General features: G+C 46.7%; 1 long non-coding RNA gene across 1 annotated transcript; it reads right to left on the reverse strand.

Annotated features, from left to right (window-relative positions):
• Window positions 1-16679: 16679 nt before the first annotated feature.
• LOC141124243 (uncharacterized) lies at window positions 16680-29925 on the reverse strand. The gene is made up of 3 exons (XR_012240824.1): window positions 29616-29925; window positions 20798-20878; window positions 16680-16779 (listed from the first exon to the last, which is right to left on the reverse strand). It is a non-coding gene; the product is annotated as an uncharacterized lncRNA (long non-coding RNA).
• Between the last annotated feature and the right edge of the window lie 42164 nt (window positions 29926-72089).

The following is a 72089-nucleotide window of genomic DNA, read 5'->3' on the forward strand; positions in this document are numbered from 1 at the left end:
GTCTGATGAACTAATTCACTATGATATTGTGTAGGCAGCCCGGCCATATAAACAGTAGTCATTGAGGGCTTCTCTGTTACATTAGAGTCCTATTTCTGGGACACGGGTTAAAATAGCCCATGCCATCAGCATGCTAGAGATTCAGAATAAACTTGTTAAGAGCAATATTTTACATTAAAAGCATCATTACAAACTTCAAATCTATTTTTCAGTATAGAACAAGAAAGAGAAAAGGGGCACACCGACTACACAATGTGCAATTCGTTTCGGTTCAAATACAAATTCCGACAAACTTTTGGTTATTTGGAGAGTCGGATGTATCTGAATGAAATAGTAACGAATTTTGTTGAAATCCGTTAAAATTAGTTGTTTGTTTTCTAATCAATTACAACTTTTCAGAACAATTAGATAGGTTGAAAAACGATCGACCGATTTGAATTCTATGTGAAGAAATAGCTGGTTGTTAAGCAGCGGGCCGGGAATCTGGCCACCCGCGTTAACCACCATGAGTCATCTGTCAGCGGGCTTCCCCACTGACAGATGAATATAAAGATAAAGAATGCCCGGCAATAGAAATTTTTTTTTTTTAAACAAAGGCATGGGGTCCCCCACAAAATCCATACCAGACCCTTATCTGAGCATGCAGGTCAGAAAAAGGGGGTTGGGGGGGAAAGATGCACAAGCGCCCCCCCTCCTGAACCATACCAGGCCACATGCCCTCAACATGGAGGGGAGGGTGGGGTCCTTTGGGACGCCCCCCCCACCTCAAAAGCACCTTGTCCCTGGGTTGTGGTTGTCGGGGGTCTGTGGGTGGGGGGCTTATTGGAATCTGGAAGTAGCCAGATCTCGACGCGCCCCCCCCCCCCCCCCCATGTGAATGGGTATCGGGCATTACCCATTCATTCACCAAAAAAAAGGGTCAAGGAAAGAAAGACAGGAAACAGTTTGACAATTCCTTTATTAAAAGAGAGAAAAAAAAAAAAGTGTCTCTCGATGTATCCATCGTCCATCACGACGCCTGCCAAACTGAAAAATAGAAAAAAAAAAGAAAGCACTTTGCCTCTTAAAGTGGTGTTCCGGCCGAAATTACACTTTTTAAATACAAATACCCCTATAATACATAAGCTTAATGTATTCTAGTAAAGTTAGTCTGTAAACTAAGGTCTGTTTTGTTAGTTTATAGCAGTAGTTCTTATTTTATAAACTTACAGCAGGCCGTGGCCATCTTAAGTCTGGGCATCTGAAGCCAGACTGTATTTCTTCCTGGATCTCATCCTTGCAGATCTCGCACATGCTCAGTGCAGCACAAGCAGTGTAATAGGTTTCAGGTCAGGTTTCCATAGCAACGGCAGTGTCAGAGGAAGTTGCTGCCCCTTCCCAGAAGGCATTGCAAACAGGAAATGATGCGATGGTCCACAGCCAGGGAGGAGGAAGTGAAAAATGAAAACCGCAGATATACAGTAGGTGCTGAGAAAAAAAAAAATATCCAATTCGTTTACAGTGCACAGTTTAGTAAGGGATGCTGAAGAGTTGTAAAAGTGGGTAAAACTCCACTTTAAGAGGCATCAGGTAACATCAGAAGGGGCGGTGCCACCGGGTGACCCTGCCCCTTGCCTATTTAAGAGCTCACAAAGCTGAAGAGAGGGCAGACAGCGGGTAGCCTCTTAGGAGGCGAAGCACTTTTTGACATTTTTCAGGTCGGCGGGCGTCATGATGGACGATAGAAGGGGCTTCCAAATTCCAATAAGCCCCCCACCCGCAGACCCAGACAAACACAACTCCTTCAATATGGGGACAAGGTGCTTTGGAGAGGGGGAGGTGCAGAGCCCCCCCTGCCCCAAAGCACCCATCAATGTTGAGGGCATGTGGCCTGGTATTGTTCAGGAGGCCGCTGGAATCCCCCCCCCCCCCCCCCCTTTGCTGACCTGCCAAGCTGCATGCTCATATAAGGGTCTGGTATGGACTTTGGGGGGATCACACGCCGTTTTTTTAAGAATAATTTTGGTTTTCCATTTTTCTCTTGCCGGGCAATTGCCGGCATTCTCTATATTCCTCTGTCAGTGGGGAAGCCTGCCAACAGATGACAATTTAGGGTTGTTAAGGACGCGGACAGTCGGCTTCCCGACCCTCTGCTTAACAACCAGCCATTTCTTCACACAGAATTCGAATCGGTTGATCGTTTTTTTGACCGATCCAAATTCTAATCATTCTGAAAAGTTGGAATACATTTGAAAATAATAAATAAAACAATTTTTAACTAAACAAATTCAGTAACAGAACAAATCTATCCGTAACTAAACAATTTTTTCTGTTCTGCACATGTCTAGCACTGACCTAGTGCATTATCCCAAAACCATGAATTTTATTACTCAAAAAGTGGTAAAAATTGTACTCACAAATAGTCAATTCAATCAGAGTTCATCACATAATGCAGCAGCAAGGCTTCTGACACGGTACAGCATCGTTCAGTCCATAATACATCAAATCACGTGCCTGGAGGTGAAGATATAATATGCTAACGCGTTTTCGAGGTATAAGCTTTTTCTCTGACGAAGGAACTTTGAGGAACGATGCTGTACCATGTGAGGAGCCTTGATGCTGCATTATATGAGGAGCTCTGACTATTTGTGCGTATAATACTTACCACTTTTGACTAATAAAATTCATGGTTTTAGAATAATGCACTAGGTCGGTGCGCCCTTTCGGTCTCTTTCTTGTGGTTCCAGTTTATCAGACTTCCCCAGTACTAAGAGGGCAGCAAGATGTGGCTTATCCATCTAAAACCGAGATGGAGATGTAGCATACTCAACCTGAGCGGACACACCCCCAAGCGCAGGAGAAGTTGTGTTTGTGACCATCTATTTTTCAGTATCTCGGGCATCATGTCTTAACCACTTGCCACCCAGGCCAATTCTGACACTTCTCTCCTACATGTAAAAATCATAATTTTTTTGCTAGAAAATTACTCAGAACCCCCAAACATTATAAATGTTTAATATATGTATTTTTAGCAGAGACCTTAGGGAATAAAATGGTGGTTGTTGTAACTTTATCTTGCACGGTATTTGAGCAGCAATTTCTCAAACACATTTTTTTTTCTTTTAAAGTCTGGTAAGGGTCTGGTATGGATTCTGGGGCGACCCCACGCCGTTTTTTTAAAAATAATTTTTTTTAAACGTTTTTCTATTGCCGGCATTCTTTACATTCATCTGTCAGTAGGGAAGCCCGCTAAGGAATAAAATGGTGGTCGTTGTAACTTTATCTCACACGGTATTCGCGCAGCAATTTTTCAAACGTGTTTTTTTTTTTTTTTTCTTTTTTAACCACTTGACCACTGGGCACTTAAACCCCCTTCCTAACCAGACGTATTTTCAGCTTTCGGTGCTCTCACACTTTGAATGACAATTACTCATTCATGCAACACTGTACCCATATGAAATTTTTGTCCTTTTTTTCACACAAATAGAGCTCTCTTTTGGTGGTATTTAATCACCCCCTTTAATAAGGGGGCCCCCAGATCCCGGCCCCCCACCCTATGTGAATGAGTATGGGGTACATCGTACACAGTACACAGGTTTTTAAAGTAATTTATTAGGCAGCTCCGGGGTCTTCTTTCGACTTCGGGGGTCCTCGTCCAACTTCGGGGGTCTCTCCGGCGTCTTCTCCCGGTGTCCGCATCTTCTGCCGGCTCCACTGCTATCTTCTGCTGCTCTTTTGCCAGCGGTGGCCCGGACTTCTGGATCGTCTTCTTCCCTCTTCTCTTCCAGAGATGTTGACACAACGCTCTCTCCAGCTGCAATGGTCTCTGAGCTCTATGCAACGAGCTTATATAGGCGGTGACCCCGCCCCCTTATGCCGTCACAGTCCCTGGGCATGCTGGGACTGATGTTTTAGGGGGGGTGGTCACCGGGTGATGACCACGCCCCCTTATGACGGCGGCATCCCAGCATGCCCCGGGACAGTGACCTCATAAGGGGGCGGGGTCACCGCCTATATAAGTGCATTGCGGAGCGCTCAGAGACCATTCCAGCTGGAGAGAGCGTCGTGTCAACATTGGAAGAAAAGAAGAAGGCAGAAGGCCGGGCCACCTCTAGCAATTGAGCTGCAGAAGATCAGGACACCAGGAGGAGACGCCGGAGAGACCCCCGAAGTCGGAAGAAGACCCCGGAGCTGCCTAATAAATTACTTTAAAAACCTGTGTACTGTGTTTTTTATTGACACTTTTTTCCCTAGGTGAATGGGTAGGGGTACGATGTACCCCATACTCATTCACATAGGGTGGGGGGCCGGGATCTGGGGGCCCCCTTATTAAAGGGGGCTCCCGGATTCCGATAAGCCCCCTGCCCATAGACCCTGACAACCAACGGCCAGGGTTGTCGGGAAGAGGCCCTTGTCCTTATCAACATGGGGACAAGGTGCTTTGGGGTGGGGGGGCCCGCAGAGTGCCCCCCCATGCCCCAAAGCACCCACCCCCCCATGTTGAGGGCATGCGGCCCGGTACGGTCCAGGAGGGGGGGGGGGGGGGCGCTCGCTCGTCTCCACCCCCATTCCTGACCGGCTGGGCTGCGTGCTCGGATAAGGGTCTGGTATGGATTTTGGGGGGGGACCCCACACCGATTTTTTTGGCGTAGGGGATTCCCCTTAGATCCATACCAGACCTAAGGGCCTGGTATGCCCCTGGGGGGGAACCCACGCCGGTTTTTTCTTTTAAAACTTGGCGCGGCGTTCCCCCTCAGGATTCATACCAAGCAGCTGTCAGCACTGCCTGTCGCTCATCGCGAAAGGAAAAATAGGATTTTTTAAAACAGCTTACCTGTAAAATCTTTTTCTTTCGAAGGACATCACGGGACACAGAACCACAGTAATTACTGATGGGTTATATAGGGTATCACTGGTGATTGGACACTGGCACACCCTATCAGAAAGTTCAACCCCATATATAATCCCTCCCCTTGCAGGGATACCTCAGTTTTGTAGCCAAGCAATATAGTGTATTAGAAGAGGGGCGGGACCTCTGTGTCCCGTGATGTCCTTCGAAAGAAAAGGATTTTACAGGTAAGCTTTTTTTTAAAAAATCCTATTTTCTTTCTCGAACATCACAGGACACAGAGCCACAGTAATTACTGATGGGACTATTAGATTGTAAGCTCTTCTGAGCAGGGCCCTCTTAATCCTATTGTATTGTATTGTATTATATTATAACTGTATTGTCTCCCTTTTATATTGTAAAGCGCTGCGTAAACTGTTGGCGCTATATAAATCCTGAATAATAATAATAATAATAATAATGGGATGTCCCAGAGCAATGCTATCTGAGGGGGGGGAAACCACGACCAAGTAGGGTGCAATCAGACCTGAGGACCCTGTACCGCTGCCTGCAGCACACTACGCCCAAAGGCGATATCCTCATGCCTTCTCACATCCACCTGATAGAATCTGGTGAATGAATGGACTGAAGACCAGGTTGCGGCCTTACAGATTTGAGCCATAGAGGCCTGGTGATGCACTGCCCAAGAAGCACCAATAGCCCTTGTGGAATGTGCCCTGATCTGAAACGGAGGAATCTTTTGTTTCAAACCGTAAGCCTGAATAATCAACTGACGAATCCATTTAGAAATGGTAGCTTTTGATGCTGCTGTCCTCTATTGGGACCGTCTGGCAGCACAAACAAAACATCTGTTTTGCGAATCTGAGCAGTTGCCCCGAGATAGGCCTTGACTGCTCTTACTACATCCAACGAATGTAGAGATCTCTCTTCCGGAGAACAGGGATCTAGAAAAAAGGAAGGCAGAACAATGTCTTGGTTTAAATGAAAATTAGAAACCACCTTCGGTAAAAAACTAGGATGAGGGCGCAGTACCACTCTATCCTTGTGTATAATCAAATAAGGCTCCTTACAGGAAAGGGCTGCTAATTCTGAAACTCTTCTAGCAGAAGAGATGGCCACCAGAAAAATTAACTTCCTTGTCAACAAGACCAAAGGAATCTGACTTATTGGTTCAAAAGGCTGTTTCTGTAACACAGCCAGGACCAAGTTCAAGTCCCAGGGGTTTAGGGGCGCTTTAACCAGAGGATTAAGACGCATCACCCCCTGCATAAAGTTACGGACCAAAGAATGCCACGCAAGTGGCCGTTGAAATAATACTGATAAAGCCAAGACCTGGCCCTTGATGGTACTCAAGGCCAGCTTCATCTCTAATCCTAATTGTAGAAAATCAAGAATTCTACCTATCACATATTTTCTGGGATGGCAACCCCTGGATTCACACCAGGAAACATAAGCTTTCCAGACTCTATGATAAATCATTCTGGAAGCTGGCTTCCTTGCATTGATCAAGGTAGATATGACAGGACCTGAAAGCCCACGACTCCTCAGAACGTGGGTCTCAATAGCCAAACCGTCAAATTTAGCGTTTGTAAGGCAGGATGGAACACTGGACCTTGAGATAACAGGTCTGGGTGTACCGGTAGTGTCCACGGAGAACCCACCGTCATCCTTACTATTTCCGCATACCACGTCCTTCTGGGCCAAGCGGGGGCCACCAGAAGTACTGACTTCCCTTCTTGCCTGATCCTGTGAAGAAGTCGCGGCAGTAGCAGAATAGGCGGGAATGCATAAATCAGTGAGAACCGATGCCACGGAATTACCAACGCATCTGTCCCGCATGCAAGAGGATCTCTTGTCCTTGCCACAAATCTGTCTATCTTTTTGTTGAATCGGGATGCAAAGAGATCTACATCTGGGACCCCCCATCTTTGGCATATGTTCCAAAAGACGTCGGGATGTAGAGACCATTCCCCAGGAAGTAACTTCTGGCGACTTAGATAGTCCGCCTGCCAGTTCTCTATCCCTGGAATGAAAACTGCCGATATGCATGGCACATGCATCTCTGCCCAGACTAAGATCTGGTTCACCTCCTTTTGAGCAGCTCGGCTCTGGGCGCCTCCCTGACGATTGACATAAGCCACTGCTGTGGCATTGTCGGACTGGATCCTGACCGGGCAACCCTGTAGCCTGATAGTCCAGGCTTTTAGGGCTAGATATATCGCCCGGATCTCCAGAATGTTGATGGGTAAGGTCCTCTCTGTCTTGGACCATACCCCCTGAACCGTAGACTGTTCCAGAACTGCTCCCCAACCTGACAGACTGGCATCTGTTGTTACCACCGTCCAGGTAATTGGCAGAAAGGATTTCCCCTTCTGCAGGTTTTCGGGAATGAGCCACCAATTGAGGCTCTGACGTACCGCATGAGAGAGGTGCATCGGAAAGTCTAATGCCTGAACGTTCTTGTTCCAGGTCGACAGAATACTGTGTTGCAGCATTCTTGAATGAAATTGAGCATAGGGAACTGCTTTGAATGAAGACACCATCTTCTCATGCAAAGGCAGACAGAGGGACCCTTCTTGGTCCTGACTGCCAGAATCAGCTCTCTTAAAGCAGCGATCTTTGCCTGGGGTAGAAATATTTTCTCCTGGCTTGTATCTATGATCAGACCTAAATACTCCAGTTTTCTTACTGGTTTTAGGAAAGATTTTTCTAAATTGAGGATCCAACCCAGGTGTTCCAGATACCTGACTGTGGTCCTCAAGTTTCCGTTCAAAGAGGCTACCGACTGGTCTATCAAGAGCAGGTCGTCTAGGTATGCTATGACAGCTATACCCTGAGCCCTTAATCTGGCCAGAGCAGTAGCCAAGATCTTTGTGAACACTCGAGGTGCAGTGGCTATCCCAAAGGGCAGAGCCACAAACTGGAAATGGTGCCCTCCTATCTCGAAGCGCAGAAACTTCTGATGAGCAGGAAAAATGGGCACATGCAGATATGCATCTCTGATGTCTATCGATGCCAGAAATTCTCCTCCCTGCAGGGTGGAGACTACTTTCCGAATTGATTCCATGCGGAAGGATTGAATTCTTAAGAATCGGTTCAGATCCCTTAAATCCAGAATGGGTCTGACATCCCCATTTGGTTTTTGGACCGTAAAAAGGTTGGAATAGAAGCCCAATCCCTGGTCCTTTGCGGGAACCATCATAACCATCATAATAACCATCAAAAGTCGCTTTAACGCTAGAAGGAGCGACTGCTTCTTTTCTGGGTCTCTGGGAACACCTGATCTGAGGAACCGAGGAGAGGGAAATTCCTGAAACTCCAGCTTGTACCCAAAGGTTACCGTGGAGATTACCCATCTGTCCTGGAAATCCTCCTGCCAGAGCCCTGAGAACTGCCGCAGTCTTCCCCCCACTCGAGCGAGTGGGGGCGCCCCCTCATGCAGAGGTCTTAGTGTTTTGCCTAGTAGGCTTCTTCCCCCAGGACTTCTTCTGTCCCTGGGGTTGACTCTTGTCCCTGGACCCAGACGGAGGAGGCCGTCGAGACTGCCTGGAGGCTGAAGCCTCAGGCGCTGGGGATAGAGTCCGTTTGAAAGAGGGACGCTTACTCTTCTTCTTAACAGGTAAGAGTGTTTTTCCCACAAGAGATTCTCTTGATATAGTTATCCAAGTCCTCTCCAAACAACCTTTCACCACGAAATGGAAACCCCGCCAGGAGCTTCTTACGTGGTGCTTCGGCTGACCAATTTTTCAACCATAGGATTCTACGTATATGCACCAACCCCAGAGAAAGACGAGAGGTTTGCACGATAGAATCTCTGATGGCGTCAACAACGTAACATAAGGCCGCAGGAAGGTTAGCAAACCCCTGGGCCTGCTGTTCAGGTAATACTTTGATAACCTGCTTAACATGGTCTCTTAAGTATTGACAGACTCCAATCGCTGCTACTGCAGGTTGAGCCACTGAACCTGCCAAGGAGAAAACATCCTTCAATAGGGATTCCATCTTCTTGTCTACATCCCTGAGCATCTGAGCATTGTCTACAGGACAAGTCAGACTATTATTTACGGAGGAAATGGCGGCATCAATGGCCGGTATTCCCCACATTTTGATAAACTTTTCTTCCATCGGATAAAGTGTTGAAAACTTTCTCGGCGGGAAAAAACGTTTGTCTGGGTGATCCCACTCAGAATAAATGAGCTTTTCAAGTAAATTATGAACAGGAAAAGCCTGTGCTGCTTGAGAAGGTTTCAGTGACCCCAAAGCAGAAAAGGATTCTTTAACAGTTTCAGGTACGGGCAACTTAAATGTGGAGCGGACCAATTTAGTAGGGATCTGCACTAAGACTTTCTCCTCTTGGGAAGTCGCAGAGGGTCTCTCTCCACCTGATTCCTCTGAAGAAGAATCATCCGTCCCATCCTGATCCTCTGAAAGGGATTCGTCTCCTTTATCCCTGAGCTTCTCTTCCTGAGGGTCTTGGGAAACAGAGGAAGGCCTAGTGTGTTTTCTTCCACTGAGTGAAGCTGTAATCACGGCCAATAATCTTTCCTCTAAACCATTAATAGCTGAGGAAAAAACCTCCTATGTAACGTATACATGGGGCTGAAGTGCCGGAGGCAGGTATAGCCCCTGACCCCAATGGCTCTCCCTGGCTAGCCGTCCCTGGCCCCTCAGGGGGGGAGGATGCTGCTGACAGGGGGTCCTCAGAACCCGAACGAGATCCCCTAGTGTCTCTGGGGTTGTTTGAACCTCTTCTACCCATAGTGCAAAGCAACAAGGTGGAGGTATCACAAAATGAACACTGACTGCTGAACGATGTAGTCCGGCTAAAAGCCCTGCTACCCAATGCCCAGTCTGGTGTTACCTTAGTAAATGCTGCCTAGGAGAATGCCTGTGTCCCACCTTACATGCGACCGTCAGCTCTGTGCACCTGTACAGAGTGCTTTAATAGCCTGCAGCTGGCCTGAGTGGGAGTCTAAGCACCTGTGCTGACGTCCCGCCCCCCCCCCTCGAATTTCGAAAAAACGAGCGCTTCCCGCGCTGGCCTACCCACCGGAAACACTATGGAGGAAGGCTGGGGGAGGAAGGAGAGAGGCCGGTAGTGAAGGGCCTGCCTGAAAACGGCAATGATGGTGGTGCCCGAGCGGTATAACCGCTGTCTAGACCCCTGTGGCCCCCCTAACCTAGGGGGGAAAGTTCAAACATGAGAAATCCCCCCCATTCATCCTACCTTGAGCCGGCCGGAGACGCTGTGAAGCCTGAACACTGAGACAGACATCAGCATGACAAGGTTTGTTCTCTTGGCAGCCCCCGGTGGTCACAATAGGCATAGCATGCATTTACCTTAAAGGAGAAAACCTACTATAATTAAAAAATTCTGTGGAATCTCCTCTTACCTTATCCAGCCGCAGGGTTCAGTTTACACAGACCCAATCTTCACCTCTCACGGTGGGCTCCGTTTAGAAAACCATCAGAGACTGGGGCCCCCTACGAATAGGGGGATCCTGCAGTTCTGGACCTGTAAAGCACCCGGCTAGAAATTAGGCTAGAAAACCATTTTCTAATATGCAGGGTCCAGCTCTCTAAAAAGAGAAGTGTTACAGGTAAAACCTTGTTTCTTCGTACACGAGGTCCGGGTACCATCCAATTCGGCCACGAAAGGACACTTTGAATGGATCCGGTCTGCCTGGCTTGCCCCAGTATAGGATATCAGGATATTGCCTTTGGAGCTCAGCACAGGACATCTTTACACGTCCATCACCTAAGACACTGGCGTAAAAACTGAGGTATCCCTGCAAGGGGAGGGTTTATTAAGGGTTTTGAACTTTCTGATAGGGTGTGCCAGTGTCCAATCACCAGTGATACCCTATATAACCCATCGGTAATTACTGTGGCTCTGTGTCTAGTGATGTTTGAGAAAGAAAAAAAGTTTTCCTTTCCCGATCAGCGAGCCAGGCTTGTGCTTACAAAGTCGTACTGAAATCGTGTCTATATTATTCAGGCACGATTTGCATGTTACTTGAGGGTTTAACATTGAGGTCTATGGAGTACAACTCGCATAGAAGTTGGACCAAAGTAGTGCAGGGACTACTTTCAAGTTGGCACGACTTAAAGTCGTGCCAATATGAATGGTAGTCATTGAAAATCATGGAGAATGACTTGTCATACGATTTTGCAGTACAAAATCGCGGGACAAGTCGTATAAGTGTGAAAGGGGCCTTAAGGCGTGTAAAAGCCACAGATGGTTATGGTGACACCATGAAGTTTTTATAATGCCTAAAGCCTTCAATACCCAAAATTCACATTTCTTGGATAAGAGAAGATCTTTTTCTGGGACCCAATCCTAATCACTGCAGCTATCTTTGTATCTAGGGCGTTTATAACTATAGGAAACTCAGTGAAGATGGCAGGGGGTACATTTTACACCAGAGGAACTTTGTGTATAAAGGAAACATTTACAGAAAAGCCGAGCCCTCTATATATGCTTTAGCTTTAATGAAAGGAATGAAATTACCTGGACATTCTGAAGTGCCAATTTCTCCTGTCCACTTCCACCATGAACACTAAACTGGGGGAGTTTACCAGTCACAGAAGTAAAAATGCCAATAACCGCCTTCACAGTGGTGTCAATTGTTGGGGTCAGGTGATAACAGAAGTAAAAAGTTTGAATATAGCTGAAGTGCATCTCTAGGTGATTTTTTTGTTTTGAATAGATTGGGAAGGGTCCAACCCTGTCAAGTCGGTATTACTGTCTGCCTGCCCATTGGAACTGAGAAAAAAAGGGATAGGAAATCCAACAGGAGATTGTGATCTGCTCTCAATGAAGCCAGTTCACACATCTCTGGAGCGTCCGCAGCATGAATTGCACAGGGGTCCTGTGCGTCTGACTCATTTTCAGGTCCGAATTCAGGCAAAATATCAGGCCTGATTCGTTCCTGAACTAGGGGTCGACCAATATCATTTTATCAGGGCCGATACTGACTTTTCGGCTGCCAGGTGCCAATATTCTGTAGATTCACTTTTATTGCTGTCACAAGGAATGTAAACATCTTGTGAGTGTAATAGACAGTGACAGGTACTCTTATGGAGGGATCTGGGGGTCTATAAGACTCCAAACCCCTCCACTTAAAACCCCTTTCACACTGGAGCATTTTGCAGTCGCTATAGCGTAAAAAATAGCACCTGTAAACCGCCCTAAAACAGCTGCTCCATTCACTCACTCCAGTGTGAAAGCCCGAGGGAGCGGTGCGCTGGCAGGGTGTCAGAAAAAGTCCTGCCAGCAGCTTCTTTGGAGCGGTGAACTCACCGCTCCTCCACATGTAATGAAATGGGGAAGCGCTGCGATACCGCCGGCAAAACGCCGCTCCGGCAGCGTTTTGCGGGTGGATTTAACCCCTTTTCGGCCTCTAGCGGGGAGTTAAAAACGCCCTGCTAGCGGCCAAATAGCGCCGCTAAAACTACGGTAAAGCGGCACAGTGTAAAAGGGGTCTAAATGTATTCAAAACGCCAAGATGGGCGCTTTTGAACACTTTATTTTTTTTTTAAATCGCACCTGGCGCCTAGGATGAAAGTAATCCCTAAGTGAGGTTATGACATCACTTTCGAGTTACTAGATCTGAGACCCGAACAAAGCAATCGGCTCAGTTCAGGTCTCTGGCCAGCTGACGGACATCCCCTCCCGCTTCTTGTGATAGCGGCCGAGAGGTTGCTTAGCCGCATCGGTTGTTATTACAAGAAAGCCGACCATCAGCTCTAAAGAATGCAGCTGCAGGCATCACCCCGGTATAAACACTTGAAGCAATATCTGTAACATCGATAAGTTTGTTACTGATACCGATTTTTCAAAAGGAGTGGCTATCGGCCGCGCCGATAATTGGTCGACCCCTAGTGTGAACCCAGCCTAAGAGATTTCTTCAAATTTCCTGTTGCATCTCTGGGACAGGAAGCGAAGGTAAATTTACCCAACGGTACGCAGAGCATAAAAATAACCGGGCATGGGTTTTAATCCCCCTTCACGCTAAAATACATTTGAACTGTGAACATTTTTCCTTTGTCATGTTTTATTGTTACTTCATATTTGGATAGAAAAGAAAAAAATCTCTCCAATTATATCATCAATATTATATATTTATATATATATATATATATATATATATATATATATATATATATATATATATATATATATATATATATATATATATATATATATATATATATATATATATATATATATATATTATTTTTGGTAACACAGATTCCTAATTAGCCAATCACATGCTCAATTTAGACATCTAGACTTGGTAAAGATGACTTGCTGGAAATTCAAACCGAGCATCAGATTAGGAAAGAAAGGGGATTTAAGTGACTTTGAACGTGGCATGGCTGTTGGTTCCAGACAGGCTGCTCTGAGCATTTCAAAAGCTGCTGATCTACTGGGATTTCCACACACAACTATCTCTCGGGTTTACAGAGAATGGTCTGAAAAATATCCAGTGAGTGGCAGTTGTGTGGAGGAAAATGCCTTGTTGAGGTCAGAGGAGAATGGGCAGATTCGAGATGATAGAAAGGCAACAGTAACTCAAATAACCACTCGTTACAACCAAGGTATGCGGAATACCATCCCTGAATGCACAACACATCGAACCTTGAAGCAGATGGGTTACAGCAGCAGAAGACCACACCAGGTACCACTCTTGTCAGCTGAGAACAGGAAACTGAGGCTACAATTAGCGCACAAGCTCACCAAAATTGGACAATAAAAGATTGGAAAAACATTGCCTGGTCTGATGAGTCTCGATTTCAGCTGCGACATTCAGATGGGAGGGTCAGAATTTGATGGATCCATCCTGCCTTGTATCAATGGTTCAGGCTGGTGGGGGTGTAATGGTGTGGGGGATATTTTCCTAGCACACTTTGAGCCCCTTAATACCAATTGAGCATCGTTTAAATGCCACTGCCTACCTGGAGTATTGTTGCTGACCATGTCCATCCCTCTAGGACTACAGTGTACCCATCTTCTTATGTCTCCTTCCAGCAGGATAATGCACCATGTCACAAAGCTCAAATTATCTCACTACTGGTTTCTTGAACATGACACTGAAGTCACTTTACTCCAATGGCCTCCACAGTCACCAGATCTCAATCCAATAGAGCACCTTTGGGATGTGGTGGAGATTCACATCATGGATGTGCAGCCAACAAATCTGCAGCAACCGCGTGATGCTATCATATCAATATTGACCAAAATCTTTGCGGAATGTTTAAACATCTTGTTGAATCCATGGCAGGAAGAATTAAAGCGGAGTTCCACCCATTTAAAAGTCAGCAGCTACAAAAAGTGTATCGAACACCCACCTGCCCCACGGTCCAGCGATGCGGGCGAATGAAGCCCCGCTCCTCTCCACCTCCGCGCTGCGGTTCCGGCAGTGTAACCGTGGGTGCCCGACTGTGGCTTCACTGCCGGGCATGCACGAGCCGCGCTGCGATTGGCCAGGCAATCTTCTGGGACTTGCGACGTGTCCCAGAATATTGCAGGGGGGGGGGGGGTGAGGTGAACTTCCATCCAGCGCCGCGGAGCCCCAGGAGGAAGTGGGAGCTGGATGCCTCTAAAAAAAAAGGAGGGTATCCACTCCCCCCCAAATTTGGCATGTCAGGGGGTCACCATCACTTAAAGCAGAAGTTCCATTTTTGGGTGGAACGCTGCTTTAAGGCAGTTCTGAAGGCTAAAGGGGCTCTAACTTGGTACTAGCAAGGTGTACCTAATAAAGTGGCTGTTGAGTGTATACCATCTACAGTCTATTAATAGCAATCTATTTATCTAATAAAAACACAAAACAGAGATCCTCCATTTAAAAGACTTAAAGAGCTCTTTATCAAATTTGACCCGGCTACGTCAATCGCCAGAATTTTTTAGATTAAAATGGATACCCACCACTTTCCCAGTGTAATCTAATGGCACAGTATTAAATGTATATATACACACATGCAAGCCACCTTCATGTATCCATACCTTCCAAATGTCAACCCCTTTAGCAGTAGGAGCCCCACAAAACTCTGGAATCAGTGGGTGGGTCTCTTTGCCGGAGCTCGGTGGGCAGAGTCATAATGTCACAAGAATCCCCGCCTACCTCTACACTCTCCTACTCTTCAGTCACACTGATCATGCCCCATGATGAGTAACATCCAGTCAAAACTCAGGAAAGGCACCACATGACTTCAGCCTGCCCAATCGTGCTGAGGTGTGGAGCAGCCAATCCTGGGAGAGCTGGAGAAGAAAGGGGGGGGGGGGGGGGATGTGAAGCTGGAATTGTAACACACTCTCTGCTCCTTCATGAGATAAAGAAAGGAGAGGTCAGTCACAGCAGTGGGGGATGTGGCAACACAAATTTATCTGTGTATCATTTGTTTATCTTAGGCTCAATGTACACGGGACATTTTTACAACCTCTCCCGAGCGATTTAACTTGACAGATAAAAACCCACGTTTAAAACGTCCGTTTTGCCGCTTTTTTTAATCTTTCCAAAATAGCCAAAAATGAAAAACACCTGTAAACGAAATGTGGCTAAACGCAGGTACCGATTTGAAACTTCGGCGTATGAACTAATTTTTTTTACCTTCAAAGAAAAGTTTATAATTGCAACTTCCTAAAAACGACATGTACACATAAGATAATATTGGATGAGTTCAGGGGCAGCTGAAAAAAGCAGCCAACTGCCTGTGAACGTCTGTTTAGCAGCAGCGTACATGAGGCCTTACTACAAAAAGACAAGAGAATTGCTCAGAGCTGGATTAACTCTTCGTGGACAGACTAGGCACAGATGACTTGATATCCTCTACTGTACCAGGTATAAGTCTTCATTAAAAAAAAAAAAAAAAAAAATAATATAATAATAATTCTCAGGTTTACATTAACTTTAACCACTTCAGCCCCAGAAGATTTTACCCCCTTCCTGACCAGAGCACTTTTTGCGATTTGGCACTGCATCGTTTAACTGACAATTGCGCGGTTGTGCGACGTTGTACCCAAAAATAACATGGACATCCTTTTTTCCCCACAAATAGAGCTTTCTAAATATCCCCCAATAATATATAAACAAAAAAACGAATTTTTTTCTTCAGTTTAGGCCAATATGTAGTCTACATTTTTTTTTTTAAACCAAAAATAAATCGCAATAAGCGTATATTGATTGGTTTGCACAAAAGTTATATAGAGTTACTATGGGCCTTTTGGCTGCTTCTCTGATTAATGCTCTTCCTGCCCAGCCTGTCAATTTAGGTGGACGGCCATGTCTTGGTAGGTTTGCAGTTGTGCCATACAGTTTCCCTTTTTTAGATGATGGATTGAACAGTGCTCCGCAAGATGTTCAAAGCTTGGGATATTTTATTTTATTTTATTTTTTTTTTTTATAACCTAGTGTTTATTCACTAAGTTTCTCTAACAAACCTCTGAGGGCTTCACAGAATAGCTGTATTAAATTAAATTAAATTACACACAGGTGGACCCTATATACTAATTAGGTAACTTCTGTAGGCAATGGGTTCCACTAGGACCCATTTAGTTAGGGGTATCAGAGTTAGGGGGCTGAATACAAATGCACTCCACACATACTTCACATATTTGTAAAAAAAAAAAAAAAAAAAAATTGAAAATCATTTTCCTTCCACTTCACAATTATGTGCCACTTTGTGTTGGTCTATCACAAAAAATCCCAATAAAGTACATTTATGTTTTTGCTTGTAACATGACAAAATGTGGAAAATTTCAAAGGGGTGTGAATACTTTTGCAAGGCACGGTACCTTAACTAATAACATTGTATTTTATTATTTAAAGGATTTGATAGGTGCACTTACTTCCTATAGCCACAGCCTGGCATACAAAGCGGCACAGAGTACACAATACAGGCTACAGCAGAGCTGTCCACCCACCACTGAGAGGAAGAAGGAAACCTCCCTGGAAGAGCCATAGATATTATTATTAGAGCTGTCCTTAGATAAGCGGAATGAACAGTCATGACATAAGATGGGATTATTAGACCTCGGTAGTTCCAGGCTCATAGGTAAAGCATAACTCCAGGTAAACAGCTGAATACACCTTTGAAATCCATATATTGGGGCTGTTTACAAGGGATGGGCTCAGGCACATTCCGATCCTAGTCTGAACTCAACAGAACAATCCTGCCAGGAAGCGGTTGTCTGTCCATGACCAATCATAAGCAGCTGAGGCATTCCCTGACCCTCAGCCACATGTACACAAGGGGCGTGTATAGGTGCGGCAGAGGGGTGGGCAATGCCTTAGCCGATTACGATTGGCTATGGACAGACAACCGCTTCCTGGCAGGATTGCTGTGGTGGGTTCAGACTACGATCCAAACATGCTTGAGACCATCTCTACCATGTACCTGTTTGCTCACCCTTTTCCAGTATCCTCATGTACATCAGGAGTTGGAAAAGTCTTTTTTTTTTTTTATTTGGTGGTGGGTCATAGTAATAAAAAAAAATATTCAGCCAATATAAAGTAGATTTTTCTTTATTTGTAATAAATAAAAAATAAGGGCATTTTCCTGGCCCTACAAAGGGGTACAAACAACAAATAAAGCACACATATGTGGCACATCAGGATTAGGATGTTTATTTTTTGAGTGGGTCATGCTAATGGCATAACACATACTATTACATTAATTAACAACAAAATAAAAAAAAATTTAATTTTTTTGGGCCATTTTACTTTTAATAAAAATCAGTAGATATCTATTAACCACCAAATAAAAGGCCAGTTGGTTCTGATAAAAAAACAAGATGTAATTCACCTGGGGCACCTCAAGATTTTGCATTCTTTTAAAGGGTACCATGACTAAAAAGAAAGGTCTAGAAATACTGGAAAAGGAAGAGATATGGTCATTATCCATTGAACTCATTAAATACAAGGGATTGATTTACTAAAGACAAATAGACTGTGCACTTTGCAAGTGCAGTTGCTCCGATCGTTCCCAAGAGAGACAGAGTGGCGGTCTGCCTACGCAAACAAGGCAGACCGCCGTTCTGCTAGTAGGGGAGACAGAAATCCTGTGTTTCTGCTAAGCAGGAACACGGATCTCTCTTCTCACAGAGAAAGCACCCCCCACACAGTTAGAAAGCACCCCCTAGGAGCACATTTAACCCTTTGATTGCCCCTGGTGTTAACCCCTTCCTTCCCAGTGTCATTAGTACAGTGACAGTGCATATTTTTAGCACTGATCACTGTATTGGTGTCACTGGTCCCCAAAAAGTGTCACTTAGTGTAAGATTTGTTTGCTGCAATGTCGCAGCCCCGCTAAAAATAAAAATTCCATAAAAATATCCCAAAGTTTGTAGACACTATAACTTTTGCGCAAACCAATCAATATACGCTCACTGGGATTTTTTTTTTTACCAAAAATATGTAGCAGAATACATATTGGCCCAAACTGATGAAGACATTTGATTTTTTAAAATTTTTTATTGGGTGTGTTTAGAAAGTAAAAGTCTGTTTTTTTTTCAAAATGGTCAGTGCCTTCCTCAAAAAATATAAACCACAGACATGATCAAATACCACCAAAAGAAAGCTCTATTTTTGGGAAAAAATAGACATCAATTTTATTTGTGTACAGCGTCGCACGACCGCGCAATTGTCTGTTAAAATAATGCAGTGCCAGCAGGATTGCTGTGGTGGGTTCAGACTAAGATTTGAAGTGCATCAAGCTGTCACAAGGCTTGAGTACCAAAAGTGATATCCACTACAGATCTGTACCTGTGGGGAACTGAACACGCAACAAACGGAACCCTGACAAAGACAAGCTGTGCAGATAGGTGGCAACCACCCCAATCAAGGCTAGCTGGTAAGTGTGCTGCGAATATTTTTGTTATTTTGTAATACACCAAGTGCACCTTACTGTAAAGGCTAGTTATAGATTGGAGTGATTGCCACTTATCTGCACAGCTTTTAGGCTGCATTGTGTGTGGGGACACATTGGATGCTTTCAGCTGTCATTGTGCTTTTGTTGGGTGACCAACCTGTTCCTGAATCTTTAAAGGAGTGGCGCCCCCTGTAGGCAAACCTGCCCTTAATGTATCCCCTGCTATATGTGCTTCAACTTAAGAGACTCTGAAAAGTATACAGTTAGGAACACAGTATACAGAGGAGCCTTGGCGAGGCATTGTGGCTTTCACATAGATTTGCAAATATGTACAACTAAACCCTCTGTCTTTACCATAGCAGCCAGCAAAAAAACAAAAAACAAATTAGCCCCATCCAACTGTATAAGTGTACTGGGAAGTTATTTGTCATTTTGTAACCTGACAAAGGGTGACGAGAACAGGAAAGCTCTTTAGTACAAGTCCTAAAACAAAGGCCCCTCCAAAAATATGAATCCATGAGTCAAAGTGAGGCCAGCTTAACTGCTTTATGACCGCCTACCGCACATACACTGCAGCAGGGCAGCCGCTGGATCATGGATCATGTACCTAGTACGTGACCTGCACACCCCCCGCCTTCCCGGCTGTGCTGCAATTGGCTGCAGCGCCAACCGATCAGAAGCTGCCGGCCGCTGATTGGTCACAGACACCTAACGATCGGTTCTGGACATTACCGAAAACAGCCCTGTGTAGGTAAACACACACGTCTCTCCTCTGACAGCAGCAAAGTGCTGTTTTCTTTTCTTCAGGAAGAAAAAAAAAAAAAAAACACACTCAGTAACACATGTTGGCCACACATTCAACCCTTTGAACCCCGAATCAATATACACTTATTGTGATTTTTTTTTACTAAAAATATGTAGCAGAATACATTTTGCCCTAAATTGGTGAAGAAATTAGATTTTACATTTTTTTATTGGATGTTTTATAGCAGAAATAAAAAATATTGTTTTTTGCAAAACAGTTGGTCTTTTTTTGTTTAAAGTGCAAAAGAGAAAAAACGCAGTGTTGATCAAATACCACCAAAAAAAAAGCTCTATTTGCGAGGGTGGGGGGGGGGGGGACATAAATTTTATTTGGGTACAGTGTCGCACAACCATGCAATTGTCAGTTAAAATAAACGCAGTGCCATGTCACAAAAAATGGCCTGGTCATGATAAATCTTCTGGAGTTGTTAAAACGTATTCTTCACATTCAAGAATTAAGTGGAAACCCCTCCACTTGAGGTCTTATGTGGGTCTCTCAGTTTGGACCCCCTGCTGATCCAGCTCAGAGACTTATGAATTTTTTTCCAAGGCACAACTCCGGCTCAGAAATCTAAGACCCCTGTCACACTGGGGTGGTGCGGGCGTTGGCGTTAAAGCACTGCGCATTTTAGCAGCTCTTTACCGCTGTTATAGCGACGCCCTTTTAACCCCCCAGAAGGGTTTAAAAGTGACCGCTTAGCGCTGCTTTCAAAGCGCTTTAAAAGTGGCGCCCATTCATTTCAATGGGCAGAGGAGTGCTGTATACATTGCTCCTTCACCGCTCCAAAGATGCTGCTTGCAGGACTTTTTTTTCCTGTCCTGCAAGCACACCACCCCAGTTTGAAAGCACTTGGGCTTTCACACTGGGGCTGCAGAATGGGCAGTTTTCGCTATTTTTAGCACAAAAATGCCTGTAAAGCGCCTCAGTGTGAAAGGGGTCTAATGGTAACAGATTTCTAAGCCAGAGCGGAGTCTCCAGACAACACTATTTTGTTCTGCCTCTGATACTACAAAATAACAGGTCTCTCCAGTCATACCACCCAGCCAGCTTGTATTAGCCCATAAGTGGATGGATTTTCCTCATTTAACCCAAAGTTTGTGTTGATCTGAACAGAACTATGTTGAATGGCATGAAGTGTGAGCTGCTACTCCATTTTAAACAAGTGCTAAAGATGGACATAGCAGCGCAGGAGTTTTTTTTTTTTTTTTTTTACATTTTGTAGGTTTGTGTGTGAAGTTGTAAGACACACATAATGTAAACATAGAATACAGACTAGAACATTTTCAACTTACCAGTCTAAGGCCATTTATTGAAACAATGAAGTCAAAGAAAGGTTCAAGCCCAGCTCTGTGTCCAGGAGAGTTCTCTTGCACCTGTTAAGAGAAGCGGAGTCTGTTTAGTCATCGATTTGGATAGATTTTCGATTTATCATCACAGTAAATCTGAACTGTACTGTGTAGGATGTGAGGGCTGTTGGTGCTTTGACTTGAAACCAACAGATTTAGGACTTATGGAGCGAATATAGTGGCTGCCGCTGTCAATCGTTCCTTCAGGGCTCCCAGTGCACTCATTGCCCGGCTATAATGCTGATCCTCGGGCATCACAACTTTGTAAAGTTACCGATGCAAAACTAATATGCACACTAGAATTTATGATGTCTTTTTGTGCAGGATTTGTCCAGGCCCGTGACTAAGAAGATATTGAAGGAAAAGGTAAGCAACTAGCAAATTAAGAAGGTTGGCAATGGCAGCCCTCACATTTCAGTAGAAGTTTGTCTAAAAGGACCATCACCGGCATCTGCTAAAATGAACAATAAGCCAATCTGAACTCTGATCCTCCACTTTGGCTGTGATGAAGATGTGTGATCAAGGAATAAGAGAGAATATTTCTATACTAGGAATGCAGTTTTAAAGAGTGGGGGATGGGAGGGAAGGGACACGGGAAGGGCAAGTCCTATCTAAATGAATGGTCAGTCAGATGACTGACCAGTTACTGACCAAACACCTAGTGTGGTGTTGTTGCTGTAACCAAAACCAGACACTAAAAAACCAGGAGGGGGGAGGGACAAGGGAAGGAGGGAGGGGATACTCGGTATAGAGAATATCGAGTGAAAAGAGGTTACTCTAGCAGCAAAACTGATCAGAATATAAATATATCAAAATTGGCAGTTTATTGGTAAAAATAGCAAACATATAGAGGCATTCAAGAAGGCAAACACATTATGACTAATGGCAGGTAACCATATCAAAAAGATGATGTTACAGACAGGACAACATGTAAAGACAAAATACACAATGCATAACACGGTCCAGACTTAGTATGGTGGTCAGCAGCTATGAAATTCCAATTGGTCAATGCAATCACAATACAGGATTACAGCCATATAATGGGTGAATTCACTAATTTGGTATAAGGGGCTGCTGAGCATCATACAGCTGGGAGAACAGGGAGGATAGAAGGACGGGTTGAGGGATAACCAATGACAAATGGCTGGCAGGACCAGCTCATAGGGGGTGGCTAACATAACGATGTTGCACAAGTGTGTCCGCTGTCCGGGATTCTCCCTCCCGATTGGCTGAGACACTGCTGCTGTCAAAATCAGTTAGCCAATGAGAAGAGTGGGGGCAGGGCTGAACAGCGGCTCCGTGTCTGAATGGACACACAGAGCAGTGGCTCGGGTGCCCCCATAGCAAGCTGTTTGCTGTGGGGCCACTCGATAGGAGGGAAGGACCAGAAGCGCCGACAAGAGACCCAAGAAGAGGTGGATCTGGGCTGCTCTGTGCAAAATTACTGCACAGAGCAGGTACGATTTAACATGTTTGTAATTTTTAAAGAAAAGAAAATGAACATTTTTTACTTTAGTATCACTTTAATACGTCGATTTCCTATGATCATCAGCACCATCTAGTGCCCATAATGTGATAATTTTCCTGGAATACTTCAAATCCGGAAAATACGGCATTATGGCTGCTTGATGGAGCCGATGATGTCACTGAATTAAGCAAAATACAGTCAGAATCTGAAGGATGGGCAAATGCTTGTTACATTCATGCAACACTTTTTTGGTTTTGTTTATATTATTATTATTATTATTATACAGTATTTATATAGCGCCAACAGTTTACGTAGCGCTTTACAACTTGAGGGTAAACAGTACAAATACAATACAATTTGATACAGTAGGAATCAGAGGGCCCTGCTCCTTAGAGCTTACAATCTAAGAGGGAAGGTCAACAGATACAAAAGGTAATAACTATGGGTGATGTCCTGATTGAGAAGATAAATGTACAGTTGTTAGGTGGGGGCCAGATAGGCTTCTCTGAAGAGATGAGTTTTCAGGGATCGTCTGAAAGTGGATAAAGTAGGAGAAAATCGGACGGATTGGGGTAGGGCATTCCAGAGGATGGGGGAGGCTCTGGAGAAGTCCTGAAGGCGAGCATGGGATGAGGTGATGAGGGAGTTTGAGAGCAGGAGGTCTTGGGAGGAGCGAAGAGAACGATTAGGTTGATATTTTGTGACTAGGTTAGAGATGTAGCTGGGGGCCAGGTTGTGGATGGCTTTGTAAGTTATAGTTAGTAACTTGAATTTAATTTGGTGACTGAGTGGCAGCCAATGGAGGGATTGGCAGAGGGGTGTAGCAGACGCTGATCGGTTTGTGTGGTGGATGAGCCTGGCAGCAGCGTTCATAATGGACTGAAGTGGGGATAGCCTATTTAGAGGTAAACCAATGAGGAGGGAGTTGCAGTAATCGAGGCGGGAGATGACCAGGGAGTGGATTAGAAGCTTTGTGGTGACATTGGTTAGGAAGGGGCGTATCTTGGAGATGTTGCGAAGACTGAGGCGGCAAGCTTTGGCTAGTGATAGAATGTGGGGTCGAAAGGTTAGTTCAGAGTCCAGGATTACACCTAGGACCCTGGCGTGGGGAGATGGGTTGATAGTTGAGCCGTTGATCTTGACAGGGAAATCAGGGGAAGTGGCACCTGAGGGAGGAAATATCACGAGCTCGGTTTTGGATAGGTTGAGTTTGAGAAAGTGATGTGACATCCAGGCTGATATGTCTGCTAGTAAGTTGGTAATGCGTGAGGAGACAGATGGAGAGAGCTGGGGTGGAGAGATAGATTTGGGTGTCATCAGCGTAGAGATGATATTTAAAGCCGTGGGAGGCAATCAACTGACCCAAGGAGGTGGTGTAGATTGAGAAAAGGAGAGGTCCAAGAACAGAACCTTGGGGGACCCCAACGGAAAAAGGAAGAGGAGAGGAGGAAGTAGAGTTGTAAGTGACACTGAAGGAGCGGTGGGATAGGTAGGATGAGAACCAGCGAAGAGTACAGTCACGGAGACCCCTCTATGTTTTCCCACTTACTGGGATGGCAGCACAATAACACGTTGGGTTTCATGCATGAAGGATCGCTGGGACTTTTTTGCCATTTTATTTTGCAATGTGTTTATTTTTGAGCACGCATTTGCAGATTTTTAAATTTTTTTTGTGTAAAAATCTGACATTTCATCCAGAAAATGGGTAGGATATTTTAAGGCTCCTTTCCCACTAGAGGACCGATCGGGTCCACCTGTCAATTTATCGGGCGGACTCAATTGGACAGGTGGGATCTGTTCCCCATCCATCTGGAGGATCAGATAACAGTCGGGTTAGACAGAGAGACAGACAGTCCGTTTACATTCGACTGCCCATAGAGCGGGCTGTGTCTTCATAAGCGGAGCGGATATGGACCAGCCATCTGCCTGCTCAGCGGGGATTAGCTGACAGATTCCCTGCTGTGCAGACAGACTCCAGCGGAGCCACTCCATGTGAAAGGGGCCCAACACATCTTAGTGCATTTTGCAGTTTAGACACTTGGGGGAGCCCTCAGCGGCTCCGTGTTATTACTCTAACTTCTGAGACAAATTATATTCCACATACTCCCATACTAGCATTGTGAAACAAAGCAGTAAAGCATATTTAATGCTTTAGGAATGCATTCAGGAGGTAAATTGGAAGTCCCACTGACCCGGTCACCCAACAAATACCAGGGGTGAAACCGTGTATAGAGCCAACCAGTTCCACACACAAGTACACAGCACAAGAATATACTTCACCCCATTCTCTGGAAGATGGTGCTGCAGGCAGATTCAGGTTCATGGTTTCCTTTGGGAGAAAGTGTCCCAGATACCCCTTCTTCTTCCACACCACGAGTACTAAATCTTGTGTATAAGATGAGCAGCAAGAGGTAAGGAATACATTCCCCCGGTGTAGGCTCTCCGCACTGCTAGGACTCCTCATTACACCTCACAAATCAGAATGGCAGAACAAGGAAATGGTTAGCAAGTCCAGCTCTGGGCTCATGCACATAGTAATATATATATAACATATGTGTGATCTTGCTGGCAGTAATACCCTATGTAACATCTGTTAGCATGCAATGTCTGTAATAATGTTACATGCATGAAGTACAAATGTACCCGATTTACTAGGAAGCCCCCCCCCACCTAACCTCCTTGACTGCTAGGACGCAGGTAGCCCCCCCACCGCACAGCATTTATACAAGCTAGGACACAAACTTCCATTCAGGCCACTTGTAAGTGAAAATGCTCGGCAGCCATTCAGGGCTGATGGCGTATATTTACACTCAGTACTGTATGCATGTGGGGCCCCTTTCACACTGGGACGGTGGGGGCGTCGGTGGTACAACAGCGCTATTTTTAGCGCTGCTGTACCGTCGTTCTTGCAGCGGTATTCGGCCGCTAGCGGTGCGGTTTTAACCCCCGCTGGCGGGCGAAAAAGGGTTAAAATCCCTCGTACAGCGTGGCTATAGCTGCGGTATTGCCGCGGTATAGTCGCGCTGTCCCATTGATTTCAATGGGCAGGAGCGGTGAAGGAGCGTTGAATACACCGCTCCTTCACCGCTCCAAAAAAGCGGTTTGCAGGACTTTTTTTACCGTCCTGCCTGCGCACCGCTTCAGTGTGAAAGCCCTCGGGCTTTCACACTGAACAAACAGCGGAGGCTGTTTAGGGGCGGTTTGCAGGCGGTATTTTTAGCGCAATACCGCCTGCAAACCGCCCCAGTGTGAAAGGGGTCTAAATGTAAGTACAAATGTTTACAAGTGTACATCGTTAATAAATATAAATCATATGGAGGACCGAGGGAACTGATTATTTTTTTTTTTTTATAAATGCAGATGAGAGAGCCGTGCTCAGCTGTGTGCACCATAGAATAACACACAGCTGCATTCAGATCCATATAAAATGTACACATTACAGACCTGAGTGCAGAATATTTTGTACCCATGTACATAGGCACTGTGTCTGGGCATTCTAATTCATTTTGTTTTTATATAGAATAAGCAAAGTCTGCACATTTCCTGATGCAGCCTCACCACTGGGGGGGACAGAGATGAGACACACACACACAGGAGGGGGGGGGGCAGAGATGACACACACACACACACACACAGGAGGGGGGACAGAGATGACACACACACACACACACAGGAGGGGGGGGCAGAGATGACACACACACACACACACACAGGAGGGGGGGGCAGAGATGACACACACACACACACACAGGAGGGGGGGGGCAGAGATGACACACACACACACACACACAGGAGGGGGGGGCAGAGATGACACACACACACAGGAGGGGGGGGCAGAGATGACACACACACACACACAGGAGGGGGGACAGAGATGACACACACACACACACAGGAGGGGGGGGACAGAGATGACACACACACACACACACACACACACAGGAGGGGGGGACAGAGATGACACACACACAGGAGGGGGGGACAGAGATGACACACACACACACAGGAGGGGGGGGACAGAGATGACACACACACACAGGAGGGGGGGACAGAGATGACACACACACACAGGAGGGGGGGACAGAGATGACACACACACACACACAGGAGGGGGGGGAAAGAGATGACACACACACAGGAGGGGGGGGGAAAGAGATGACACACACACAGGAGGGGGGGGACAGAGATGACACACACACACAGGAGGGGGGGGGACAGAGATGACACACACACAGGAGGGGGGGGGGACAGAGATGACACACACACACAGGAGGGGGGGGAACAGAGATGACACACACACAGGAGGGGGGGGGGGGACAGAGATGACACACACACAGGAGGGGGGGGGACAGAGATGACACACACACAGGAGGGCGGGGGACAGAGATGACACACACACACACACAGGAGGGGGGGGCACAGAGATGACACACACACAGGAGGGGGGGGGGGGACAGAGATGACACACACACAGGAGGGGGGGACAGAGATGACACACACACACACAGGAGGGGGGACAGAGATGACAAACACACAGGAGGGGGGGGCAGAGATGTCAAACACACAGGAGGGGGGGGGCAGAGATGTCAAACACACAGGAGGGGGGGCAGAGATGTCAAACACACAGGAGGGGGGGGCAGAGATGGAGGGGGGGGGGCAGAGATGTCAAACACACAGGAGGGGGGGGGGGCAGAGATGTCAAACACACAGGAGGGGGGGGGGGGCAGAGATGTCAAACACACAGGAGGGGGGGGCAGAGATGTCAAACACACAGGAGGGGGGGGGGGGCAGAGATGTCAAACACACAGGAGGGGGGGGCAGAGATGTCAAACACACAGGAGGGGGGGGGCAGAGATGTCAAACACACAGGAGGGGGGGCAGAGATGACAAATACACAGGAGGGGGGGCAGAGATGACAAATACACAGGAGGGGGGGCAGAGATGACAAATACACAGGGGGGGGTCAGAGATGACAAATACACAGTAGGGGGGGCAGAGATGACAAATACACAGGAGGGGGGGGGGGACAGAGATGACAAATACACAGGAGGGGGGGGCAGAGATGACAAATACACAGGAGGGGGGGCAGAGATGACAAATACACAGGAGGGGGGGCAGAGATGACAAATACACAGGAGGGGGGGGCAGAGATGACAAATACACAGGAGGGGGGGGCAGAGATGACAAATACACAGGAGGGGGGGGCAGAGATGACAAATACACAGGAGGGGGGCAGAGATGACAAATACACAGGAGGGGGGGGCAGAGATGACAAATACACAGGAGGGGGGGGCGGAGATGACAAATACACAGGAGGGGGGGACGGAGATGACAAATACACAGGAGGGGGGGACGGAGATGACAAATACACAGGAGGGGGGGACAGAGATGACAAATACACAGGAGGGGGGGCAGAGATGACAAATACACAGGAGGGGGGGCAGAGATGACAAATACACAGGGGGGGGCAGAGATGACAAATACACAGGGGGGGGGCAGAGATGACAAATACACAGGAGGGGGGGCAGAGATGACAAATACACAGGAGGGGGGGGCAGAGATGACAAATACACAGAAGGGGGGGCAGAGATGACAAATACACAGGAGGGGGGGGGACAGAGATGACAAATACACAGGAGGGGGGGGGCAGAGATGACAAATACACAGGAGGGGGGGGGACAGAGATGACAAATACACAGGAGGGGGGGGACAGAGATGACAAATACACAGGAGGGGGGGCAGAGATGACAAATACACAGGAGGGGGGGCAGAGATGACAAATACACAGGAGGGGGGGCAGAGATGACAAATACACAGGAGGGGGGGCAGAGATGACAAATACACAGGGGGGGCAGAGATGACAAATACACAGGGGGGGGCAGAGATGACAAATACACAGGAGGGGGGGCAGAGATGACAAATACACAGGAGGGGGGGGGCAGAGATGACAAATACACAGGAGGGGGGGCAGAGATGACAAATACACAGGGGGGGGACAGAGATGACAAATACACAGGAGGGGGGGCAGAGATGACAAATACACAGGAGGGGGGGGCAGAGATGACAAATACACAGAAGGGGGGGCAGAGATGACAAATACACAGGAGGGGGGGCAGAGATGACAAATACACAGGAGGGGGGGCAGAGATGACAAATACACAGGGGGGGGACAGAGATGACAAATACACAGGAGGGGGGGCAGAGATGACAAATACACAGGAGGGGGGGCAGAGATGACAAATACACAGGAGGGGGGGCAGAGATGACAAATACACAGGAGGGGGGGCAGAGATGACAAATACACAGGGGGGGGCAGAGATGACAAATACACAGGGGGGGGCAGAGATGACAAATACACAGGAGGGGGGGCAGAGATGACAAATACACAGGAGGGGGGGGGCAGAGATGACAAATACACAGGAGGGGGGGCAGAGATGACAAATACACAGGGGGGGGACAGAGATGACAAATACACAGGAGGGGGGGCAGAGATGACAAATACACAGGAGGGGGGGGCAGAGATGACAAATACACAGAAGGGGGGGCAGAGATGACAAATACACAGAAGGGGGGCAGAGATGACAAATACACAGGAGGGGGGGGGCAGAGATGACAAATACACAGGAGGGGGGGCAGAGATGACAAATACACAGGAGGGGGGGGCAGAGATGACAAATACACAGGAGGGGGGGCAGAGATGACAAATACACAGGAGGGGGGCAGAGATGACAAATACACAGGAGGGGGGGCAGAGATGACAAATACACAGGAGGGGGGGCAGAGATGACAAATACACAGGAGGGGGGGGCAGAGATGACAAATACACAGGAGGGGGGGCAGAGATGACAAATACACAGGAGGGGGGGGCAGAGATGACAAATACACAGGAGGGGGGGGCAGAGATGACAAATACACAGGAGGGGGGGGCAGAGATGACAAATACACAGGAGGGGGGGGCAGAGATGACAAATACACAGGAGGGGGGGGCAGAGATGACAAATACACAGGAGGGGGGGCAGAGATGACAAATACACAGGAGGGGGGGGGAGGGGCAGAGATGACAAATACACAGGAGGGGGGGGGGCAGAGATGACAAATACACAGGAGGGGGGGGGGCAGAGATGACAAATACACAGGAGGGGGGGAGGGGAAGAGATGACAAATACACAGGAGGGGGGGAGGGGAAGAGATGACAAATACACAGGAGGGGGGAGATCTGTCACATACAGAGCACTGTCGGGACACACACAGCCCCTCCCCCACACAGACACTCCCCGGCCTCCACACTGCACCTACCTGTAAGACATGGTACCCCTCTGTTCCTCCTCCGGGATCTCCACACTCTGTGCCCCCCAACATATCGCACCCCCTCAGGCACAAAGCACTGCAGCTTTTTACATGACACACACACAGGCCAGCCTGTCCTCACTGCACAGCGGCGCTCTCTATTGCCACCTGCAGGCTGGAGGGAGGAGAAATCCGAATCTCTCTTCAGCTACCGCTACTCCGGTCAGCGTACATTGGAAACTCACAGGCAGCGCGTGTTGACGCGCGCGCCGCCTCTGATTGGCGGAGAGGGCTGAGAAATGCGTCATATCAACCGCTCGAAGGCTGAGCCGGCGCCATTTTGACTTCGCCAGCGACCGTGAAGGAGTCGTTTTCTCGGAGGTCCTGTGGCAGAGAACAGCGCCCTATAGCGGAGTCATCTGACACTACACCGCAGCTCTTTCATCGGAGAGAGATAGTGTCATTACTTTCATGTAATCTTATCAGGGGGGACAGTCAGAGGGGGCTCTCTAATTTGCCTGATAGGTGTGTGGGAGAGAATGTCCCTAAGCTGGCGGGGTGAGCGGGCTGGACTGGTAAAGCGTCTTACAGCGCTGCCTGCTGTGAGTTGTAGGCGGAACCTGTCAGGAGGGGGCGGGGCGGACTGGGGGGCGGGGTGGTCTCTGATGCCTCCTAAAAAAGGCCGCTCGCGCCGCACTGCTTTAGACAGGAGAGACACGCGCCGGCCCCTCCCCCGCGTTCTATGTGAGCGGAGCACATAGCAATATGTTCTATGTACATCACCAGCACACGAAGTCTAGAGCCGTCACTTGTGTGAGGCCGAGTGATCTCCACCCCACAGGAACTTTCTAGTCCCGCCCCGCGTGATGTCATACAGAGGCCGGGATGCGGGATGAGAAGGTTGAGGAGAGTGAGTGCTGCGAGGAGCCAGTGAAGCCCCGTGCAAGGGGAGGGGGGGGGGTCGTTTATTTGTAATGCTATTAGTAATATGCAGCATGGAGGGGGTTAATGTACTGTCACTGATGTATTAGTGACCAGTGGCAGTTCATTAACCCCTCTGTGCTGCATTAGTGGCCCCAGTGTCAGGTTCATTAACCTCTTGTTTACTGGACACTTAAACCCCCTCCTATCCAGACCAATTTTCAGCTTTCAGCGCTGATGCACTTTGAATGACAATTACGCGGTCATACAACTTTGTACACAAATGACATTTTTATCATTTTTTCCTACAAATAGAGCTTTTGGTGGTATTTAATCACCTCTGCGGTTTTTATTTTTTGTTATATTTTTTTTTTTTTTTTTTTTTATATTTTAAAATTTTAAAAAAGGTAATTTTTCTCCTTCATTGATGTACACTGATGAGGCGGCACTGATGGGTGGCAATAATGGGTACTGATCGGTGGCACTGGTAGGTGGCACTGATTGGCACCACTGGTGGGCACTGATAGGTGGCACTTGTGGTCATTGATAGGTGGCATTCATGGGCAGGGGCGTTGCTAGGGGGTGGCTATTGGGGCCCATAGCCCCGAGTCTCTTGCCGCAGGGTCCCTGCCTAACCAGCAGGTTGCGGCTGCTGCGGCAGGCGGGCTGGCTGCATGAGAGAGGCGGAGGAGAGGAAAGAAGCTCTTCATAGCCGGGCCTCTTCAATTTGGGAGCGAGGTGCGGCGAGCAGCAGCGAGATGACATCATCTCTTACTGTCCGCCACAAATCGGCGCTCTCCTGCTCTCACTAAATGGACCAGTGCTGTCAGCCTGCCACCAATGCAGCGCACTGGCTGGTATGGCAAGTGACAATCCACATCAGTTAACAAGTGACAACCCACATCTAGTGGCCGGTGGCGTGGCAAGTGACAATCTGCAAATGGTGGCAGGAGACGTGGAAAGTGACAATCCACATCTGCTGCCAGGTGAAAGTGGCAAGTGACAATCCACATCTAGTGGCAGCTGACGGTGGCAAGTAACACGCTGCATCTGGTGACAGGCGACGGTGGCAAGTGACAGGCTGCATCTGGTGGCAGGAGATGTGCCAAGTGACACTCCCAGGGCTCCCACTGATTCTGCAGTATGGTGAGTTGAACCACTTCATTATATATTAGAATGTAACAATAGAAATAATGCACTTCAATCACGGACACCATATCAACCATTATGCCATGATGATTGAAGCACCAACACCAGGTATCGCCCATGAAAAAGTGCTTACCACTATTTCCCCCCCCTGCGGGCATGCAAAAAGGTTGGTGACCGCTGCTATGGGCTCTAGCCCCAGATCTTTTGCAGACCTAGCAACTCCCCTGCTCATGGGCATTGATAGGTGGCACTGATGGGCACTGTGAGGTGGTACTGGTGGCACATATGAGGCAGAATTGCCTCTTCCTCTTCAGGACCGATGTCTCTTGCTGATAAGTTGGTGATCGGCTTTTTTTTCTCCTCGCGCTGTCAGTGTGAGGAGAAAAAAAAACGATCACAGAGCTTTTGTTTTGATCATGTGATCAGCTGTCATTGGCTGACAGCTGATCACATGGTAAGGGGGCGGGACCAGCCCCTTACTCGGATCGGTGATCACCTGAGTCTCAGTGATTCAGTGATCGCAGGGTGCTCCACAGGGCGCATGCACAGGGGAGAACGTCCTATGACGGCCTCCTGGAAATTCAGATCCGTGCTGTAGTTGTCATTCGGCTGTAGCGCAGATGACAAGTGGTTAACTCCTGTATGCTGCAGCATCAGTGCCATTTTTGTGCTACCCTAGGCAAACTAAAATTGAGCGCCCCCCATCCAAATGTGTCCCCCCCCAGGTGCAGTATACTGGTATTGTCTCTGGGTCTGATGGGAAGACACAGATATTCACAGTGATCACCTGCGGCTTCCTCATCAAACCCCAAGACATGAGGGCAGAGGATGGGCTTAGCAGGACAGAGGATGTGACAGCACTGGTGGGCACGGATATGCGGCACTGGTTGGCACTGATGAAGCTGTACTGATATGTGGCACTGGTTGGCACTAATACACAGCACTGATGGGCACTGTTGGGGCTGCACTGATCATCAGGACACGGACGATTGGTGTCCTGGTTATCAGTTTAGATGTCCCCTTTTACACTGGCCGTTTACTGGCTCTCTCCTCTTTTCACGCTGTGACAGCAGGAGGAAAGGAATGTCGATAACCTGCAATTTTACATGGTGATCAGCGATGATTGAACTCAGCTGATCACGTAGTAAAGAGCTTCTGTGATTGGCTTTTAACCCCAATTTTTGATCAGCTGTTCTAAAGGACACAGTGATCGGAGTGCATTGGGTGTGCGCCACACCTGGATGACCACATTGTAGCCGTCATTCTGCTACGTGCGATCCCCTGGGGGGTGGCACCACTCCAGGCAAATGCCTTGTTTGCCTCACAGCAGATACTCCCCTCCATGCTGCCTATTACAAATAGCATTGTAAATTAAATAACCTCCACCCCCCCAAACAGTTAAAATGGTTATAAAGCTGGCCATACACTATACAATTGTCTTATTCAATTTTCATTAGATTTATCTTTAACTATGTAGTGCAAGGGCCTGCCTGACTGCATCCAAACTGAAAGTGTTTAGATTTGACCTCCTAAAATATATAGTAAATCTAAAGGAAAGTTGTACAAGAAAATTGTATAATCCCTTCCCGCCGAGCGTACACAGATGTGCGTACTCGGCTTTTGAGCGTTATACAAGGATGATGCCCACAGCAGCAGGCATCATCCCAGTACCGTTTTTTAGAGCTGGCGGTCAGCTTTCCAGGTATAACAACTGATGCGTTCAAAGCCAATCGGACGCCCCCCCCCCCTCCTGTCTCTCTTACCGGGCCTCCCGATCCACCAATCCGCCGCCTCCGGCGGCTAGTGACAGTCTGGAACGAAGACGTAAGCGGCTTCATTCCAGCCTCCTAATAGTAAACATGGAAGCGACATCATGACGTCACTTCCCGTTTACTTGGCTGCCAATGGCGCCAGTTTTAAAAAAGTATTCAGAATCGCAGAAAACGGCGATCTGAATACTTTGAAGTGCAAAGGAGGGATCGGTCTTTTAGACCTCCAATCCCTCCATAAAGAGTACCTGTCACCACCTATTACTATCACAGGGGATGTTTACATTCCTTGTGACAGCAATAAAAGTGATCACATTTTTTTTTTAAACACAATTTATAAATATAAAAATAAATAAGAAAAAACATTTTTTATTTACAGCGCCCGCGTGCTCGCGCAGCAAAGAAAACGCTTAGGGAAGTCGCGCCCGCATATGTAAACGGTGTTAAAATCACACATGTGAGGTATCGCCGCGATCGCCAGAGTGAGAGCAATAATTCTAGCACTAGATCTCCTCTGTAACTCTAACCTGGTAACCATAAAAAAAATTTAAAGCGTCGCCGATGGAGATTTTTAGTACCGTAGTATGTCGCCATTCCACGAGTGCGTGCAATTATAAAGCATGACATGTTTGGTATCTATTTATTCGGCGTAACATCATCTTTCACATTATACAAAAAATTGGGCTAACTTTACTGTTTGTTTTTTTTTAAATTCATGAAAGTGTCCCTTTTCCCAAAAAGTTACGTTTAAAACACCGCTGCACAAATACCGTGTGATATAAAATATTGCAACAATCACCATTTTATTCTCTAGATTCTCTGCTAAAAATATATATATAATATTTGGAGGCTCTAAGTAATTTTCTAGCAAAAAATACGGATTTTAACTTGTAAACACCAAATGTCAAACATAGGCTTAGTCCTGAAAAGGATAATGTATGGCCAGCCTAAAAGATGTAGGTTTTTATCTTTCATCCATTTTATGCATGAAAATAAAAACCATTTTGTGTGCTGCCCCTTGATACTTACCTGAGTCCTTTCCCAGTACTGTGCACAGGAGCCTCAACTCTCTGGGGTCTCTCTCTCCTTCTACACTCCGCACTCCTCTCATCTACATTCTACCCGCCATCATACCCTCCACTTTTCTTTTCCTACTCAGGTTTACTGCCATTGTAGAATGCCATCATAATAGCATCATGGGCAAAGTAATGCATTGGGGCCCCTATTAGGGAGTTGGTGGCCTGTGGCATACACAGAGCACCACAGAAAACAGTGAGTGTGGCTAAATGATGCTTCATATTGGGCATGGCTTTTTAGTTTGAGTAGAAATTTTAGATCAAATTTTTTTACTTTTTTTTAATTATAATTTTTAAAATGTTTTGTTTTTTGGTGAGATATCAGGGGTCTTTACAGAGCCCCTGATATCTTTCTTTTAAAACCAAGAAAGTCCTTCTCTGTAGCCTCAGCTGTACTGCAGTTTAATGAACAGGAGACAGAGGCTCCTGTTAATTCATAAACAAAAGCATAGTAAACACAGTTTACTATGCTTCAGTTATGAATGAACACAGTGAGTGATCAGTACCGATCACTCACCGTGTTCATTTAGAAAAGGAAGGGGTTTGTAAATTACATTTACCAGCCCCTTTTCCCGGCCTCCATCCTAAAGATCCCCTATAGCAGTCAGCGGAGAGAAGCCAGCAGAGCTGTGGGGGAGGGGCACACAGTTATTTTTTATCGCTTTTATTATTTTTTCCCATTATGGGCAGTGAGTGGGGCCTCATGTCTAAGTTTTGCCTAAGGCATCACAAAGCCTAGAGCCACCTCTGGGGACAGCCAGTACAGATGTAGGGGACCCGAGTGTCTCCAGGGGCCCCATGAGACTCTTCTGTCACCTCTGTCCTGACGAGTTTGTGCTGAATAAAGTCCGGAGCCCAGTGCAAGTTCTGACACTGAGCTCTGGTAACCGGCTGGCCTGAAGGGGGCGCACTAGTGTGGTCACCCCGGACACCTTCCCCCGTTCCCCGCATCTCTTGTAGTATGCCTGGACCCCCACACACAGCGATCGACCCTCCATCCCTCCTCCCCACTGACAGGCTGTATACCAAGGAACCCCCTCCCCCCCTCCGATCTTCTCATCTACACACCCAGGAGGAGGGGGAGGGGACAATGATCGGAGGTCTGTCACTGTGTATAGTTTATGGATGGATACATGGGGGGGGGGATTTGTGCAGACGGAATGAAAGATATTCAGTCTGCCACAGAGAACCAATGAGCATAGGACATGTCAGAAGGTTCCATCTGTGTCCTCATCACAGGGGCCCCTCTTTTTCCTTATCACAGGGGCCCCTCTCCTGCCCCTTGTTGTGTAAGGGGCCCCAAAATTTCTGATGGGTCCATGTGTGTCATGGGGGAGGGGGCAATAGAGAGCTGGACCCGGCTTGTGCTGTGATGACTTGTCAGTGTTTTCTCTTCTCTCCTCCTTTCTGGTTTGAGGGAAGAGAGATTACTTTTCACACTCAGGATCAGAGCTGTCATTAGAGATCACAGGGGCCCCCGAACACCCTACCTGACAGGGGCCCCCGAACACCCTACCTGACAGGGGCCCCCGAACACCCTACCTGACAGGGGGCCCCGAATACCCTACCTGACAGGGGGCCCCGAATACCCTACCTGACAGGGGGCCCCGAATACCCTACCTGACAGGGGCCCCTGAACACCCTACCTGACAGGGGCCCCCGAACACCCTAACTGACAGCCTCCCCCCCCCTGCCAAGTTCAAATGTTTGCCCCCCCAATCCCAACTCACATCATCCCAGTTTCTCCCTCCTAGCAGGAATCTACTCCCCAAAATTCCCCATAACAGCACAAATCCTTCCCAACCCCACCTACCAGCACACATCACTACTTCTAGCGCAGATCCCATTAATTCCTCCAACCAGCACAAATCCAACCAATCCCTCTTCTTAGCACAAATCCCCCTCCCCATCCCTCCTCTTAGCACAAATCCCCCTCCCCATCCCTCCTCTTAGCACAAATCCCCCTCCCCATCCCTCCTCTTAGCACAAATCCCCCTCCCCATCCCTCCTCTTAGCACAAATCCCCCTCCCCATCCCTCCTATTAGCACAATTTCCCCCCATCCCTCCTCTTGGCACAAATCCCCCTCCATCCCTCCTCTTAGCACAAATCCCCCTCCCCATCCCTCCTCTTAGCACAAATCCCCCTCCCCATCCCTCCTCTTAGCACAAATCCCCCTCCCCATCCATCCTCTTAGCGCAAATCCCCCTCCCCATCCATCCTCTTAGCGCAAATCCCCCTCCCCATCCATCCTCTTAGCGCAAATCCCCCTCCCATCCCTCCTCTTAGCGCAAATCCCCCTCCCCATCCCTCCTCTTAGCGCAAATCCCCCTCCCCATCCCTCCTCTTAGCACAAATCCCCCTCCCCATCCCTCCTCTTAGCACAAATCCCCCTCCCCATCCCTCCTCTTAGCACAAATCCCCCTCCCCATCCCTCCTCTTAGCACAAATCCCCCTCCCCATCCCTCCTCTTAGCACAAATCCCCCTCCCCATCCCTCCTCTTAGCACAAATCCCCCTCCCCATCCCTCCTCTTAGCACATCAGCTGAAAGCCGGCGAGAGGGAGAAAGGGAAAAACCGGCTTTAAGTTGCTGCAGAGAGCAGCACAGGGCATCATTCTGAAATTTCTCTTACCCACCCCACAGTCCAATCTGCCTGCTGTCTGAGCCCCCTACAGGAGAACCGTGGTACAACCCTGCTCAGGATCATTCAGTGACGCAGTATAAAGTCACATACAATAATAAGTTACTAAGAATTACACCCAGCATAGGGGACAAGAGAAGTGGTGCTGTGCAAGGTCCATACATGCAAAATAGTAACAAATACTGAGAATTATGCCCAGCCATTAAAATTACCATAGTACAGTTTAACTTCTTCAGATCTGCGCTATAGCCGAATGACGGCTACAGCGCAGACCTGCTTTGCCGGGCGGGCGTCTATTGACGTCCTCCTGTGCCCGAGTGGCCTGCGCACCTCCTGCAGGGCGCGTGGCGCTTTGTGATCAGCGAGTCCATGAGACTCGCTGGATCACAGATCAGAGTAAGGGGTTGATCCCAACCCCTTACAACGTGATCAGCTGTCAGCTAATGACAGCTGATCATGTGATGTAAACAGAGCCGGTAATAGGCTACTTTCTTCTCCTCACACTGACAGCATGAGGAGAAAGAAAAAAGCCGACCACCGGCGGCTGTGAGAGGGACAATCACGGAGAGCTGCCGCCAGCTCCTCAGTGCCCACCTGTGCCACCCGGCAGTGCCACCTAGCAGTAGACAACAGTGCTGCCTATCAGTGCCCCATCAACAGTGCTGCACATTAGTGCCACCTATCAGTGCCCATCAGTACCGCCTTATCTGTGCCTATCAGTGCAGCCTATCAGTGCCCACCAGTGCCGCCTCATCAGCGCATATCAATAAAGGAGAAAAATTACCTGTTTGCAAAATTTTATAATAAACTATGAAACATGATTTTTTTTTTTTTAATTTTCCATTTTTTTTGTTTGTTTAGCAAAAAATAAAAATTCCAGCTGTGATTAAATACCACCAAAAGAAATCTCTATTTGTGTGAAAAAATGATGAAAATTTCATTTGGGTACAGTGTTGTAATTGTCATTCATAGTGTGACAGCGCTGAAAAATGGCCTGGGCAGGAAGGGGGTGGAAGTGCCCGGTAGATAAGTGGTTAATTATATGTAAAATCTATAAAAGGATATAATATTTACTTGGCTACAGCATTACTTGAAGAGAGAGAGAGGGGGCGGGGCTGAACCGCGGCTCCATGTCTGAATGGACACACAAAGCAGCGGCTCGGGTGCCCCCCATAGCAAGCTGCATGCTGTGGGGTCACTCGATAGGAGGGAAGGGCCAGAAGTGCCAGCAATGGACCCAAGAAGAGGAGGATCTGGGCTGCCTTGTGCAAAATCACTGCACAGAGCAGGTACGTTTAACATGTTTGTTATTTTTAACCACATCAATACTGGGCACTTTTGCCCCCTTCCTTCCCAGGCCAATTTTCAGCTTTCAGCGGTCTCGCATTTTCAATGACAATTGCGCGGTCATGCTACGCTGTACCCAAATGAAATTTTTATCATTTTGTTCGCACAAATAGAGCTTTCTTTTGGTGGTATTTATTCATGACTCCGTTTTTTGCGATATAAGCGGAAATTTGGAAAGAATAAAAATATTTTCTTCTATTTTAAAAGAGATCCAATAAAAGCAAATTTTGTCATAAATTTCAGTCAAAATGTATTCTGCTACATGTCTTCAGTAAAAAAAATCCTGTTAAGTGTATAATAATTGGTTCGTGTGATCACAGACAGATGTACGCAAATGATCATGTACAGATGTGCGCAGGTGATCACGGACATGTGAGTGCAGATAATCATTGGGACATGTAATTTTACTGGAACATATGTGTTTTGGGGACATGTGTTTGTTTTGGGACATTGTGTTTTACACTGTGTGTTACTATGCTGGCGATCAGTGTGTAAAAAGCTTTAGGCCCCTTTCACACGGTCGGACCGATTAGCCTAAGGAGCGACGGATGTCAGCGGAGACATGTCCGCTGACATCCGATCCGCTAAAAGCAGACGGATGGCTCTACGTTCGGATCCGTCACTATCGGATCGGGTGAGATCTGATGAAAACGGACATGCTGTCCATTTTCGTCCGATCTCTCCATAGGCAGCAGCGGCGCTCGACAAGCCCCTCCCCGCTCAGTGAGCAGAGAGGGACCTGTCATCCGCCGGCTCAGCGAAGATCAACGGAGAGATCTCCCGCTGAACTGGCGGAGTACGCCTCGTGTGAAAGGGGCTGTAAAAAGCAGCTCATACACAACGAGACTTTAGTATCACTTTAACCACTTGCCGACCAGGCCATAGCTGAAAGACGGCTACAGCGCGGTCGGCTTATTCTGGGAGGATGTCCTCCCAGAATGCTGCTCTCGCGCGCCCCCCGAAATAACCGTGACCGCCGGGTCCGGAAGACCTGGCGCATCACGGTAAATGGCCGCTGGTAGCGGCCGTTTACCAGGTGATCGCTCCGTCAAATGACGCCGGTTCCTCCCTCCCCTCTCTGTACCGATCTGTACAGTGCGAGGGGAGAGGGGGAGAGATCTTTTGTAGCAGCACTGTGGGCTGGATCTGTAGTGCCCACAGCGCTGCTCAGTGCCAATACTCTGCCAATAAATTTGAACAAAAACAAAGATTTTTTTTTTTTTACCAAATTTTCAGTCTTTTTTGATATATAGCACAAAAAATTAAAAACCTAGCGGTGATTAAATACCACCAAAAGAAAGCTCTATTTGTGTGAAAAAAGGACAAAAATTTCATATGGGTACAGTGTTACGTGACTGAGTAATTGTCATTCAAAGTGTGAGAGCACTGAATGCTGAAAATTGGTCTGGTTAGGAATGGGGTTTAAGTGCCCAGTGGTCAAGTGGTTAATACGTTGATTTCCTATGATCATCAGCACCATCTAGTGCCCATAATGTGATATTTTTCCTGGAATACTTCAATCAGGAAAATACTGCATTATGGCTGCTAGATGGAGCTGATGAGGTCACTGAATTAAGCAAAATACAGTCAGAATTTGTGAAGGATGGGAGTCAGAATTTGTGAAGGATGGGCAAATTCTTGTTACATTCATGCAACATATATTGACAGACCCCTTTATGTTTTCCCACCACATTTTCCACTTACTGGGATGGCAGCACAATAACACATTGGGTTTCATGCATGAAAGATTGCTGGGACTTTTTGCCATGGGTTTATTTTTGAGCACATATTTGCATATCTTTTTATTTTTTTGTGTAAAAATCTGACATTTAATGCAGAAAATGGGTAGGATATTTTGAGGCTCCTTTCACACTAGGGGATTGATCGGGTCCACCTGTCAGTTTATTGGGTGGACTCAATTGGACCCTCCAGTCTGCTCTATGGACATCCAATCCGCTAAAAACAGGCGGGATCTGTTCCCTATCCATCTGGCGGATCAGATAACAGTTGGGTTAGAAAGACAGACGGTCTGTTTACATTTGCATAAGCGGAGCGGACATGGACCAGCCATCTGCCTGCTCAGTGGGGATTAGCTGAAGGATTCCCTGCTGTGCAGACAGACTCCATGTGGAAGGAGCCTAACACATCTTAGTGCATTTTGCAGTTTAGACACTAGGGGGAGCCCTCAGTGGCTCCGTATTATTACTCAGTTTTAACTTCTGAGACAAATTATACCCCACATACTCCCATACTAGCATTGCGAAACAAAGCAGTAGAGCACAATTATTGCTTCAAGAATGCATTCAGGAGGTAAAGCGGAAGTCCCACTGACCCGGTCACCCAACAAATACTAGGGGTGAAACCGTGTATAGAGCCAACCAGTTCCACACACAAGTACACAGCACAAGAATATACTTCACCCCATTCTCTGGAAGGTGGTGCTGCAGGCAGATTCAGGTTCATGGTTTCCTTTGGGAGAAAGTGTCCCAGATACCCCTTCTTCTTCCACACCACGAGTACTAAATCTTGTGTATAAGATGAGCAGCAAGAGGTAAGGAATACATTCCCCCGGGTGTAGGCTCTCCGCACTGCTAGGACTCCTCATTACACCTCACAAATCAGAATGTCATAACAAGCATTATGGGAACAAGGATATGCTTTGCAATACCAGCTCTGGGTTCATCTGTGGGACATCCTCAAATGGAAGGTGGAGGAGCACAAGGTCTCTAACATCCACCAGCTCTGTGATGTCGTCATGGAGGAGTGGAAGAGGACTCCATTGGCAACCTGTGAAGCTCTGCTGAACTCCATGCCCAAGAGGGTTAAGACCGTGCTGGAAAATAATGGTGGTCACACAAAATATTGACACTTTGGGCCCAATTTGGACATTTTCACTTAGGGGTGTATTCACTTTTGTTGCCAGCAGTTTAGACAGTAATGGCTGTGTTTCAAGTTATTTTGAGGGGACAGCACATTTACACTGTTATACAAGCTGTACACTCACTACTTTACATTGTAGCAAAGTGTCATTTCTTCAGTGTTGTCACATGAAAAGATATAATAAAATATTTACAAAAATGTGAGGGATGTACTCACTTTTGTGAGATACTGTGTGTGTGTGTGTGTGTGTGTATATATATATATATATATATATATATATATGTGTATATATATGTATGTATGTGTATATATATATATGTATGTATGTGTATATATATATATATATATATATATATATATATATATATATGTATGTGATATATATATGTATGTGATCTTGCTGGCAGTAATACCCTATGTAACATCTGTTAGCATGCAATGTCTGTAATAATGTTACATACATGGAGTACAAATGTACCCGATTTACTAGGAAGCCCCCCACCTAACCTCCTTGACTGCTAGGACGCAGGTAGCCCCCCCCCCCCACTGCACAGCATTTATACAAGCTAGGACACAAACTTCCATTCAGGCCACTTGCAAGTGAAAATGCTCGGCGGCCATTAAGGGCTGATGGCGTATATTTACACTCAGTACTGTATGCATGGAAATGTAAGTACAAATGTTTACAAGTGTACATCGTTAATAAATATAAATCATATGGAGGACCGAGGGAACTGATTATTTTTTTTTTTTATAAATGCAGATGAGAGAGCCGTGCTCAGCTGTGTGCACCATAGAATAACACACAGCTGCATTCAGATCCATATAAAATGTACACATTACAGACCTGAGTGCAGAATATTTTGTACCCATGTACATAGGCACTGTGTCTGGGCATTCTAATTCATTTTGTTTTTATATAGAATAAGCAAAGTCTGCACATTTCCTGATGCAGCCTCACCACTGGGGGGGTATCTTCTCCCCCCCCCCCCCCCCCCCCCACACCCAGTGCCCCAATTTAACCGCTTAACTACAAGACCAGTTCTGACACTTCTACATGTAAAAATCCTTTTTTTGCTAGAAAATGACATAGAACCACCAAACAATATATATGTTTTTTTTTTTTTTTTTTTTTTAGTAGAGACCCTAGAGAATAAAACGGCGGTTGTTGCAACTTTTGATCTCGCCCAATTTTTTACATAATGTGAAAGATAATGTTACGCCAAGTAAATGAATACCCAACATGTCATGCTTCAAAACAGCACACGCTCATGGAATGGCGCCAAACTTCGGTACTTAAAAATTCCCATGAGCGACACTTTAATTTTTTTTTACTAGATCTAGGGCTAGAATTGTTGCTCTCACTCTAACCTTCATGGTGATACCTCACACGTGTTTACATATGTGGGCCTGACTTACGTATGCGTTCGCTTCTGCGTGCGAGCACATGGGGACAGGGGCGCTTTAACCTCTTGCTTACTGGGCACTTAAACTCCCCTCCTGCCCAGACCAGCTTTCAGCGCTGTCACACTTTGAATGACAATTGCGCGGTCATGCTACACTGTACCCAAATGAAATTTTTATCATTTTTTTCACACAAATGGAGCTTTCTTTTGGTGGTATTTAATCACCATTTGGGTTTTTATTTATTGCTAAACAAACAAAAAAAGACAGAAATTTTTGGGAAAAAAAAACGTTTCATAGTTTGTTGTAAAATTTTGCAAATGGGTAATTTTTCTCCTTCATTGATATTCACTGATGGGCACAGATAAGGCGACACTGAAAGGCACAGATAAAACGACACTGATGAGTGGCACTCATGGGTGGCAGTGATAGGTGGCACTGGTAGATGGTATTGATAGGCAGCACTGGTAATGATGCACTGATTAATTTATAAGCGGCATTGTGGGCACTAGTAGGTGACACTGTGGGCACTAGTAGGTGGCGGTGGTGGGCACTGGTAGGTACCTCCACAATTGGGACCGATGTCCCTCTTTCAGCCGCCGGTGATCGGCTTTTTTTTCCCTGCTCACGCTATCAGCATGAGGAGGAAAAATAGCTCAACCCTTACTACGATCTGTGATCAGGCGAGTCTCATAGACTCACTGATCACAGAGCGCCCTGCAGGGGGCGCGCAAGCCACTCAAGCACGGGAGGATGTCCAGGGACGCCCTCCTGGCAAATTAAGACGGCAAGTGGTTAAACATTTTTTTTTATTATTCAATTTACTTTACTTTTATTTTTTTAGTTTGAAACTTTTTTTTACTTTTTTTTTTTATTAACACTTTTTATTCCTAGTACAAGGAATGTAAATATCCATTGTACTAGGAATAAGCATGACAGGTCCTCTTTACAGTGAGATATGGGGTCAATAAGTCCTCACATTTCACCTCTAGGCTGGGAAGCCTGAAATAAAAAAAAGAAGGAAGAAGACCTCAGCTTCCCAGCTGAGGCGGCGACATTTTTTTAAATGCAGGGGCCGGGCGTGACATCATAACATCGCGCCTGGCCTCCGAAAGATCATAGAGACTCCGGGGACCATCAGGTCTGCCGGAAATCTCTATGGTCAGCATCTGGCACTAAAAGAAGATATGTGAATGATGTCTGTAGCTGCAGGCATCATTCAGATATCACCGCTCAAACCCGATGATGTCATATGATGTGCGGTGGGCGGGAAGCGGTTAAAGAAGAGTTCCAGCCACCTGTGGAAAAAATAAAAATCGATGGCTACAAAAACTGCAGCTGCTGAATTTTAAAAAACAAATCACTCACCCGTCCCATGATCCAGCGGGGTGCTCACCCCAGCCAGTCTCACCCGCTGTCTTCGGTCCCAATCGCTGGCATCTTCACTAGGGGCACCCGGCTGTGACAGCTTGCAGCTTTAAAGCAGGATGCCCACTGTGCATGCGTGAGTCACGCTGTTCATCGTGATTGGTGGATGCAGTCTTCTGGGACCTGTCAGTGTCCCAGAAGACTGAAGGGGTGAGGGAGGAGAACTTCCGTTCAGAGCGCCGCGGGAACTCGGAACGGAAGTGGAAAGCGGGTACCTGTTCAAAATCAGGTTATGCTTCCCACCTCCTCCCCAAAAGTGCCAATTGTGCAAGAGGAGCGCTGGGTGGAGCTCTTCATTAAGGACCGCCCCATGTACATATACTGCAGCAGGGTGGCCCTTGAGCGCAAAATCACGTACCTGTACTTGATTTTTTCATTTGGCTCCAGGGTGCGCATCCATACAGGAAGAGGGGGGGCATAGATGAGACACACACAGGAGGAGGGGGGGGCAGAGATGAGACACACACAGGAGAAGGGGGGGCAGAGATGAGAGACACATGGGGGGGGCAGATATGAGAAACACACAGGAGGGGGGGCAGAGATGAGACACAGACAGTGGGGGGGGAGATGAGAGACACACCCAGGAGGAGGAAGGGGAGGGGACATTGCAATGCAATGATCTGAGATCTGTCACTGTGTATAGTTTATAGATGGATACATGGGGGGGGGGCAGGTAACATGGATGGACATCACACATGGTGTGCACAACCCCCCCCAATCCCTCCTCTTAGCTCAAGTTCCCCCCCCCAAAAAAAAACCTCCCCCCATCACAAATTCCCCCCCATCCCTCCTCTCAGCACAAATCCTCCCAATCACTTCCTCTAGCACAGACCCCCCCAATCTCTCTCTTCCCAGCACAAATCCCCCAATCCCTCCTCCCAGCACAGATATTCCCAATCCCTCCCCCCAGCACAAATCCCCTCCAATCCCTCCTCCCAGCACAAATCCCCTCCAATCCCTCCTCCCAGCACAAATCCCCTCCAATCCCTCCTCCCAGCACAAATCCCCCCAATCCCTCCTCCTAGCACAAATCTCCCACCCCAAAAAAATACCTCCTCGCAGCACAAATCCCCCCCCCCACCACTTCTTCTAGCACAGACCCCCCCAATCCCTCCTCCAAGCACAAATCCCCCCTATCCCTCCTCCCAGCACAAATCCCCTCCAACCCTCCTCCCAGCACAAATCCCCCCCAATCCCTCCTCCCAGCACAAATCTGCCCCAATCCCTCTTCCCAGCACAAATCCCCCCAGTCCCTCCTCCCAGCACAGATATTCCCAATCCCTCCTCCCAGCACAAATCCCCCCCAATCCTTCCTCCCAGCACAATTGCCCCAATCCCTCCTCCCAGCACAATTGCCCCAATCCCTCCTCCCAGCACAAATTGACCCAATCCCTCCTCCCAGCACAAATTGACCCAATCCCTCCTCCCAGCACAAATTGACCCAATCCCTCCTCCCAGCACAAATTCCCCCAATCCCTCCTCCCAGCACAAATTGCCCCAATCCCTCCTCCCAGAACAAATCCGCCCCAATCCCTCCTCCCAGCACAAATCCCCCCCAATTCCTCCTCACAGCACAAATCCCCCCAATTCCTCCTCACAGCACAAATCCCCCCAATTCCTCCTCACAGCACAAATCCCCCCAATTCCTCCTCACAGCACAAATCCCCCCAATTCCTCCTCACAGCACAAATCCCGCCAATCCCTCCTCACAGCACAAATCCCCCCCAATCCTTCCTCCCAGCACAATTGCCCCAATCCCTCCTCCCAGCACAATTGCCCCAATCCCTCCTCCCAGCACAAATTGACCCAATCCCTCCTCCCAGCACAAATTGACCCAATCCCTCCTCCCAGCACAAATTGCCCCAATCCCTCCTCCCAGAACAAATCCGCCCCAATCCCTCCTCCCAGCACAAATCCCCCCCAATTCCTCCTCACAGCACAAATCCCCCCAATTCCTCCTCACAGCACAAATCCCCCCAATTCCTCCTCACAGCACAAATCCCCCCAATTCCTCCTCACAGCACAAATCCCCCCAATCCCTCCTCACAGCACAAATCCCCCCAATCCCTCCTCACAGCACAAATCCCCCCAATCCCTCCTCACAGCACAAATCCCCCCAATCCCTCCTCCTAGCACAAATTGACCCAATCCCTTCTCCTAGCTCAAACCCCCCCATCACTTCTTTAAGCCCAAATCCCCCCCAATCCCTCCTCCAAGTACAAATTGCCCCAATCCCTCCTCCCAGCACAAATCCCCTCCAATCCCTCCTCCCGGCACAAATCCCTCCTCACAGCACAAATACCCCCCAATACCTCCTCCTAACAAAAATCCCCCCAATCCCTTCTAGCCCAAATCCCCCAATCTCTCCTCCCAGCACAAATATTCCCAATCCCCCCTCCCAGCACAACCCCCCAAATCACTTCTTCTAGCATAGATCTCCCCCAATCACCCTTCCTCTAGCACAAATCCCCCCCAATCCCTCCCCCTAGCACAAATCCTCCCAATCCCTCCTCCCAAATCCCCCCAATCACTTCTAGCACAGATCCCCCAATCCCTCCTCCCAGTACAAATCCCCTCCAATCTCTCCTCCTAGCACAAATCCCCTCCAATCTCTCCTCCTAGCATAGATCCCCCCCAATCCCTGCCCCTAGCACAAATCCCCCCCAATCCCTGCCCCTAGCACAAATCCCCCCAATCCTTCCCCCTAGCACAAATCCCCTCCAATTCCTCCTCCCAGCACAAATTCCCTCCAATCCCTCCTCCTAGCACAAATCCCCTCCAATCCCTCCTCCTGGCACAAATCCCTCCTCCCAGCATAAATCCTCTCAATCCCTCCTCCCAGCACAAATCCTTCCAATCCCTCCTCCCAGCACAAATCCCCCCCAATCACTTCTTCTAGCACAGATCCCCCCAATCCCTCCTCCCAGTACAAATCCCTCCTCCCAGTACAAATCCCCTCCAATCCCTCCTCCCAGTACAAATCCCCTCCAATGCCTCCTCCTAGCACAAATCCCCTCCAATCACTCCTCCTAGAACAAATCTCCCCAATCACTTTTTCTAGCACAGATCTTCCCCAAGCCCCCTCCCCCTAGCACAAATCCTCCCAATCCCTCCTCCCAAATCCCCCCAATCACTTCTAGCACAGATCCCCCCAATCCCTCCTCCCAGCACAAATTCCCCTCCAATCTCTCCTCCTAGCACAAATCCCCTCCAATCTCTCCTCCTAGCATAGATCCCCCCAATCCCTGCCCCTAGCACAAATCCCCCCAATCCTCCTCCCAGCACAAATCCCCTCCAATCCCTCCTCCTAGCACAAATCCCCTCCAATCCCTCCTCCTGGCATAAATCCCTCCTCCCAGCATAAATCCTCTCAATCCCTCCTCCCAGCACAAATCCTTCCAATCCCTCCTCCCAGCACAAATCCCCCCCCAATCACTTCTTCTAGCACAGATCCCCCCAATCCCTCCTCCCAGCACAAATCCCTCCTCCCAGCACAAATCCCTCCTCCCAGCACAAATCCCTCCTCCCAGTACAAATCCCTCCTCCCAGTACAAATCCCCTCCAATCCCTCCTCCCAGTACAAATCCCCTCCAATCCCTCCTCCCAGTACAAATCCCCTCCAATCCCTCCTCCCAGTACAAATCCCCTCCAATCCCTCCTCCCAGTACAAATCCCCTCCAATGCCTCCTCCTAGCACAAATCCCCTCCAATGCCTCCTCCTAGCACAAATCCCCTCCAATCACTCCTCCTAGAACAAATCTCCCCAATCACTTTTTCTAGCACAGATCTTCCCCAAGCCCCCTCCCCCTAACACAAATCTCCCCAATCCCTCCCCCTAACACAAGTCCCCCCCAATCACTTCTTCTAGCACAGACCCCCCCAATCCCTGCTCCCAGCACAAACCCCCCCCAATCCCTGCTCCCAGCACAAACCCCCCCAATCCCTGCTCCCAGCACAAACCCCCCCAATCCCTGCTCCCAGCACAAACCCCCCCAATCCCTCCTCCCAGTACAAATCCCCTCCAATTCCTTCTAGCACAAATCCCCTCTAATCTCTCCTCCTAGCACAAATCCCCTCTAATCTCTCCTCCTAGCACAAATCCCCTCCAATCTCTCCTAGCACAAATCCCCCAATCACTTCCTCTAGCACAGACCCCCCCAATCACTTCTTCTAGCATAGATCCCCCAATCCCTCCCCCTAGCACAAATCCCCCCTCAATCCCTCCCCCTAGCACAAACCCCCCCCAATCCCTCCCCCTAGCACAAATTCCCCCAATCCCTCCTCCCAGCACAAATCCCCCAATCCCTCCTCCCAGCACAAATCCCCCAATCCCTCCCCCTAGCACAAATCCCCCAATCCCTCCTTCTGGCACAAATCCCCCCCAATCCTTCCTCCTAGTACATATCCCCTCAAATCCCTCCTCCCAGCACAAATCCCCCCAATCACTTCTAGCACAGACCCCCACTCCAATCCCTCCTCCCAGTACAAATCCCCTCCAATCCCTCCCCCTAGCACAAATCCCCACCCTCAATCCCTCCTCTTAACAAAAATCCCCCCAATCCCTTCTCCTAGCCCAAATCCCCCATCACTTCTTTAAGCCCAAATCCCCCCCAATCCGTCCTCCAAGCACAGATCCCCCCTATCCCTTCTAGCACGAATTCCTCCCTCCCTCCCCTCCTCCTAGCAACAATCCTCCCCCCTAGCAACAATCCCCCCATCCCTCCCCAAGCACAAATCCCCCCCAATTACTTCTTCTAGCACAAATCCCCCTCAATCCCTCCCCCCAGCACAAATCCCCCTCAATCCCTTCCCCCAGCACAAATTCCCCCAATCCCTCCTCCCAGCACAAATTCCCCCAATCCCTCCTCCCAGAACAAATTCCCCCAAACCCTCCTCCCAGCACAGATCTTCCCAATCCCTCCTCCCAGCTTTAATCCCCCCAATCACTTCTAGCACATACCCCCCAATCCCTCCCCCTAGCAGAAATCCCCCCTAATCCCTCCCCCTAGCACAAATTCCCCCAATCCCTCCTCCCTGCACAAATCCCCTCCAATCCCTCCTCACAGCACAAATACCCCCCCCAATCCCTCCTCCTAACAAAAATACCCCCAAGAAATGGGATTGTGACCTGTCCACTTAATTTTTATGAGAATGCACCAATGTGCCTCCATCATAATGATTACAGAGAAAGCAGAGAATGAAGGCGGGACTTTGTGTGAGGCAAGTTGGTGAATGTATCCAAATTGAAAAAAATGTCATAATGAGATATCAGAGGCAAATCTTGTATAAAATAATGTTATTCAAGAGAAATATTGCAGGGTAATACTGGTATAAAATTTAATAACAGATCTTAAAACCAGGTACAGTCATGAGTGAACACGTTATAAATAACCATGGAGCATATTGTAAACAATATATAAACAGACATAATTCAATTACTAATTGTACAGTTGCAGAGAAGAATACATTGTATTGTAAAATGTTATGTGCATCATAAGTTGTTAACTCTACGCGTTTCTTGGCTTGTAACCAATCATCAGGAGTCCGATGCAATTTGGCTGCATTAAAACAATAAACGTAAATTAGTATGTGTACAGAGGTGTGGAGGAAAGAGACATTGGGGATGCAAGTAACTGATATACTCACAAATAATGCATTGGTCAGTATTGACCCATACATAAAAGTGCAACGTTGATCCGGGTCCACCAAATCTCCCCCGGGGTTGAGGCAGAGAGCAAGCCCCAAGAAACGTCGGCCACGGCCATCAATAGGGCCAAAGCACCCACGGGGGTCGCCAGGCAGAGACAAACAGCGAGGCCCAAGAAACAGAGGAAGAACTGTGGAGGTAAAAAGAAAAGAAAGTGTAAGAGGTAACCTGAATGTAAGGGGTGGAGAGTGAATGTAGAGGGAAAAACTACGGTGAAGAGCCAAGGAGAAAGTGGGTGTCCATGTGTGAATAAAAGCCAAGAGCAGGAAATAAATGTGGAGGGATGAGTGGAATAAGGTGTTAGTGCATCTAAGGAAGCCACTGCTAGTGTCAGTGGAGCGGTGTGGAGGTATGCAAGGGGATTACCTATGAAAAGAATGCCGGGCCAGGCTACATGCTGCAAGGAGAACATGGCGAAACCTCGAGGTACCCGGCCAGTGACAGCCGTTATAAGGGCGCGGGCCAGGGGCGTGCCCCCAATTCCTTCTCCTAGCCCAAATTTCCCCCCATCACTTCTTTAAGTCCAAATCCCCCCAATCCCTCCTCCAAGCACAAATCCCCCCCCATCCCTCCTCCTAGCACGAATTCCTCCCTCCCATCCCTCTTCCTAGCACGAATTCCTCCCTCCCATCCCTCCCCCTAGCACAAATCCCCCCCCAATCCCTCCCCCTAGCACAAATCCCCCCCAATCCCTCCCCCTAGCACAAATCCCCCCCCCCCATCCCTCCTCCCAGCACAAATCCCCCCCATCCCTCCTCCCAGCACAAATCCCCCCAATCCCTCCTCACAGCACAAATCCCCACAATCCCTCCTCACAGCACAAATCCCCCTATCCCTCTTCCTAGCACAAATTCCTAGCACCAATCCCCCATTCCTCCCCCAGCACCAATCCCTCCTCCTAGCACAAATCCCCTCCAATCCCTACTCCTAGCACAAATCCCCTCCAATACCTCCTCCTAGCACAAATCCCCCCATCCAAAGCACAAACTATTATTGCCCCCTCATTGTGTACAATTTCCCTGTAACCTTCCCCTCTTCACCCTCTCCTGTCACTACAGCACTCCTCCAGCACATGAGAGAGGATCGCTCTTAGATGGCATTGGACTGCACACACACACACAGTTTGATTACCGCCCCCTATCCACATTTCTTACTGCTGGGAGATGAGCAGCCCTTGGAGGAGATGGGGGGACGGTAATCAAACTGTGTGTGTACAGTCCGATGCCATCTCCTCACTCTGCCACTTCTCCTCTCACTGCTCCAGGATGCCATTCCCAGCTCTGAGTGCGGGCGATGGTGGGGGGGAGAACAGCAGCCACTCAGGCATCACATCGAAGGAAGGGCTGGGGAGGGGGCACAACTGAAATCTGGGTGGAAATTAGCAGCCCCCTGGATCCGCCTTGTCTGTGTCTCTCCATCCAGCAGCTGAAAGCTGGCGAGAGGGAGAGAGGTTGCTGCAGAGAGCAGCACAGGGCATCGTTCTGCAATTGCTCTTACCAACCCCACCATCTGATCTGCCTGCTTCCCGGGCCCCCTATAGGAGAACCGTGGAACAACCCTGATGACGACCCTGCTCAGGATCATTCAGTGACGCAGTATGAAGTTACATACAATAATAAGAAGAATTACACCCAGCATATGAGACCAGAGAAGTGGTACTGTGCAGGGTCCATGCATGCAAAATAAGAACAGATACTGAGAATTATACCCATCATACAGGATAAGAGAAGTGGCACTTAGATTCCATACATACAGAATAAGAACCAATACCGAGAATTACACTCGGCATACAGGACAAGAGAAGTGGTACTGTGCAGGGTCCATACATACAGAATAAGAACAGATACTGAGAATTATGCCCAGCATACACAGCCATTAACCTCTTCCCGAGCGCTGCACGCCAATGTACGTTGGCAGAATGGCACAGGTGTGCTAAAGGTTGTAACCATACGTCCCTTCGTAATCCTGGGCCGGTGGCGCATGCCCATGGGTCCTGCGGACTCGATGTCCACCGGCGGCCTGCGATCGTGACAAGGAGAGGCAGAATGGAAAATGCCTAGGAGAGACGAGGAGAGGCAGAAACAAGGCATTTCCCTGTTCTGCCTAGTGACATGACAGGGATCTACTGCTCCCTGTCATTGGGAGCAGTGATTTCTCTCATGTCCTAGGTAGCCCATCCCCCCTACAGTTAGAACATGGTGAGGGAACACATTTAACCCCCTGATTGCCCCCTAGTGTTACCCCCTTTCCTGCCAGTGACATTTACACAGTAATCAGTGGCTATTTTTAGCTCTGTATAAATTTTAACGGTCCCAAAATAGTGTCAAAAGTGTATGATCTGTACGCCGCATTGTCGCAGTCCCAATAAAAATCGCAGATCACCGCTATTACTAATAAAAAAAAAAAATAATAATAAAAATGCCATAAATCTGTCCCCTATTTTGTAGACGCCATAACTTTTGCACAAACCAATCAATAAACACTTATTGCAAATTTTTTTTACCAAAATTATGTAGAAGAATACATATCAGCCTAAACTGAGAAAGAAGTTAGTTTTTTAATATATTTTTTTAGGGATATTTATTATAGCAAATAGTAAAAAACATTACTTTTTTTTTTCAAAATTGTCAGTCTTTTTTTGTTTATAGCGCAAAAAATAAAAACCGCAGAGGCGATCAAATACCACCAAAAAAAACTATTAGTGGGAAAAAAAGAACGTTAATTTTGTTTGGGTACAAAGTCGCACGACCACGCAATTGTCAGTTAAAGCGACACAGTGCTGAATCGCAAAAAATGCTCTGGTCATTAAGGGGGTGAAATCTTCCGGGGCTGAAGTGGTAAAATTACCATAGTACAGTTTAATTATATGTAAAATCTATAAAATGATATAACATTTATTTGGCTACAGTGTTACATGACCGAGGTATTCCCAGTCAACGTTTCCAGGCCTGAAAAGTATTAGTTGGTATGATCAGTTATTAGCACTTTATTAATAGCGCCCCCTACCACTGTTAAATATTACTCAAGTTAGCATTGTCTACACTTTGAGGGGAGCAGCTCTTAATCACGAATTCTTAATTTATCATAGAGCAAGGTTCACACTTAATTTTCACATTGTCAGATTGTGTTTCCTGCAATTATTAGCGTTTTTATTTAAATTTTTTGCTATTATCATATTATTATTGTATATATTACTATTATTATTCATATTAAATATTTTTAGTTTTTTTTTTCATTTCCAAGTACACCGGCATTAAGATGCCATGACCCTCACGTCAACGGTCCCGTGGAAGGCGATCGCGTCAGGAGGGAAGAGAAGAACCCATCGCCCACCGGACGCGAGGACAGCGGAGGAGGAGACAGGAGGGCGGAGCCAACAACATGCGCCATCCTCCTGGAAACCACAACCGGGATCAGCAACCAGCGCCTCAAAGACCACCGGCAATGGAACAGCCTACCTGTTCCATTTGCCTCAGTGAGTATGGTGCAGAGGACTGTACTGAATTACATTGTAATCATATATTTCATTCTGATTGTATCCACAGATGGGTACAACAAAATGCGACTTGTCCCCTATGCAGGGCATTTGTTCCATATTATTTAGTTGCTGCATATGAAGACAATGTGTACATGTATGCCGTCCTGGGGCATGATGAAAATGGAGTCCCCATCCTTAATATCTAGAATGTGTAGTATACTCTTTCAGATCCCCTGAAAACAACATGGGGTAATGTATAACAATGTATATTTTGTTTGCTGTCTCTGCTTATAGTAGATGATGCCTAAAAAGATATACACTTCAGACATTTACCACTGAAAAGGAGTCGCTTCACCCTGATTGAACTACCACCTCTCAGGTGAACACTCCAGACATTCATCACTGAAAAGGAGTCATTTCACCCTGATTGAGCTACCACCTCTCAGGTGATAACTCCAGACACTTACTACTAAAAAGGAGTCGCTTCACCCTGATTGAACTACCACCTCTCAGGTGAAAACTCCAGACATTCATCACTGAAAAGGAGTCACTTCACCCTGATTGAACTACCACCTCTCAGGTGAACACTCCAGACATTCATCACTGAAAAGGAGTCACTTCACCCTGATTGAGCTACCACCTCTCAGGTGAACACTCTAGACGTTCACCATTGAAAAGGAGTCGCTTCACCCTGATTGAACTACCACCTCTCAGGTGAACACTCCAGACATTCATCACTGAAAAGGAGTCACTTCACCCTGATTGAGCTACCACCTCTCAGGTGAACACTCCAGACACTTACCACTGAAAAGGAGTCCCTTCACCCTGATTGAACTACCACCTCTCAGGTGAACACTCCAGATGTTTACCACTGAAAAGGAGTCACTTCACCCTGATTGAACTACCACCTCTCAGGTGAACACTCCAGACGTTCACCACTGAAATGGAGTCGCTTCACCCTGATTGAACTATCACCTCTCAGGTGAACACTCCAGACATTCACCACTGAAAAGGAGTCACTTCAGAGTTTAGTGTCACTTTATTAACATCTTAGAAAAAAGGAGAGGAATTGGCCGGCTATGGGGATTGGAGGAGGCCGGATTTATTTTTACACTAAACAATATCTTTATTTACTGAAAAGGAGTCGCTTCACCCTGATTGAACTACTACCTCTCAGGTGAACACTCCAGATATTCACCACTGAAAAGGAGTTGCTTCACCCTGATTGAACTACCACCTCTCAGGTGAACACTCCAGACATTCATCACTGAAAAGGAGCCACTTCACCCTGATTGAGCTACCACCTCTCAGGTGAACACTCCAGACACTTACCACTGAAAAGGAGTTGCTTCACCCTGATTGAACTACCACCTCTCAGGTGAACACTCCAGACACTTACCACTGAAAAGGAGTTGCTTCACCCTGATTGAACTACCACCTCTCAGGTGAACACTCCAGACACTTACCACTGAAAAGGAGTTGCTTCACCCTGATTGAACTACCACCTCTCAGGTGAACACTCCAGGCATTCATCACTGAAAAGGAGTCACTTCACCCTGATTGAGCTACCACCTCTCAGGTGAACACTCCAGACACTTACCACTGAAAAGGAGTTGCTTCACCCTGATTGAACTACTACCTCTCAGGTGAATACTCCAGACATTTACCACTGAAAAGGAGTCACTTCAGAGTTTAGTGTCACTTTATTAACATCTTAGAAAAAAGGAGAGGAATTGGCCGGCTATGGGGAGTGGAGAAGGCCAGATTTATTTTTACACTAAACAATATCTTTATTTACTGAAAAGGAGTCGCTTCACCCCGATTGAGCTACCACCTCTCAGGTGAACACTCCAGACATTCACCACTGAAAAGGAGTTGCTTCACCCTGATTGAACTACCACCTCTCAGGTGAACACACCAGATGTTTACCACTGAAAAGGAGTCACTTCAGAGTTTAGTGTCACTTTATAAACATCTTAGATAAAAGGAGAGGAATTGGCCGGCTATAGGGGTGGAGGAGACCGCATTTATTTTTACACTAAACAATATCTTTATTTACTGAAAAGGAGTCGCTTCACCCTGATTGAAGGTTTCTCTTGGGTTCTTTGAAACCTTTACAAACCTTTGCATGCGTTTTCATTCCATGCATTACTAGAAAGGCTTATTCCGCTGAATGGGATCATCCAGATAAGCATTGTTTCCCTCCAAAGAGATTCTCAGTTCTCTATCCCATGGAGGAAAAGACTCACAAAAAGGTGGAAAGTTCCAGCAGTTGACGCTGCGATTCCAGTTTAAATAAAAGTCTAACTTGCCCAGTAGACAATGTACAAATGCTTAAAGATCCAACAGATAAAAAGTTGGAATTCCCGTTAAGATCCTCTTTTTCTTTAGCAGGGACTGTTACTCAGCCTGCAGTTGCAACAATAGGTATCTGTCAGTCCTTAAAGGACCAATTCACAAATGCTGTTACAGAGCTCCCTGCACAACAGGCCCTTCAATTGGCCGAATTACCAGAAGCATTATGTTTTGCCATAGATGCTATGTAAGATTCTATTCACCAGGCGTTCAACCTTGCGCTTGTGCTAATACACATACGTAGAACCCTTTGGTAAAAGGTTGGTTTGCCGAAGCACCTTGCAAGAAGCTTCTGACTAGTTTCCCTTTTCATGGGGAGCGACTATTTGGCGATGATTTGGATAAATACATCCAGACAATTTCTAGTGGAAAGAGTACTCTTCTGCCAGTCAAAAGAAAGTATAAACGTCCTTCATTAAACTGACTTTTTTCTCCTGTGCCAGGGGCATCCCCCTCTAGGCAGTGGCGACGGTTTTCACCGTCAGACTCTAGAGGAAGGCCTCAGGGTCAGGTCCAGTCACAGAAAACATTTCAGCCACTATATACATGATTGAAAATGCTTTCTAGGCCCTGCAGGGCCTAGAAGGAAAATTAGCGACTTTAATCGCATCCGCTATCCAAAAGGATTGGAAGCGTGTTAGATCCACCTTAGACCCCTTATTAATGGGAAAAGTGGGTAGAGGATGAGGGGTTACCCTCAGGTGATCAAGAAGAAAGGCAATCCGATTAATCCTTACAACTGCAGTTGAACCTTTTTCAGCCTTGCAATCTGAGATATTGCTGGTACAAATCTCTTACAGAGATGGTTCGTGTTTTTTCAAGCTACCTCTAGTAGTCAGCTGATAGTTCTGTTTCTTCTTAGGTTTCTTAGAACCTTCATTGCCTTTTTTCATGCGTTTCCTGTACATGTACAGATCCACACAAAAATTCAACAGATCGATTCTAGATCTAAAAGAATCAAAATCAGTTCCTGAAGATCCGCTCTTTTCTATGAAGTAAATCATATCAGTAGTTTCTATCTTATAAGGAGGAAAACTTCTGGTGCCTATCTGCATCAGGGATGCATATCTGCATGTCTATATATTTCCCGCTCAACGAAGGTTTCTGTGGTTCGAAGTAGAACAGCAGCATTTCATTTTTTATCCTTGCCCTTTGAGCCAGCTACAGCACCCTGAGTGTTCACAAGTGTGCTAGCCCCTCCTCTAGCCAGGTCAAGGGCACAGGGCTTAAACAGTCTTGGCATACCTAGACAATCTATTTCTAATAGACCAATTGGTGTTCGGAGTAAGGTATACACATTACAACCAGTTACCTGGTTGTGTTCTCAGCCTAGTGAAGTCTCCCTTGAAACCGCTAAAAAAAGCGGGAGTATTTGGGTCTGATCATAGATACAGCCCAGAAAAAGGAGGTGTTCTTGCCCAGGCAAAAGACAACTTCATAAGAGAGTTGGTGCGGATGGTCAGGTCAAAAGGAGATCCCTCCATTCACCTTTGCATGAGGTTGTTAGAAAGGATGGTGGCTTCATTCTAAACAGTTCCCTATACCCAGTTCCATTCGAGACTGTTGCAAAACAGTATTCTATCTGCTAACAAGACTATACAAGCTTTGGACCTGCCAATACGGCTGTCCTCAAGGGTGTTCCAAAGTCTCAATTGGTGTTACTAACCAGAATCTGCTGAAAGGAAGATCCTTCAGACCTGTTATCTGGAAAGTGGTAACGATAGATGCCAGCCTTTCAGGCTGGGGAGCAGTACTAAAGTAGACAACTGTCCAAGGACAGTGGTCAAGAACCGAAAGAGCCTAGAGATTTGGGCAGTGCGTCTGACTCTAAAGACCTGGACTTCCAGGTTAAGGGATTGTCCTGTCAGGATCCAATCCGACAATGCCAGAAAGGAAAGGAAGAAAGGAATATCCCATACCTATCAGCAGTCTTCATTCCAGGAATAGAGAATTGGCAGGCGAATTACTTAAATCGCCAGCAGTTATTCCCAGGGGAATGATTTCTTTACCCGACATAGTTTCGGGCTGTTTGTCAAAGATGGGGAACTCCAGACGTAGATCTTCTAGTGTCCAGTTCAGCATAAAGTTAGTCAACTTTGTGTCCACAACAAAGGATCCATTCGCATGCAGAACAGATGTGTTGGTGATACCGTGGGATCAATTTTCACTGATCTATGCATTTCCCTCTATTCAATTGCTGCCTCGATTTCTTTGCAGGATCAAGCTGGAAAGAAAACCGGTAATTTTGGCAGCCCCAGCGTGGCCTAGAAGGTCATTGTATACAGAAATCGTAAAGATGGCAGTGGAGAATCCACGGTCCCTTCCACCAAGGCTAGACCTTCCATCCTACTTTACGAATGCCAAATGTAATGGCCTGGCTATTGAAACCCTCATTCTGAAGAAACGTGGGCTTTCCGGGTCAGTTATCTCTACTTTGATTAATGCAAGGAAACCAGCTTCCAGAACTATACATTATAGAGTCTGGAAGGCTTATGTTTCCTGGTGCGACACTGGTGGTGACACCCTCGGAGATATATCATATCATAGGCAGAATTCTTGCCTTTCTACAATTAGGCGTAGAGATGAAGTTGGCCTTGAGTACTATTAAAGGCCAAGTCTCAGCCTTATCGATTTTACTGCAAAAACCGCATTCTTAAATCAGGGTTTTATGCAAGAGGTGATGCGGATTAATCCGCTAGTTAAATCACCTTTAAGCCCTTGGGACTTAACTTTAGTCAGTCTAGTCTAGTTTTGTTAGTTACAAAAACAGCCATTTGAACTGATACAGCATATTCCCTTAGTCCTTCTGTCAAGGAAGCTAGTATTTTTGTTTGCTATATCCTCAGCAAAGAGGGTTTTCAGAATTGGCTGCTCTTTCTTATAAAGAGCCATATTTGATTATTCATCAGGACAGAGTGGTGTTACGCCCTTGTCCAGGCTTTTTGCCAAAGGTAGTTTCAGGTTTTCATCTGAACCAAGATATTTTCCTGCCATCATTTTTTCCAAAGCCATGTTCCAGGAAAGAAAAAGTCACTACATAGTCTTGATGTGGTGAGAGCAGTGAAAATCTATTTAAAGGCAACTGCTCAAATTTTTAAGACTGATGTCTTATGTATTCTGCCAGAGGGTCCTAAGTGGACAGGCAGCGTCGAAATCCACTGTTCCTAAGTGGATTCGGCAAGTTATAATTCTAACTTATGATTTAAGGGGTAAGATTCCCCCTTTTCAAGTTAAGGCGCACTCTACCAGAGCGGTTAGTACAATCGGATTTTCCGCCAATAAATGTTGGCTAGCAGGTTCTCAAATTTTCCGCTAACAGATTTTTGTCGGACTTTCCGATCGTGTGTACACAAGTCCATTGCACAAAAGTCCACGCATGCTCAGAATCCAGTACGAGCCGGAAGCGCTCGGTCTTGTAAAACTAGCGTTCGTAATGGAGATATCACATGATTATTGAACTTCCTTTTTATCAGCTCGCCGTACATCTTGTACGTCACTACGTTCGTAATTGTTGGCCAACATTTATGTGACCATGTGTATGCAAGACAAGTTGGAGCCAACAACCTTCGAACAAAATTCCACGTTTTTTTTTTTGTCGGAAAGTCCGATCGTGTGTACGGGGCATAAGGCTCGATTCACATCTACGCATGTTGCTTTTGAGCTTTTCTGCAGTACTTTTTGCGGTGCTTGCCATGTTTTTTGGCCACGGGTTTTTACCGCGATTTCACCACAGTTTTGCAGCGATTTGCGTCTTGTCATGGGGTCCCCCCCAAAATCCGTGTCAGGCCCTTATCAGAGCATGCAGCCCGGCAGGCCAGGAAAGGGAGGGGACAAGCGAGCGCCCCCCTCCTGGACCATACCAGGCCGCATGCCCTCAACATGGGGGGGATGGGTGCTTTGGGGCAGGGGGGGCTCTGCGCCCGCCCACCACAAAGCATCTTGCCCCCATGTTGATGGCGGACAATGGCCTCTTCCGGACAACCCTTGCCAGGTGGTTGTCGAGGTCTGCGGGTGGGGGTGGACTACTACCTCTCAGGTGAACACTCCAGACCAGACTACAAAATGTAGCAACAAACTCAAAATATAAACAGCAAAACACATTTAAAAAAAAAACAAAGACAGAGTTTAGTGTCACTTCATTGACATCTTAGAAAAAAGCAGAGGAATTGGCCTGCTATAAGGGGTGGAGGAGGCCAGATTTATTTTTACACTAAACAATATCCTTATTTTTCAGTAAAAATTGTGTAAAAATTCATAAACCTCCATTCGTTAATGGTACTCCTACACCCCTCCTTTTTCCCCTCACGCCTGTTTGGAACAAGCAGTGCACGTTAGTTGCAGTCATGTACACTGCAAAGCCCAGAGCTCATAGCCCATAGCATATAGCCTAGAGCCCAAAGCTCATGGCATAAAGCCCAGAGCCCAAAGCTTACAGCCTAGAGCCAAAAGCTCATAGCATAAAGTCTAAAGCCCATATCCTTATTTTTCAGTAAAAATTCATAAACATCCATTAGTTAATGGTACTCCTACACCCCTCCTTTTTCCCCTTACATCTGTTTGGAACGAGCAGTGCACAATAGTTGCAGTCATGTACACTGCAAAGCCCAGAGCTCATAGCCCATAGCTTATAGCCCAGAGCCCAAAGCTCATAGCATAAAGTCTAAAGCCCAAAGCACATAATTCATAGCCTAAAGTTCAAAGCCCATAGCCCAAAGCCCTTTTCGGGAAGTTGGATCATAAAAAATAATAAATGGACCGGAGTTTAGTGTCACTTTTTTAGCAACTTACACAAAAGAAGCGTGATTGGGCGGCTAGGAAAGAAGGAAGCCCACAGCCCAAAAGCCCATAGCCCAAAGCTACTTTTTTGGTTTAAGAAAACATACTTTAATGTAATATATTTTTTAAACCAGAGTTTAGTGTAATTTCTTTAACATCTTACAAAGGAGAGTGATTGGCTGACTGTAATGCCGTGTACACACGATTGGATTTTCCGACAACAAATGTGGGCTTGTTGGCGGAAAGTCCGACCATGTGTATGCTCCATCAAACATTTGTTGTCGGACTTTCCGACAACAAATGTTGGCTAGCAGGTTCTCAAATTTTCCGCTAACAAATTTTTGTTGTCGGACTTTCCGATCGTGTGTACACAAGTCCGTTGCAAAAAAGTCCATACATGCTCAGAATCAAGTACGAGCCGGAAGCGCTCGGTCTTGTAAAACTAGCGTTCGTAATGGAGATATCACATGACTATTGAACTTCCTCCTGCCATAGTAATTACTATGTGGGTTATAGGCCACCTTCAGGTGCTGGACACTGGCACGCCCTAAACAGGAAGTTGCCTCCCTATATAACCCCTCCCATACCGGGAGTACCTCAGTTTTTTCACCAGTGTCTAAGGTGTTGGTCAGGAGTAAAGATGTGCCGTGCTGAGCTCTGCTGGAGCAATCCTTGCTGGGGCTAGCCATGCAGCTGGATCCATTCAAAGTGTCTTTTAGGCCGAATTGAATGGCACCCGGGCTTCGTGTCAGAAGAAACAAGGTTTTGCCTGTAATGCTTCTCTTTTTAGAGAGCTGGACCCCGGGATCCAATGCTTTGGTATTTTCAGCCATAAAGTTTTACTGGCGGGGTCCAGGAGTGTGGGTTCCCCGAGGGTCCCCGGTTCCTTAAGGTTTGTTAACAGAACCTACCGTGAAGGGTGAAGATTGGGTCTGTTGGTTTTACCACAGAAAACCCTGCGGCGGGAAAGGTGAGTGGAGTTTTTCTAAGGAATTTTTTAATTTTCTTATGAAATGTCTCCTTTAACCACTTGCCGACCGCCTAACGCATATATACTGCGGCAGAATGGCACGGGCAGGCAAAATCACATACCTGGTACGTGATCTGCCTCCCGCGGGCGGTTGGCTTCGTTAGGGAAGCGATACAGGCTGAGGGGGAGGCCACTCATTCGTGGCCACCCCCTCGCGATCGCTCCCCACGAATGAAAATCTTCCTCTTCCTCTTCCTCTGCTGCTGTAATGTAAACAGCGGCAGAGGAAGTGATGTAATCTCTCCTCGAGCCGGTCTTTTCATTCCGGCGCCGAGGAGAGAAGACATCAAGTAAGTTTGCACCAACACTACACTTACAGTAGAACACGCAGGCACACGAGTGGTAGGGCAGTTAGGGTTAGCCCCCTTTAGGTCTAGGGTACCCCCCTAACCCCCCCTAATAAAGTTTTAACCCCTGCTAGCACCTGCATTTTTCCCCTCGGCCCAGCCCAGCTCAGCCCACCCAAGTGCAGTATCGATCGATCACTGTCACTTACAAAACACTAAACACACATAACTGCAGTGTTCGCAGAGTCAGGCCTGACAGTTTTTGTTGGTAGCGTTTTGATACAGTCGCTAACAGTCAGGAGCTTTTTTGCTCAGTAGTGTACCACTAAATTTAGAGCCCAAAATGGCAAATCGAAGGTACACTAGTGAAGAGGCCTACACGTTTCTGAGCATGACAGATAGTGAAGAGGAAGTCACTCATCTGTCAGATTCAGGCTCAGAATATGATCCTCTAGACGACAGCGGCTCCATGACAGATAGCTCTAACGACGGAGTTGTGGTCCCTGCCAAGGTCAGGCGTACCAGACCCCGAACTTCTTCTGTCCTTGACTTCTGTCCTTGTCTTCTGTCCTCGTATGGAGCAGAGAAGTACTAGCGCCGCTATTCCTTCTGGTGAACTGGCAAGCACCAGCGGCCTAGTACACCCTGGTCATACATCCAGCACTGCAGTAACACTTGGTGACGTGGTAAGTCCCATAAGTGCAGTTCAAGCTGGCAAGCACAAGTAGTGGGAACCCACCACTTCTGCAGCACCCGTACTTCCCCCATTCACTGGCCAACCCGGCATTCAGGTGGAAACAGTTGATTTTACGTCACTGGATTTTTATTCGCTGTTTTTCACCGAAGATCTCTATAGATCTATTGTGGACCAAAGCAATTTGTACGCTGGTCAACACATCGCCACTATTCCCCAGTCCTCCCTTGGCAGAGATTGAAAACCAATTAAGGTTTCCGAATTAAAGATCTTTCTGGGCCTTTTCCTCCTCATGGGCATAACCAAAAAGAGTGAGTTGCGGTCATATTGGTCCACTGACCCAATTCACCATATGCCCTTGTTCTCTGCCTCCATGGCCAGGGCACGATACGAGCAGATTTTGCGGTTCATGCACTTCAACAACAATGAACTCTGTTGTCCTCGTAGAGACCCTGGATACGATCGGCTCTACAAAATTTGGCCCCTCGTAAACCACTTCAACCAACGTTTTGCAGACTTGTTTACTCCCCATCAAGTTGTCTGCGTTGATGAGTCCCTGTTTAAGTTTTCTGGCCGCTTGTCATTCAAACAGTACCTTCCCAGCAAGCGTGCCAGATACGGGGTCAAGATGTATAAGCTCTGTGACAGGGCCACATGCTATACAATCTTGCGCTGGCAAGATTGTGTGGGACATGGTGTCACCCTTATTCGGAAAGGGGTACCACTTGTACGTGGACAATTATTAAACAAGCGTGCCACTTTTTAGTCACCTTTTTGATCATCAGATTGGAGCATGTGGCACCGTGCGACCTAATTGCCGGGGCTTTTCCCAGCGGCTTGTAGATTCCAGTCTTAGGCTGGGGGAGAGAGCCTGCTTGCAGTGTAATAATTTGCTCGCTATGAAGTGGAGGGATAAGAATGTTTTCGTTCTTACCTCCCTTCATGCAGACACGACGGTCCAAATTACTACAGCGACTGGTGTTGTGGAGAAACCCCTCTGTGTCCACAAATATAACCTTAACATGGGAGGGGTGGACCTCAACGACCAGTTGTTGGCGCCGTACCTAGTTGCTCGTAAGGCCAGACGCTGGTACAAAAAAGTGTCTATTTATTTCAATTGGCTTTGCTGAATGCTTATGTGCTATACAGAGCTTCAGGACAGGCTGGATCCTTCCTTAAATTCCAGGAAGAGATCATCAGAGCCCTTCTGTTTCCAGATGGTGCTCCACCTCACCTTTCCCAACCAAATGCAGTAAGCCGGCTGCATGAGAGGCATTTTCTTTATGTCCTCCCGAGTACCCCTACCCAACGAGCCCCCCAAAAAAGATGTTGTGTCTGCAGCAAGCGCGGATATAGGCGTGACACCCGGTATTATTGTCCCTCCTGTCCTGACGATCCTGGTCTTTGCATTGGTGAATGTTTTGAACTCTACCATACACTAGTTGAGTATTAGCATAGGGTACAGCACTGCACAGACTAGGACACACTTTCATAGGTCTCCCAAGATGCCATCGCATTTTGAGAGACCCAAACCTGGTACCAGGTACAAAAGTTAAAATTACAAAAAAAAGTAAAAAAAAAAAAAAAAAACAATAAAAAATATATAAAATAAAAAAAACAAAAATAGTTGTCGTTTTATTGTTCTCTCTCTATTCTCTCTCTATTGTTCTGCTCTTTTTTACTGTATTCTATTCTGCAATGTTTTATTGTTATTATGTTTTTATCATGTTTGCTTTATAGGTATGCAATTTTTTTATACTTTACTGTGTTTTATTGTTAACCATTTTTTTGTTTTCAGGTACGCCATTCAGCTGCAGAGCGGATTTATTTATCTTGACAGCAACAACGTTTGCTCCCACGATACATAAAGCCGTGACTCCAGCGCTGTCAGAGGTGATTTCACCACCACAGTTACATGCTTCAGCATATATGCCGAAGTGTGGGGGCAGCAGTGGGTGGAGGAGCGATTTGCTCCTACCTTTTGCGGGAGGATGCCCCCATGCTTCGGCATATATATATTTTAGGAACAGGTTGCGTTAAATGTTTTATTTTTTACTATGTTTTTTTGTATTTGCTTTGCAGGTATGGTAAGTCTTACTGTTATACTGTAATGTTACTTTGTTTTATTGTTAACCATCATTTGCTTAGCTGGTACGCCATTCAATTGCAGCGCAAATTTATTTATCTTGACAGCAACAGCGTTTGCTCCCACGATACATAAAGCCGTGACTCCAGCGCTGTCGGAGGTGATTTTGCCACCACAATTACATACTTCAGCATATATGCCGAAGCGTGGGGACAGCAGTGGGTGGAGGAGTGATTTGCTCCTACCTTTTGCGGGAGGATGCCCCCATGCTTTGGCATATATAAACGGTGCATGTATGCCCATCAATAGAAGTGGGTGGATGAAGGGAGGTATTCTAATGGTGGGCATACCCACCGATCAATCTCTTTTTTTCGTTCAGCCCACAGGCTGCATGAAAAAAAAGTTTACAATATATGCCCAACAAGGACCAGCAACATACTGGTATGTTGCTGGACTTTGAGTGGTTATACCAGAATGATGCCTGCAGGTTTAGGTATCATCTTGGTATCATTCTTTTCAGCCAGTGGTCGGCTTTCATGTAAAAGCAATCCTAGCGGCTAATTAGCCTCTAGGCTGCTTTTACAAGCAGTGGGAGGGAATGCCCCCCCCCCCCCCCACTGTCTTCCATGTTTTTCTCTGGCTCTCCTGTCCCAACAGGGAACCTGAGAATGCAGCCGGTGATTCAGCCAGCTGACCATAGAGCTGATCAGAGACCAGAATGGCTCCAAACATCTCTATGTCCTAAGAAACCGGAAGCTACGAGCATTTCATGACTTAGATTTCGCTGGATGTAAACAGCGCCATTGGGAAATTGGGAAAACATTTTATCACACCGATCTTGGTGTGGTCAGATGCTTTGAGGGCAGAGGAGAGATCTAAGGTCTAATAGACCCCAATTTTTTCAAAAAAGAGTACCTGTCACTACCTATTGCTATCATAGGGGATATTTACATTCCCTGAGATAACAATAAAAACGATTTAAAAAAAAAAAAAAAAAAAAATGAAAGGAACAGTTTAAAAATAAGATACAAAAGCAAAAAATTAATAAAGAAGAAAAAAAAAAAGCACCCCTGTCCCCCCCTGCTCTCGCGCAAAGGCGAACACAAGCGTCAGTCTGGCGTCAAATGTAAACAGCAATTGCACCATGCATGTGAGGTATCACCGTGAAGGTCAGATCGAGGGCAGTAATTTTAGCAGTAGACCTCCTCTGTAAATCTAAAGTGGTAACCTGTAAAGGCTTTTAAAAATGTATTTAGTTTGTCGCCACTGCACGTTTGTGCGCAATTTTAAAGCATGTCATGTTGCGTATCCATGTACTCGGCCTAAGATCATCTTTTTTATTTCATCAAACATTTGGGCAATATAGTGTGTTTTAGTGCATTAAATTTTTAAAAAGTGTGTTTTTTTCCAAAAAAATGCGTTAAAAAAATACTGTGTGGAAAAAAAAAATGAAACACCCACTATTTTAATCTGTAGGGCATATGCTTTAAAAAATATATAATGTTTGGGGGTTCAAAGTAATTTTCTTGCCAAAAATGTTTTCATGTAAACAAAAAGTGTCATAAAGGGCTTTGTCTTCAAGTGGTTAGAAGAGTGGGTGATGTGTAACATAAGCTTCTAAATGTTGTGCATAAAATGCCAGGACAGTTCAAACCCCCCCCCCCCCCCAAATGACCCCATTTTGGAAAGTAGACACCCAAAGCTATTTGCTGAGAGGCATGTCGAGTCCATGGAATATTTTATATTGTGACACAAGTTGTGGGAAAAAGACATTTTTTAAAAATTTTTTGCACAAAGTTGTCACTAAATGATAATGTGAAATTACACCCCAAAATACATTCTGTTGCTTCTGAGTACGGGGATACCACATGTGTGAGACTTTTTGGGAGCCTAGCCGCGTACAGGACCCCGAAAACCAAGCACCGCCTTCAGACTTTCTAAGAGCGTAAATTTTTTATTTCACTCTGCACTGCCTATCACAGTTTCAGAGGCCATGGAATGCCCAGGTGGCACAACCCCCCCGCCCCCCCCCCCATGAACCTATTTTGGAAAGTAGACACCCCAAGCTATTTGCTGAGAGGTATAGTTTTGAAAATTGAAAAAAGAGAAAAAAAATTCTTGTCTTTCTTCATTTTCAAAAACAAATGAGAGCTGCATAATACTCACCATGCCTCTCAGCAAATAGCTTGGGGTGTCTACTTTCCAAAATGGGGTCATTTGGGGGGGGTTGTGCCACCTGGGCATTCCATGGCCTCCGAAACTGTGATAGGCAGTGAAGAGTGAAATCAAAAATTTACACCCTTAGAAATCCTGAAGGCAGAGATTGTGGTATCCCCATACTCAGGAGAAGCAGCTAAATGTATTTTGGGGTGCAATTTCACATATGCCCATGGCCTGTGTGAACAATATATCATTTAGTGACAACTTTGTGCAAAAAAAAAAAAAAGTTTGTCATTTTCCTGCAACTTGTGGAAAAATATAAAATATTCCATGGACTCAACATGCCTCTCAGCAAATAGCTTGGGGCGTCTACTTTCCAAAATGGGGTCATTTGGGTGGGTTTTGTGCCATCTTGGCATTTTATGGCATTTCAAATCTGTGATAGGTTGTGAGGAGTGAAATCTAAAATTTACGCCCTTAGAAATCCTGAAGGCGTGCTTGGTTTTCGGGGCCCCGTACGCGGCTAGGCTCCCAAAAAATCCCACACATGTGGTATCCCCATACTCAGGAGAAGCAGAAGAATGTATTTTGGGGTGTAATTCCACATATGCCCATGGCATGTTTGAGCAATATATCATTTAGTGACAGCTTTTTGTAATTTTTGTCATTATTGAGTCACTTGGGACAAAAAAATTAATATTCAATGGGCTCAACACGCCTCTCAGCAATTTCCTTGGGGTGTTTACTTTCCAAAATGGGGTCATTTGGGAGGGTTTTGTACTGCCCTGCCATTTTAGCACCTCAAGAAATGACATAGGCAGTCATAAACTAAAAGCTGTGTAAATTCCAGAAAATGTACCCTACTTTGTAGACGCTATAACTTTTGCGCAAACCAATAAATATACGCTTATTGACATTTTTTTTACCAAAGACATGTGGCCGAATACATTTTGGCCTAAATGTATGACTAAAATTGAGTTTATTGGATTTTTTTTATAACAAAAAGTAGAAAATATCATTTTTTTTTCAAAATATTCGGTCTTTTTCCGTTTATAGCGCAAAAAATAAAAACCGCAGAGGTGATCAAATACCATAAAAAAAGCTCTATTTGTGGGAATAAAAGGGCGCAAATTTCATTTGGGTACAGCATTGCATGACCGCGCAATTAGCCGTTAAAGCGATGCAGTGCCAAATTGTAAAAAGTGCTCTGGTCAGGAAGGGGGTAAATCCTTCCGGGGCTGAAGTGGTTAAAAAAAAAGGTAAATGTTGTCATGCCTAAGAGTCACCACTGGGGGCTGTATAGAGCACGTACCTTGCATGCTTCCTCAGAGATCACGCTGTGTCAGAATCAGCAGGCTTTTCCTCCGGCTAGCAGCTCAGACCTCTGGTAGGGGGGATTTTCTTCCACCAAACACCCCGCATCTGGACAGAGCTCTCCCCCTCTCCCTAGAAAGGGGAAGCCAAAAGGATCGGTGATGCCGTTCCGTTTTTTCACCGCCCCTGCACGGTGGCTGGTCACCAGGTCTCCTCGCCATCCACCCCACACACGCCGATCCCGACAGATCGGAGGCCCGCGCTCGCGCTGGAAAAACTCTTTTGAAAAGAGAGAGGGGGGGCGCAATGTGCAGAAGGGGCGGGGCTTAGCGGCATTGGCGTGTAGCAACGCTTAGTGCGGGAGTATGTTTTAAAGCTCCAATTTTGCTGGCTGCAAATGTCGGAGGCACATAAGTGTAAAAAGTGGCATGTAAGAGGATGGTGACACAGGTTTTTCCTTGGTACATTTACTAAAAGCAACAGGCTGAGCGTTAATAGTTACATAGTTGGTGAGGTTGAAAAAAACAAGTCCATCAAGTCCAATAGCAGTGGCAGTTTCTGGAATCGCATCCTGGAATATGCTATATTCGCATCCGCTGCTCAAGCAGTGGATGCGATTTCTTCTGGTAGTACCTCTGCAGTTATGCATCAGGCTATGGTCAGAAGGGGAGGCAGAAACACACCAAAAAAGGGCTAAAAGGGTCTCCCTCAAGTTCTGAAAGCCTAAAACTCATCTCTGCAATGGATCCTCCCCTGAGAGGGGGTGGCTGGTTAGAGTGAGCCATCAGGGGCCATGAAATGTTTGCAACTGTTTACAACATTGCAGCCCCTGTCTTTATTAAAAAAAAAAAAGTTATTTTTTTTCCTAAGCCATGATAGGATTGGGAAAAGGATTAGCAGCTTTAATCGCATCCCAGTATAAGATAAATTGCGACAGGTTCCCTTCCATTACCCAGGACCTTCAAACTGAGGATCTGGGGCGGGAGTAAATGTTTTTCTCTCAGGGGACCGTGAAGAGGCTGATGACTCCTCTTACTCCTCTTCTGAGGGGTAAAATGCGGAAGGATCAGCTTCACAATCTGAGATTGTGGGTGCAATTTCTTACTGAATTGGTCCGCTCCACATTTATGTTACCCTTAACTAAATGTCCACTTCTTGTCTGGGTTCGCTAAAAGCCTCCTCAAGCTGCGCATGCCTTTCCCGTCCATTCATTGCTGGAAAGACTTATGTATTCAGAGTGGGATCACCCAGATAAGCATTTTTTTCCCCCTCCTAAAAAGTTTTTCACACTTTATCCTTTACCAATTTTTTCCTAAAATTGACTCAAGGTGGGAGATACTAGCAATTGACCCTGCTATATCTTCTGAATAAAAGTTTGACTTGTCTGGTAGACAAAGCTCAAATGCTTAGGGATCCAACAGATAAAAAGTTGGAATTCCTATTTAAAAAAAACAAAAAAAATATTGTTTTCTCTGGCAGGTTGAGTGTCTCAGCCTGTGCTGACAGTAATTGGTATATGTCAATACTTGAGAGACCAGTTTTACCAGGTGCTAAAGGTTATGCCTGTTCAGCAGGCCTAGGATCTAGCAAGTTCCAAGTAGCTTTAGGTTTGCAATATATGCTATGAGAGATTCAATCTTTCAGGCCTCACACATTTCGCTGGGCTGGTACATATGACATATGTATAGAATACTATGGTTGAAAAATTGGTCAGTCGAAGCGTCATGCAAAAAACTCCTGGCTAAGTTACCTTTCTGCGGTGAAATGGCTGTTTGGGATATATTGAGATAATACATCCAAAGAATTTCTAGGGGAAAGTACCCCTTTGCCATTTGAGAAAAGGAGTAAATATATTTCGTTTAAACAAGCTTCTTCTCCAGTGCCAGGGGCATCAGCCTCCAGGCAGTCACAATGTCTTCTGCCATCAAGTTCAAAAGGTAATCTTCAGGGTAAAGCCTCCTTATGAGGGGGCTCCCCCGCTCGCTCAGGTGGGGGGAAGACTTCTGCAGTTCTCAAGGGTCTGGCAGAAAGAGTGTCGAGACAGATGGGTGGCCCAATAACTCTAGGGTACAAACTGGATTTCTGAGAGTTCCTCGTTTTCTCAGACCAGACGTTCCTAAAGATCCAGAGAAAATAAGTCTCTCTTTCTAGCAGTGGACCATCTTTTGGCAAAAAGTGGTCATGGTGGTCCCCATGAAAGAGCAGGAGGTTTTATTCAAACCTTTTTTGACGGCAAAACCGAATGGAGATGTCAAACCCATACTGGATCTCAAGAATCTAAACCGGTTCCTGAATATCTGCTCTTTTTTGCATGGAGTCAATCCAATCAGTTGTCTCCATCCTACAAGGAGGAGAACTTTTGACGTCAATCGACATCAAGGGTGCATACCTCCATGGGCCTATTTCCCCGCTCACTAGAAATATTTACTTTTTAAGGTAGAAAATCTTCATTTTCAGTTTGTAGCTCTACCAGTTTGTAGCTCAACCTAGAGAAATATCAGCGCCATAAAGGGACTGATTCAGGTGGTCAAAGCAAAAAGGAATCCTTGATTCGGCTTTGCATGAGGTTGTTGGGAAAGATGGTGGCTTCAATCGAGGCCGTTCCTTATGCTCAGATTCATTCAAGGCTGTTGCAAAACAGTATCCTATTGGCTTGGAACAAGAAGGTCCAAGCTTTAGATTTCCCAATGTGTCTCACTCCAAAGGTGCGCTGGAGCCTCAGTTTGTGGTTGATAACCAAAAATCTGCAAAAGGGAAAATCCTTCCTACCAGTTACCTGGAAAGTGGTAACAACAACGCCAACCTTTTTTAGGTTGGGGAGCAGTCCTGAAAGAGGCAACTGTCCAAGAAAAGTGGTCCAGATCAGAAATGACCTAGCCCATTAACATTCTAGAGATTCAGGCAGAGCGCTTGGCCCTGAGGGCCTGGACGTTTTGTTTATGGAGATGTCCTGTCAGGATCCAATCCAGCAATGCCACAGCAGTGGCCTATATCAATCATCAAGGCAGCACAAGAAGTTGTGCAGCCCAGAGACAGGTGAATCATATCCTATCTTGGGCAGAAAACAATGTACCTTGCCTATCGGCAGTTTTTCATTCTAGGAATAGAAAATTGGCAGGCGGTCTATTTGAGTCGCCAGCAGTTGTTCCCGGGAGAATGGTTCCTTCAACCCGATATCTTTCTGACAATAGATCAAAGATGGGGGATCCCAGACGTAGATCTGTTTGCGTCCAAGTTCAACAAAGAGATTGACAACTTTGTGTTAAGAACAAAGGATCCACTAGCATGCGGAACAGGTGCCTTGGTGTTCCCGTGGAATCAGTTTTACTGATTTATGCATTCCCTCCTTTTCTGCCTGCATCCACGACTTCTTCTCAGGATCAAGCAGGAAGGGAAGTCGGTGATTCCTGTGGTCCAGAAGATCTTGGTATGCAAAGATCATAAGGATGGCGGTAGGGGTCCCATGGACCCTACCACCATGTCCAGACCTTCTCTCGCAAGGTCTGGTATTCCATTTTACTTTTTCAAACGCTAAATTTACCAGTTTTGCTATTGAGACCCACATTCTGAAGAAGCGTGGGCTGTCAGGTTCAGTGGTATCTACCTTGGTTAATGCAAGGAAGTCAGCCTCCGTAATCATATTATGGAGTCTGGAAAGCATATGTCTCCTGTTAGGAAACCAGGGGTTGGCACCCCAGGAAGTAGGTCATAGTTACAATCCTTGACCTTCTGCAGATGGGGTTAGAAATAAAGCTGGCCTTGAGTACTTTCAAAGGACAGGTTTCGGCCTTATCGGTATTATTTCAACGACCACTTGCTTCGCATTCTCTGGTTTGTAGCTTTATTCAGGGGGTAACGTGGCTTAATCCTCCAGTTAGGTCACCCCTGAACCCTTGAATTTAGTTCTATCTGCATTACAAAAACAGCCTTTTTTTGAGCCGATACAACATATTCCCTTGGTCTTTTTTGACAAGGAAAAC

The sequence above is a fragment of the Aquarana catesbeiana genome, linkage group LG01, assembly GCF_042186555.1.
Source record: "Aquarana catesbeiana isolate 2022-GZ linkage group LG01, ASM4218655v1, whole genome shotgun sequence".
Taxonomy (NCBI): Eukaryota; Metazoa; Chordata; class Amphibia; order Anura; family Ranidae; genus Aquarana; species Aquarana catesbeiana.